Source organism: Plectropomus leopardus, chromosome 7 (assembly GCF_008729295.1).
Source record: "Plectropomus leopardus isolate mb chromosome 7, YSFRI_Pleo_2.0, whole genome shotgun sequence".
Lineage (NCBI taxonomy): Eukaryota > Metazoa > Chordata > Actinopteri > Perciformes > Serranidae > Plectropomus > Plectropomus leopardus.
In genome coordinates, this window is record NC_056469.1 from 16008404 (window position 1) to 16080492 (window position 72089).

At 41.8% G+C, this 72089-nt stretch overlaps 2 protein-coding genes across 3 annotated transcripts; both read right to left on the reverse strand.

The window, feature by feature from the left end:
* Positions 1–3783: 3783 nt before the first annotated feature.
* On the reverse strand, positions 3784–53706 carry LOC121945430 (transcription factor HIVEP3). Of its 2 annotated transcripts, XM_042489588.1 has the most exons (10): positions 53434–53706; positions 28380–28425; positions 17735–20078; positions 16247–16536; positions 12798–14825; positions 11522–11667; positions 8258–8433; positions 8011–8112; positions 5529–6190; positions 3784–4587 (listed from the first exon to the last, which is right to left on the reverse strand). In XM_042489588.1, the coding sequence occupies exons 3-10, from the start codon at positions 19725–19727 to the stop codon at positions 3937–3939; spliced, it is 6048 nt and encodes a 2015-aa protein (XP_042345522.1). In that variant the 5' UTR covers positions 19728–20078; positions 28380–28425; positions 53434–53706; the 3' UTR covers positions 3784–3936. The 2 variants fall into 2 exon arrangements, with proteins under 2 accessions (XP_042345522.1, XP_042345521.1); XM_042489587.1 differs by lacking the exon at positions 28380–28425.
* An 8210-nt stretch (positions 53707–61916) lies between these two features.
* serinc2l (serine incorporator 2, like) lies at positions 61917–70021 on the reverse strand. Its single transcript, XM_042490677.1, has 10 exons — positions 69910–70021; positions 68896–69057; positions 68168–68355; positions 67977–68056; positions 67671–67808; positions 67331–67500; positions 66599–66689; positions 65603–65753; positions 65302–65511; positions 61917–63676 (listed from the first exon to the last, which is right to left on the reverse strand). The coding sequence occupies exons 1-10, from the start codon at positions 69946–69948 to the stop codon at positions 63538–63540; spliced, it is 1368 nt and encodes a 455-aa protein (XP_042346611.1). The 5' UTR covers positions 69949–70021; the 3' UTR covers positions 61917–63537.
* Between the last annotated feature and the right edge of the window lie 2068 nt (positions 70022–72089).

Genomic DNA, 72089 nt, shown 5'->3' on the forward strand with positions numbered 1-72089 from the left:
AAGGACTGAAAATTTAGACTATGAAAATTGTGACTATGTTTGGCATTTTTTGCCAACGGATATTTTTGTCCATGAGACACATGACAATGTGAAGCAGGCAGTGCTTTTAGAAGAATATAGATTGAAAGATGTGAAATCACTTAACATACTCAGCTTTGTTTGTTCAGTGCTATAAGAGCAGAGAAAATACACTTTTTCCCTATTCATGTCATTAACCTTTCTAAGGATAGGGTTTACTAAAAGGGACTTATAATCCACTTTCCATGAAACGTGACACCTGAACGTATAGAGCACAGAGGAGAGCAGACTGTACTTTTCCTCTGTGCCAACAACATATCCAGTGCATGAAAACACGTGCCAATGAAAACGCGTTAGAAAAACAGAGAAGAGGACAAATTTAAAAAAGAGGACTAGTGGAAAGGAATGTCATTAAAAGGATTTTTCGTCCAATACTTCTGAGAATAATAGCAACAGAACACTTTCACACACTGTTTTGTGCTTCCATCCTAATTTTGCGACGTTAATGTCACACACACTCAGTTTGTTTCTCCTTCCCTTACAGACTCCTAAGAGAGGAATTATGATTGAATCGATCAGAATATTTAGTGTCTTATACATAATCAGCCAGACTTCAGGTGGGAAGGGGTTACAACATTTTCCTATTACAAAATATTTGTGGAATGTATGGCATGGCGATCACAATAGCGTCAATTTTTCAACACATTCTTGCACCAGAGGTTACAAGTTCAGTTCCCTCAGGAGCACAGATGTGCCCCTCTCCACAGGCATCACATCACGTTAGACAGTTCTGGCTCTGAAAAATGGATAGCAAGTAAAAGTGTGAGTGAGAGAGAGAAAGAAAGAAAGAAAGAGAGAGAGTCTCTTTTAATCCAGACCCAGCTTCTGTCCTAGAAGCAGGTGTTTACTTTTAATTAGCATCCTCACCTCCTCAGTTCACTCCTTAAAACATAATCTCCCTCTAACCCCTCTGGCTCTGTGTTGTCAGCATGTACAGGGCTTTGAAAGACGAGGAATGATCTTTCACTTCAATCTATTTTTGATATAGTTGTCTAAAAATACAGGCGCCTCCCCATTGCCTGTTTTATGACATTTTTCTATGGAATGTCAAGTCACAGCAGCAATCATCTTTTGGTGTCTTGTCAACATGCTCGCTGGCTGTGCCCGAGTCAGCTTTACATAATCTACGTCATGCTGTGCTGCTAAACACTGTTGTGCAAAGCACCAGTGAGGGTGAATAGAAAACACTGCATGGATGGGAGTGGTACATTTATGTGTATACTGTTTTATATTCCTAGAGCTGCATGTGCCAAACTGGAGTGTTATCAGACAGTTATACAATAATACAGAGAATGATGACGGGTTTAATCTGTGTAGAATCAGCCTTTGGAGGTGATAAATGTGTGAGTCTTTATCATAAAAATGGGCGTTTTTTCAGGAAACAGAGAATAAATCCACATTTGACCCATATAACCAACCATAGCTTCTGGAATTTATAGACATGTTGTTTAAGTTCAACTGGTTCAGAGTTCATAAGATGGATTACTTTTGAAAGGTGTGTGTTGTCTCTTGACCCCAGTCAAAACTAAAACCAAGGCAACCAGACTGCCAAATCATACCAGTGTTTCTATAGTCACATTTGACAGCAAATATTTGGATGAATACCTGAATATCTGTGATTTAGTAGGGACATCTAGTGGTATTACTAAAGGTACACAGCTGCCATATTGATGCCATCTTTAAAAAAAATGTTTGTTTATGACAGTGTAAGTTTGCTTCCACTATTTAGAAATACCTCACTCTTTTCTATGTCAATCACTCCCCCTGTGTTAGGTTTAATTCGGAAGAAAACTGTTTTTCTCACGACTCTAAACAAGGAATCCCAAAAAGCAAACATTCTTGATGAGTTGAAGTCATAGAAGAACTAACTGTATACAAACTTTAGCTTCTCCACTCATTTGTTTAGGTGTTTAGGTGTCAGGTTTTCCTTTAATTTTTCACCTGTCAGTATGTGGCACGTGTTAAAGGTATAGTTCATACCCCAAATGATCATTTGTATGTATGTTTTTTGAGAAGAAGGAAAAGGAAAGAGCACACATTTGAAAAAGGGTCATATCTGCTAATTCAACTAAAACACAAGAGACTTGTGCTCCAGAAAAGGATAAGCACTCAATGAGGATCCCGGGGTCACTGATCAGCAATTATGACTTAAATATGAATGCCAGAGAGAGGTCAGAGAGAGTCAGAGAGCAGTGAAGACTAACACATCTTTGGGGTCATCAGGTGGGAACCTCCTTTCATCAGTGTCCCACAACACCTCCAGGAGGCTAGGCAGTGAACTCTGGCGTGCCAAAGCTACTCCTGTAGTGCCAGCCCTCACTGCTCCTACACAGCCCAAACAGCCCTGCCACCTTCAACAGACCCGGGCTCCGTTTATGCGAGCTCCAGGTGGTGGCAGTACCACCTGGCTATCACAGATACAAGGCTAAGCTAAACCACTACAAAGTTCTCACAAATACAAGCTAAACTACAACAAAGCTATCACAGTTACAAGGCTAAGGTTACTACTTCATACCATGGGGCTACAAAGTACAACACATATGACAGGCTGCCACTAAAGTATAAGCCAGCACTCATGACAAAGTAACAGAAAAAAAACACAACCTGAGCCACAGAGCAGTGCAAAAAAGTTTACCATGTTCTTGCTTTCTTTGAAAATGAAGTAAACACATTGATGTTTATGATGTTGCAGTTTCTATGTTATCTTTGCACACGTTCCAACTTCACTGATCTCTTGTGGGAAACAAATCCAATGTGGTTGATAGCACAAGGAAATTATTAAACATGCATAGAACAATTTGTCCTTAACCTCCCACTGTAATAAAAAAGGATTATGGTGCAAACTCTATTAAAACAAAAGCACAACACTGTACACAAAGTGGAAGAAAGGCACAACCTCAAAGGACTCTGGTGCATTTTTTATTTCTTCAATGACTAGAAATTTTGCTGTGTGTGAAATCTGCAGGGCACTTAATCCTCCGGTACCGGCCAAACGCAATCCCTCATCTTTGTCACCAATTCAAGTCACATGAACGTCATGAAAAAGACACACAGATGTAACAAAAAACATCCTTTTTTCCAATAAAAAAAGTAACAAAAAAAAACCAAAAAACCAAAACAACAACCTTGAAACAATAATCATTGTCATCAAATAACAATAAATAAGGAGCACTCTTCCCTGTACAGAGATATATTCTAATCTAAAATCTTTTGTAATAAAAAATAGAACTTCAGTGCATTTCCTTTGACAAGCTTCTGCTGCTCCTTCAATATCACCACGACTCTGTTACCCTGGCATTAAAGCAACGGCCTTTAGAACAGAAACAATCAAAACACCAAATATTAACCCTCCTGAACAACAACAAAAAAAGCGGATATAAAAATTCACAGCCTTCTCTTTGTCTATCTGTACTGTACATCTCGAAACACAAACCTGGACAGAAAAGGCACAAGTAAATACAATTTGAGTAATACTGGACAAAATTTTGACAAACAAAAAGAAAAATGGAATTATTTTTGATTAAAGATTTTGTCCAGTATTACTCAAATTGTATTTACTTGTGCCTTTTCTGTCCAGGTTTGTGTTTCGAGATGTACAGTACAGATAGACAAAGGGATATATTTATATATATATATATATATATATATATATATAATTTATATATATATAGATAGACATTATTTTTCACAAAGAAAAAAGTGCATTTTTATAACAAACCTGAATATTGCCAAAGAACAAACATTTAAGTTAACAATAGTATTGAAAACTGTATAAAAATGAAGCAATAAAAAAACAAGACTAGTGTAGCAACCAATAAAGCAAAATGGGATGCGTGACGCATCAAGGTGTAGACACTGTTAAGTGCTCTGGTCTGTTCCGTCTCCTTTAGCTCCTCCCTCCACCAGATCACCATCAGACGGCGGCTCCTCCTCCTCTGGCTGCTGTCTGGTGACACGCGAGGCTACAGGAGCTGCTAGACTGAGGGCTGCTCTTGAACTGTCACTGACGCAGTGTTTGGTGGTCCCAGTAGCAGGCTTGCAGGTTTGGGCGGAGCCGTGTGAGCTGCCATATTGCTTTAAGTCCGTGGTCTCCAACTCCGGTTTGGAACTTGTTGGTGCTGTGCTTAGAGCGCACCGCCCTGACTGGCTGGTTCCTGCTGCCTGGTGCTCTGACCAGTGGTCTCCAGGAGTCCTAAGCCCTTGAGTTCTGGGGGTCCCGCCCCAGTATGATTCAAACCTGGCCAGGGACGGCCCCTCCATGGGGGGAGACGTTGGCGACGAGGGGGTGGTCGGGTGGGACCTCGGTCTGGCTTGTACCATTTGGATCCCTCCGATGGGGATCATCAGATAGGGGACCTTGGCTTGTTGGGAGTGCATGGGAAGATGGCTAAAAATGTTGTCTGTTGTTTGGTGGCCGGGATAACCCTCACAGGTGGAAAGACGAAAAGTAGGTGGAAACAAGCTGGCTTCAGGTGATGTTGGCCCCGCTGCTGCATTACCCCTTTTCACCTGTAGAGGGAGCAAAGACTTCAGGATTACATTTCATGGCACTGTCAGCAGGGTACAGCACGCTGAGATCTTCCTATGAGCAAACTGCAGATTGCTTTCTAGTCATTGCTCTGTGCAGACTTAAAACTAGAAATAGTGCCACTCGTTTGTATGCCTCCACAAACCAGTCAAGTTGCACTTACAGTTTACATCCATGTCTATGAAAACATGGAAGATCAATACAACCTGCACAGTTTCAAGGCTGAAACCCAAGATTAATCTCACCATTTCAGTATCTGACCAAATATCTCCACTTCTGTTCCTGAATTATTACATTGAGTGACGGTGAGTGAAGTGTTTTCGCAGAACATTATGATGTCACAACTGACCTTTGACCTCTTGGTTATGAAATGTCAGAACTTCATGTGATCTGAGTGTATAAATTCTTGAGTTATGGCCAAAACATGTTTTATGAGGTCACTGTGACCCTGACCTTTGACCACCAGATTCCAATCAGTTCATTCTTGAGGTGGATGTTTGTGTCAAATCTGATGAAATTCTCTCAAGCTGTTCTCGAGATATCGCTTTTTCAAGAATGAGACACACAAGGCAACAGTGACCTTCATCTTTAAGCTTTGTCTACGAAAATCTAGTTGGATCATGCTTGAGTAAAAGTGGACGTTCCAGCTAAATTTGAAGGAATTCTCTCAAAGTGTTCATGAGATATGGCATTTACAAGAATGAGACAGATGCAAGGTCACAGTAACCTTGACCTTTGACCTATGACCACCAAAGTCTAATCAGTGCATCCTTGAGTCCAAGTGAACATTTGTGCCAAATTTACATAAATTCCCTTAAGGCGTTCTAGAGAAATCATGTTTACAAGAATGGACCAGATGCAATACAGACAGACAGATGGACAGACAACCTGAAAACATTATGCCTCCGTCCAAAACACTCACAGGTTTTATGTGACAACCCTTTGTGCCAGGGCTCTCCCACGGCAAGTATCCAGGGGTACAGTGCTGTAGCCCAAGAGGTGAAGGAGGAGTCCGAGCTTGTGACCGGTAGCAGCTGGACGAAATGGGACGAAGAGGAGAAAGAGGTCTGATGGGAGATGGTCCTCTCTCGGGAGAGGGTGAGACGTGTCGGCTGGGCGAGGACAGTTCTGTCCTGGGGGAGAGGCTGTGGATGGGGGAGGACAGCTCCAGACGCGGGGAGAGGCTGCGGCTGGGGGAACAGCTCTCACTGCTGGGGGAGAAACCTCTCGGCGATGCCTTCCAGCCCCGCTGGGAGAACAGCGCTCTCCTGCTTCCTGGAGATGCGGCTCGTCTGCTGCGCCAAACTCCCCTCGGGGAGGGCTCCTGACCCGAGCTGGGACTGAGGCCCGGGGCCTCGGGGTCAGGAGTGCCCTGCTGAGAGCGCCGACTGCAGCTCGAACGCCCTCCCGTTGACGGGTGGGTGTCTGACGAACAGGAGGATGGTGGATCATCGTGGGATGCAGATTCCTCTTCCTCTTCTTCATCATCATTGTCGTCTTCATCCTCAGACTCCTCCACGTCAGAAAACTGATGTTCCTCCTGTTCCTCTGAGCCACACACACGCTCATCACTTCCTGCCGTTTCTGCAGAGACAGAAAAATCTTCCTTTAAAAGGAGCACTGTGCACATTCAAAAAGGTGATTTAAACTGTAAAAACACAGAACAAAGCAGTTTCACATTTCAAATCAGTGTTTCTCTGACGCCGCTCTGATCAAATGGGCCACTAGACCAGCACTTTCTAATGTGTTCTCACCTATTTTTTGATCCAGATGTTCAGGAGGATTTTACTAGGAGCTCCTTTATTTGCAGAGGTCTCCTCCGCTCCAAAACAAATGGACCAGATGATTGAAACCAGTAAAAAAACGGAATAAAGCAGTTTCATTTTACAAATATTTTTTTCTCCAACGCTGTTTGGCATGTCGGATACCAATAGCACCTAGTTCGTAGGAAAACCTACCAACATGTGCTCACCTTTTTTCTTTGATAACTCAAAATTTAGGTGTTCAAGAGGTTTTTATCAAGAGTCAGATTATGCACAGAGGTCTCCCCATCTCCAAAACAGAGGGATCTGGTGATCTAAACAAGTAAAAACACTGAATAAAGCAGTTTTATGTTAAAAAAAATAAATAAAAAAATCACGTCAAGGTTCCCTAAGGTCATGGGAAACAAGAAAAAGTAATGGAATTTCAAATTGCACTCATGGATTTAGTAAAAATCATTGAAAGTTTTGAAAAAGTAGTGGAATTTTGTGTATAATGAAATTGTTACAGTAATCTTCAATGGATAACCTTCCAGGTAATGTCACATAACTGCCTTCATGTATGCCAGCTTGCTGAAATTATGTGTCAAAAGGGATTTGATATGATTGAAAAATGGGCAAGTGGGGCAAGAAAAAAAATATCAGGCGTCCTTGAAAAGCCATGGAAAAGTTTCTAAATTCTGTCCGTATGTTTTTCTGACACTCTCACTGCAGTGGGGCTGCTAACCACAGAGGCTGATGCAAAAAACGTGAAAAAAAGAACACGCAAATGGCCCGTTCTAGGCTATTATAGAAACATGGTGTTGCAAAATGGCGAAGATGAATTGCCTGTGTAACAAAAACACAATGGTTCTATTTTCAGGTTATTATACACTTAAGAAAACATACTATTTATATTATATTCCATTTCAGATATCCCCCCTTAATCCAACACACTGGACCTTTAATTAATATCCCTTTATGAGCATGTTGTAAACCTCCTGTACTGATTGTACAAAGTTGTGACAAAAATTCCAACAGACACAAAACACATTAACAGTAATTTTCTAAAAACAGGCAAAAAGCGTTTGGACAGCGTACTGTATCTGAAAAACCACCACCCATCAAACCCATGTTATAAATAGACCGAAGATGAAAAGACCGGAATTTAATTGAGTAGCACCATGCCTCTATTCACAAACTATCTCTACAGCCTTGTGAATGGAAAGACGGTTTAAATGGCGCGTCCTTGGCTGTGATGAGTGTAGTCTGTCAGCATGAAAGAGACGGCGAGTGGAGGGGAAGTAGAGGAAGGTGAAGGAGGCGATCGTGAGGTGGCGGGCTTTGAGGCAGACGTAAGCATCAGAATGTGTATTGCTATATGCCAGCAACACATCCTTGAGAGCAAGGTTTAACTTGCCAGACTGCCACAGCCACACAGAGAGACTGCTGAATGCTCTGTATTCTTCATTCATTTATCTTCTACTTTTTCATATTTTGCATGCAAGGCCAAAGGGAGAAGAGAATAGAACATGGCATTGCATAAGCTGTCAGAGCTGAGCAGCTACAATTCTTCAGAGGCAGAAGTTCATCCAGCTGTGTACCAATATTTCTCTACAGCAGAGAAGAAATATGTGAGACGCCTCCCCATCCCCTCTTAAGTACCTGTTTCCTCGCTCTCTGGCTCGTCCAGTGATGACTCAGATACTCCCATTGCCTGGCATTTCTTCCCATGAGCCTTTGACTTCATGTGTTTAGTAAGGTTCCCTAGGAAGGAACAAGAAAAGCACATTAAAGTTGCGCTCGACTTACAAGGAAAATGAGGACATCGCAATAACAGAGGCTGAATAAAGTAGACAGCTATAATATAGTGGAAAGAATAGCAATGCAGTTTGGTAAAATGTCTCCTTACCTTTGGTTTTAAAGGCAAAATTGCAGTGTTTGCAAATGTACGGACGGACATCGGTGTGCGTTCTGATGTGCTTTTTCAGCATGCTAGGCTTCTTGCAGCGGATGCCACACTCTCCACATATGTACTTGCCCCGGCCGCGACCTCTTACATAAACATACTCTTCATTGGACTTAAACCTTAGACCGAAAGGGCGAGGAGAAAGAAATAAAAAGATTAGAGATTTGGTCACCACAAAATCACAAATTAGGGTTACTTTTACATTACTTTCATTTCAATGTTTGGTAACAACTAACGACAATCAGCACTTTTGTTTGTCCGTTCTACTCAATTCTATTTGTATGACCAGTACAATGCTCTGTAGAGCTGAGGGGTGGTCATCATACCATCAGTCTCTGCCGGCGACCAGTCACATTACAGTCATTATTGTTCTTAGAAAAAAATATTGCTGAGCTTTAAAAATAATGATAAATGTGGTTGTTGGTTTGTGTATGGCACATGTACATGAAAATGCACACACACGCATGCATGCGCGCGCGTGCACATACACACACAAACTAGAGCAACTGTGTAACAAGGCTTTCTTTATGGAGGCGTGTTGGGGAAGCCCAACCAAAACCCCAGCAGCACTGATTCCCTTGGCTGTTCCCTCCACTACACCCTGGGCACACAGAGAATACCAGCTATTCTGCTGCGATTGGGTGGCCCTGCCAACAACAGCAGCAGCTAAAGAGAGGGAAGGGAAGCCTGGCTATGGCCACCAACCTAAAATAGACACTATATATAAAAATCCAGCAGCACATTTAGGTCTAGTCTATAAAAACATTGTTTGTATGCAATCTCGATGTTTACCGAAAGGCTATTTGCGGGCACAGTGGACCACAGACATTTTACGTCTGAATGAATTGTCCTCTATGAAAAACTCCATCTGCTCCCACTACTCAAGAAGAGACGTACAATCCATTCTGAACTGTAAACATCCAGTGTGTGTTGACTGTGTTTAATTATGGGAGACGCACCACATCTATACAAGAACCCGGGCTGTAAATGCTCCCTGTTGTATAACAGAACCAGCAGCAACAGCAAATCATAACAAATTGTTACACAACTGTAAAATAGTCTCAACAGTGGCATTATGTTGTGTTCATTCAGGATCTGGCTACTGTTTACTGGCATGTATTTCTTGCCACTGCTAAAAATATCCACCCACATCTCAGGAAAAACAAGGCAGAAGTTGCACTTCACACATCAAGCATTAAATCAGCAGCACGTCTCTCTGTAAACTCAACCGACAGTCTGCCCCTGCTTGTGCTGGAGTTTTACAGCTGCGGCAGATAGAGAATACTGCTCTCAACCAGTGTGTGATTGATTGATAAGACTGCTGAATGCTGAAGTGACAACTGAATGACAATAAAAGGCAAGACTGCAGGTACTGAAACATACTTCACTCACTATTTGCCCTGAAAGGAGTTTGACATAACGAATCCTTTGACACATACTGTAAACTCATAGGAATGGCTATCCCCATTTCGCCATTGTGGTTAAAGCGTCATGACAAATCTGCAATGTTAACCACTTACACCATGGAAATCAATCTGCATGTGTTAACAGAATCCACAAGGAGACAGTTCAGCTTGTGCTCACTAAGAGGGATTAAAGCTGATCTTTCACGGACTTTTGCTGCCACCAAGAAGGAGCAGCTATGCCTGCTTAATTGCTAAGATGTGTGTTATTGAGGAGAAAGACGCCTTGATCCAATATGTGTTTCTTTAGCTGTGTGATACTAATAAACTTTTAGAGACCCCTGCCTCTTCCCTTACTTAGAGGGATCTCTGAAACTGGATCAGGATGAAATCGCTGGAAAGTTGCTGGAACATAAACAAAGCTGCGTGATGCATATTCATAAAAATAAGAGTTGCCTGTTCTCCAGGATAAAATAACAGTCATGATTTCAAAGGGCTGACAAAAGGGAGAGAGGGATAATGAGTCCTAGCAGAGTCCTGGTACAAAACATTCAGCTGTGTTCAAGAGTGAGGAGCTGTGCTTATTTGCATGCACACAGAGACATAGCAGGACAGTAAGAGATGCAGGTACATAAGAGAGAGAGAGAGAAAAGAGAGGACACAGAGGAGGTTGGGAGACTTTAAAGAGAAAATAATACATAGGTAAATAAAAGTGGAAAAGCTGCCGGAGTGACACAGGCAGCATACACAGAAGGAGGAGGGTTGATGTGATGGAAACAGAAGCTGTAGGCTGTTTATGGATGAAAATGCACTCGCTGAATGTGTGTAATGCGTGGCTTCAAATGATAAAGACTGGTAATTAGCGCCTTATCTACTGTTAAGCAGACAACTCCTTCACACTCAATCTGTGTGCACATTAACCTTAAACGTGCAAGTGTCAAAACACACACACACACACACACACACACACACACACACACACACACACACACACACACACACACACACACACACACACACACACACACACACACACACACACAAGCAAAAAACATCCATTAAAATCTCCCACTTAGTATCTCTGTAAAATATTTTCTATTCCTGTCAAAAGGAGTGTGTTCTGAAATCCTTGTTAATTGGGAACATTTGAGCTCGATCCACAGCTCTTCTCCCTTTTATTATCCTATTGCTTCAGTGTGAATTGATGTGGGGAAACTCTCAGCTCTAAGCACAGTAAACCTGGGAGAGAAGACAGGCTGCACTGCAGACATTTATAGAAAGCACAAATATGTGAATGCAGTGAAAAGTACAAATGCGTACAGGTTTGAAGAAAAACATGCATGTGATGCACACAAACATGACAGCCATGACTATGATACTGATTGCTTGCAGACTGCTTCACACTGTTTCACTGCGTCTTGTCAGTAACTTGTGCAACTGTTAAAAGGTATTAATGAGAGTCTCACAAAGTGAAGTTGGAGGCAACCTTTTCCCCATTTACACAAACACACACTGCTCTCACTCCAAATTAACATTTCTAAAACCCTGACACTCGTGCCAGCAGTAAGAGGAAAAAGCTTGGCTGCAGGTACAAATGAAGTCCCTGCGGGTTCCACTGCCTCCCATCTGTTACTGTAATTCTCTGTGCACTCTTGTCAGCTCCCCATAGTTGCCGTTCTGCTGTCATCAGGCATTGGTTTGTGACAGAAGAACAGATTACTTGTGTAATGAGACACTGCAATTATTCGCAAATATTGAGTTTTGAATTAAAAGATGAGCATCTCTCGCTCTTGTAGTCTCTTACCCGCCTTCAAAGATGCGAACGCGAGAGGGCTCGCTCTGTTTAGAAGTGGAGGGTTCTTCCTCTTCTCTCATCTCTTTATTCTCCTCCTTGTCATGCTGCTGCAGATCCTTTACTTTAGTGAGGGTGCTGGGTGGGGTGGCATGTACCTACACTCAAGACACACATAGAAAAATTCAAAACAACTTAAAATAAAATGTCAACTATTTTATAGTTAGGACAAGGGTCTGGGCATGGCCTGGAGCTGCAAAACAATTAACTAGCAGGTCTAACTCTTTAACTTATTATTATTACTTGTGTGCCCTACATAACCACCTTTAGTAAAGACAACTGGTTTTGAATTATTTATGATGATGAAAATATTGTTCTATTTTTTGTTTTTTCTAGTAATACTATATTCCTGTGTCCATCTACTGATACATATGTATTCTTGGTTACTTACTACTACTGTTTTGTGATTGGACAGCATGATATGCAAAAAAAAAATAAAATTAAAAAAATCATACTGTAATTCTTTTTGACAGATATTGCGATTCCGATACAAGTCATGATTTTAGTGGGGTTGAGGGTTTTTTTTCCATTTCATTTTTTCTAAAAAATTAAAAATGACAATGATGATTTTGACAGGGTCTCTACCAAACATGAAATGCTTCATTTTCAATAGTATATTGAAACATATTTTGCCTTCATCAAAACATTGCCGCTCCTGCAATTTGAATATTGCACTGAGCCACTGTGCAGCCCAATTGTGTGCACTGCCCTTTGGACCAATAAAAAAAGTACTGTGTCTTATTTATTCCACCAGTTAGCATTGCACTCCTCAATAAGGTTGTCAAAAAATGTATCAATACTTTGATACTTGTTGATACAATGTGCTTTAAAGTTTATGTTAGCCGTTAATTATGCATTCAATAACATCAAAAGTACTGAAGATAAGCTGAGAAAAAAAAAGGAAAGAAAAATATCCTGTTCTAGGACTTTTTTTCTTTTTGTTGTGGTATCAATTTTTTTTTTTTAAAAATTCATTTATTTTTATACTTGTTGTATCTTTAGTTTTGCCGTTTAAAATTCTGGTATCATGACAATGTTACTCCCCGTGACCTGTAAACAGACTTGAATTGAGTTCCTCTTCTAGCATATTTATGGGGTTATATGTAAAATCAACACATTATTTGGAAAAGATGACAGTATTATACTATACAAAAGTTTAACGTCCTTTTAACAGAGTGGTCTATATAAACTTCTAAACATAGTAAGTGTATATTGTGATTATATTTACCTCTGACACACGTGGGGTCCTACTACTGGCAGGGGCCAATTTGCTTTTGGCCGGGGTTTGAGCCATAGCCATGGTGTAAGTCTCGGAGCTGTGCTTCTGTTTTGAGCACAACAGAGACAACGCCACCTTAGTGCTGAGGCCCGGCAGGTTGGGGTTGTGAGCACTGATGCTCCAGGTAGAATAAACGGAGCTGCGTGGGTCCCTCAGGGCAGACGGGTTGGGCTTGACATAGTTCAGGTAGCACCAGTTGACTGAGGTGGAGGTGTGGAGGCTGGGGTATGAAGGGGCAGCTGGTCTTTCAACCTCTTCTTCCACAACTGGCATCTCCTCCTTTTTTTTACTCGTCTTTTCCACAGACTCCTTCTCCTCATCCTCCTTCTGCTCTTTATGCTCCCTTGGTATTTCCTCCTGCTCCTCCTCCACTTTCACAGTTGTTTCCTCTACACTCTCCGGCTGTTTCTGCTCCCCCTCTTCCAGTTTTCTCCCAGTGTTTTTACCCTCTTCCTCCCGTCGTGCCTTTTCTTCTACATCCTCCTCTTCCTCTCCTGCCTTATGCTGCTCCCCTTCCTCCTCCTCTTTCACCCTTTTCTGGTGACGCTGGGCCTCTGTGCTGAGCTCCAGACTGGCTGCAGGAGAAAGCATGCGTTTACTTCCTCCAGCCCCCAGTGGACCGTATCCCTCCCCAGAGCCTGAGGCCAGTTCTGTGGGCAGAGACAAAGGAAGAAGGCTCTTGATGTCCGGGGAGGGGACCTTCAAGTAGGACCTTTGCAGTTTGTCCCGCTCCACCTGCCCCATGACGACCATAGCTGTGCAAGAAATGGGTTCCTGTGAGCGGGTGGAGGCCAGGATCTGGGACAGGGTGGTGTACATGGATCTGGCGTAGGTAGGTATATGAGTCTGGAGACGCACTGGCACCACAAGGGACACTACAGGTGTAAGCTGTGCCAGGCAGGTGGCGATGACCGGCCGTGGGTGGTGGTAAGAGATTCTTACAAGGGACTGATGTGTGAGGGCAGGAGACATGGAAGAGACGGAGGGTCTGTTCTCTGTCGTGGGAAGGGAAGGAACATTTGCAGTTAGTCTTGGAGGGAAAGGCAAGTACAGAGCCTGACTGGCTCGAGTCCTGGAAGAGAACTGGAGAGGAACTAGAGCAGGAAGCTGATGGAATGGTATACCCAATCGTTCTGCCATGTGGATCTGCGCAGGATGTATCTGTACAGGTGGAGATGCTGTCTGTGAATGTAGGAAGGCTCTGTGGATGAACTGAGTGGACAGTACTTCAGAGATGGCGGTGGTGACCGGGAGTAGCTGGGACAGTGATCCTGGGGGAAACACTTGCTGCAAAGGGAGCACATCCTGAGAAGGCGGGAAAATTCGTGGCTGTATCAGCTGCAAGGCTTTCCCCGTGGCCTCCATGCTGAACCGGGGGCTTGTCTGTATTGAGTAGAGAGGAGGATGGATAGAGTGGGAAGGCCCAGGCTTTGGACTTTCTGCTCTGGACAGCTGACTCGTGGTGGTCCCCTCCTCCTGCTCAGGTTCCCCTAACGTGGCATGTTTCACAAGGAGACACTTTCTTCTTTCTTTCCAGGAGGATGAAGACTGCTGAGGGGACAGGGACCCATAGTCGAATGACTTACTTCTGGTTTCTGAGATCTGCTCTGTTTGTTGGGGGCTGGCTGGGGTCTGCTCTGAGGCCGAGCGCCTCATCTCCTTGTGGCTTTGGTGGTGTTGGTGGGAAGCGGATGGCACCATCAACATCTGGGAGCTTTGGCTACTGGAGGCCCAGATGGCAGGCTCTGACCTTGCTGTGTCCTCAAAAGAAGCAGAAAGGCTTGAAGTGTGGGAGATGTTGCTCTCTTGACTGGGGCTGCGAGGCAAAGACACAGACTCAAAGCTAGACTCCCCAGATGACTGGGCTGCTTCTGCCAGGCGGAGTCTCTTCTTCTTTGGTGGCAGCTTCTCAGCAGGGAGCTGGGCCAGAGTCTGACTACGCTGAGGCCACTGGAACTCCTCCACTCTCTCTGCCTCCTAGAACAGATAAATATTTTCAGGGTTCCCACACATTTTCATGGGCAAAATTTTAAAACTTCTCCATGGTTTCTCAATAACAAATAATAAAATTTACATTTTGAAAAAGCATGCACTTTACTGCATCTGCACCACTTGCTGGCCCAGTTACTTTTCTTCCGACATGCAGGAGAGTCTCACTTCCCATAACAAATGCTGTCACTTTACATCACAGATACACATATCTGTCTTAAAGGGGAGGGCTTGGCCGGTATTAGTCATGGAAAATAAGAAATGTGCGAGTTTTCCAGAAAATGTACCACATTTGACATTGCACGTCTTTCGATGCGACTGTTTAACATCGCAATTTCGATCCTGAAGAAACATATTGTGCAGCCCTAAGACAGAGCATATTAAAGCTACCTTAAATTTTACCTGATAAATTTGCCAGTATGTTAAATTAAGTGGAAGACTATGATTGGAAGATTACTGTAACAATTAATTTCATTACTTACAACAAAATTCTATGATAATATTGTTCTTTTTCTATGGGGTCTTGCTCTGAAGAGAGTACAGAAAAGTTTTATTGTTAGAACAAGTCTCCTTTGGAAAAGGCTGTTTGGGAAGAACTGAGCATATGACTGGATAAAGGAAACCTGGATTACACTGCACAAGTTGTGTGAGAGTTTGAAAACGGGTGTTATAATATATTTTTTACTGTTGTTACACACCCTTCTGACCTCAATTAATCAAAAATGTTCTCTGTTGTTGGATTCTTTGATCACTGCGGAGGCATGAAATCAAAGTTTTCTCCACAAATTCAATGTAAGACTGGGTGAATCGTTTATATACAAATAGCCATTTGGGGTGTGACGTACTCCTTTAAAGGACCTGTATACAACATGAAGAACATTAATATAGGAGCAAACAACTATTTGCTAAGTAAAGATAGTGGAGTGATGGCATCCTGGGCAGAGAAAGAATTCATGCTCCCTGTGTGTGTTGTAATCTTCTCTGTACTTTGTTGTGATAGACGATCTGCTGGCGAGTGCATGTTAGTCCCTGTGTGTGACACACTAGCTAGCTAATTGCCACCACTCTGCACTGCATTTATATGCCAGGTACTGCTGATAATGTCATCCCAACCCATGGCGTTGTTGCAGAAGCATAGTACTCACTGTTGCCACTTTTGGCTCTGTTTGCATTGCGAGCACCATAAGCCACTAGGCGCCGACTCAGCCCTCCATAAGAACAATGTGAAAGTAACCTGAATCAGACTCTATATCAAAGATGTGCTCTGAATGTCATCTAAAGCTCCTTCGCAATGCATGATTCACATTAATTTGAATGAAGGGAGCTAAAATAAGTACAAAATGAGGCAATTGATTTGTGTAAAATGCAGAAAAATATATAGCCTAATGCTTCTTTAAATAATCATGTACCTTGGATGAGGATGCCGTCCCTGGCGGTGACACAGATGGCATGTCAGCATCAGGCTCCACAGTAACAAGGATCTCTGGCACTTGGATGTTTGGCTGGCGTATGAGGCGAGATGTAGAGGGTGATGGTTTTGGCTCGGGTTGTTGTGTTTGCTGACTCTCTCTGAGTTCTGGTTCCTGACTCTCCATGGATATGCTCTCCTGCTTCTCAAAAGAGCTTGTGTGTTGGATGACAGACACACCCTTCCTGTCCTGCTGCTGGGGTTGTTTTGGCTCAGTCTGTAAAGTCACACCTAGAAACAAACATTACAAACAATAAATTAGCTACCATTATAATATATCGGTATTACTTTATGGAGTTGGATTAATTTCCAGTTTTTCTGAAATTTATGAAAACCGGCTGAACCGGCATTTGTCATTAGGGTACATTTTGGTAATTTTAAAAGCAGCCTAAGTTACAGCACTAAATCAAAACAAATAACATCAGAAATTAGCAATATGACAGCATTATAATAAATATATTATATATATGTATCTATGTATTATGTGTGCATGCATGTATGTATTAATATAATGTTTATAAACAGACTGGCAGAGCCACTAGTGTTGTAGGTTGTAGCTGCAGGTGTGTGAGATGTTTTACTATCTATTCCTGTCGCACGTTTTGACAGTGCCACAATGGACGAGGACCAGCTGACTCATGAACCGAAACCTCCTTATTTCACTACAAATTCTACACAGTGTCATCTGGCTGTGAAACTGAAAGTTTCTGCTAAAAGGTAAATTACCATCTTAAATCAAGCTGGGGTAACATTACTTGCTGTTTGCTATCTTGTAGGCCTATGTAATTTCTAGTAAATATCACAATATAAAACATGTTTTCTGATTTAAAAGTAACATTACAAATAGGGAAATATAGCAAGTAGGTTACTCACATCTTTAAAGTGTTAATGTCTCCTGCCTGATCTCAAGAGCACAGATGATAGCTAGGTGATTTGTTTGCATTAAGTGACAGGAGTGCATTTTTGATGTATTCAGAGTCAAGAGAGCTCCAGTGTTACATGATGTTAGGTTATAGTCAGATGTTCGCTTTCTGTTGGTACACAGTGTTATTATGTTCCACTCTGGATTGACTGCTGAACTACAAGGGATATCTGGTAAAATTGCAGTGTTTGGCTTAATATCAAATCAGTTTGAAAGTTTTAACACCAGCCTCACCCTATCGCTTTTGAATGATAACATTTCATAGCCATCATAACTTTATCAGTAGTATAGTTTAATTTTGAACAGTAGTTTCTCCTTTCTGTTTTCTTTGCTCTGCATTAATGATGTAGATGCAGACATTGACTTGCTGTTCATACATTCTTCGCTATTCAGCTTTCTAAGATGTTCAAAGAGGATAAAAAATAAATGATAGAAAAGAAACCTATTGCTCATGCAGGATAATGTTGGTATAATTTGATCTGTTACTGCAGGGACACATAAACAAACCTGAGAGGGCCTGGCTGTGCTCTGGTCTGCTTGGCACAGGAATGAAGCCTGCAGAGCTGCCTGACATGGCTACAGATCCCGGGCTGGGAGGATCCTCCTCCAGACTCTCCTCTTTCCTCCTTTTTCTCACCGCCATGGCCAGCGCTCGGAACTTATAGTGCATCATCATCTGGGGGCGATCCTCCCTGTATGTTTTACTTGCATCCCCGCTCTCTTGTTCCAGGGTTTGCTGCCCTGGGCATTTGCCTCTGTGGGTCTCATAGCCTTCACTGTGTTGGAGGTGGGCACCACATGCTTCACATTCAAACAGCGTCGGACTCTTCTGCTGTTGCTGTGGCTGCCTGGCTGGTTCAGCACCTCTGGCTGAGGAGGAGGGAGTGGGGCCAGCCTCCTCCAGCATTAGCTCAGCTCCCAGTGGAACTTCTATGGCAGGCTGGCGCCTCAGCATTCGCTGGGCATGACCGACCCTCATCTCTGCTACCACCGCTTGCTGCTCATCGAATGACTGGCAGAGACGGTACCCTCTGGGGGACATGGTGCCAGAGGTGGAGGGCTCTCCTTGGCTTGTAGAGGACGGCATCGAGTGGCTTCTGAGCAGAGGCACGGCTGACAGCTCCTGGGTACCTGCTGGGTCTGCCTCGGGATTGTGGAGGTGCCTCAAACCACTGGGGCCAGGGGCTTCTCCTTTGGGATCGAATGCGTAGGGATCTTTCGGGGTGGGAAATTTGGGTGACTCCATGCTGCTCTTCCTGGACAGAGAGGAACGTCTGGGCTTCACACTGTCAATCTCACTGGTGTCTACTACCGCCTCATTGATAGTAATGAGCTTGGTAATGTGTTCTATAACTTGTGTTTTGGGTACAGCAAAGGGAATGCTCTTCTCCTCCGTCCCTGAGGATGAAGAGAGTGAAGAATGTGGCTGCTGCTGATGGGGACTGCGCTGCTGCCCTCCCAGCCTTCCATATTTTCCAAGAATAATTTCTGCGTAGGTTTTGGCACTGGCACTTGGAGGGCTAACTTGGGACAAGTCAGTGCTTCCTGACCCGGAGAAGTAGCCAGACTCTGTGCTGCCCTTACTGCCAGGGCCTAGAGAGGAAGATGAGGTGGAGAGGGAGGAGGAAGGAGGGTCATCTGGAGAAGCCATTGGGCTACGTTTCCTCTCGCTAAGCCTCAGTGCCAGCCTTTGCTTCACAGCCTGGGAGTCTTCTGGCCTCTGGCTTTCCTCTGAGCCTCCCAGCGGCTCCTTACCACCTTTCCTCTGCTGGCCAGACATCTCCTTAGATTTCCTGTGCTGGCCCGTTTCTTCCTCAGACTCTGTGCTCTCTCCCTCAGTGTGTTCCTCAGGCTCTTCTCCAACGCCACTGCCCTCTGGTCCACTCAAACTGGGCTCATCACGGCTGGATGCCAGGCCTGCTTTAATACGATGGGCATGGGACTTGCGGTGCTTGTACAGGTTGCTCTTTGTCTTAAAAGAAAAGCCGCAGGGGGCACAAGGGTAGGGTCTTTCTCCTGTGTGGGAGCGAATGTGTTTCTGAAGAACGCTTGGCTTGGCACATGGACGGCCACAGTAAGTGCACACATATTTCCCTGGTTTTTGAGGTTTCTTCTCCCCTTTTCTGGGTGAGCTGAGGCCTTCCAGGCCCTCTTGGCTGGGCTGAGATGGGACCCCATGCTCTCCCTGGGTAGAGGAAGTAGACGGGAGGGATGAAGTTGATGAGGAAGCTGGAGAGAAGAAGCTGCCTCCTGAGGGACCAGGCGTGTCTGAATGCTGCCATGCTACTGCTTGCTGCTGCTGTAACCGAAGCAGAAGGTCAGTGCGTCTGGGTTGACGGTTTTGCAGGCGGCCCAAGGCTCTGTGCATGGGGCGAAGGTTAGGAGGCTGCTGGGGCTGCTGAGGTGGACAAGATCCTAGTGAGGATTCAGCTGTCACATGCTGCTGCTCTTGCCTTCCAGAGCGCTCCCCATCAGGCGGACGGCTGGGCTCAGCCTCCATAGAGTGGGGAGGAGGCCTCACAGACACACAAGGAGGGGCTCTCGGAGCCTCATGGGGCTAACCGCATGGCAGCAGAGAGGTCAGAGGCAGGGGAACATCGACAGACTGAGTTGTAAATCACAACGGAGGGCCTTTTTCAGCGTGGGCCAAGAGTTATTGAAGAGGACCAAATGAGGCATCATTAAAACGTGCCCTGGAGCTGTACAGTTGCAGGTAAACATGGATCATCTCTCTGTACAAAGCAGTTCTGCTTCTGTCCAGCCTCAGCCATTTTAACAGCGCTCCCAAGGTCTTCTCTGTACCTCCTTTGTTGGTTGTCAAGACTGTTAGCCACTCAGCTTCTGAATGGGTCTAAAGAAACAGAAAAAGACAAGGAAGAGCCGAGTTACAAAACTGGAAACATATTTGTACATTTATTAGATTCTTACAAAAGGTTTTGTCACAAAGAGCAGCATGGAAGAAATACTCCCTAACTTTCTTTTTCCTTTTCACTTTGCAATGAAAGACAGAGACATAGATTTATGGGGTGGGATGCAGGGGACTTTTATTTTGAGAAAACATTAAATACATTTATGTCACAAAATTGATGCAGAAAAAGCACAAATCGGTGCATAAATGTCAAATGTCAAAATGCAGGAAAATAAGATGTTTGATGGTCAAATTTTTTTGCAGAGGACCTCCTAACCCCTCCATTTCATTTGTGCACCCCCCATTTGTGCACCAGTTTTCCAAAAAGCCTACCATGCAATCAGAAAAAGAGCTATGCTCGCGGAGTAGAAGACCAAAATCATTAGTGTCCTATTATCAAACTCCCTCTTAAAAATTGCCCCCTCATATCATAATATGACAAATAGGGTTACATTTCCTGGTGTAGTGTTGAGAGGGGTCAGCCTTGTAATGAGAACATTAGCAAGGTAATTGCATCACCAACATGTTATTGCTCTCATCTGTCCTGGCTTCAACTCTTAATAAGCAGATAGTGCGCAGTGATTCAGGAGACAGAGGCAAACCAGCTGTTAATCTATTAGAAATGTGAGGTCGAGATGTTCTGTTATTGGCACTGTGATCTGAGAACACAGGCATCTAGCATATGCATGTCCATATCCCCATTTAACCTCTTAAACTCTGCTGGACCAAACTGGCTTCTGTGTTTCAGCCATACATTGCTAAAATCCATCAAATCTAATTTTAATTCTATTGGAGATCCCAGACTTTCCAAAGCTACTTCAGGGGACCTGGAAAATTGTCAATTTCCACCACAAGTTGGTGGAATGATAGCAAAACATATAATCATTTTCTGGTACAAGCCAACAATATTTTAAAACTAAAATTACAACTGCTGCTTATCTACAGCAAACTATGCTTCTCAAAAAGGTATTTTGTCTGAAAGTATTATATTCACAGAATATTTTGGAGCAACATAACTTGTTAAAAAATATATTTTATGTGTATACAAGTAGCTGTTGCAATGACTTTGGTTCTGCAAAAATGTTGGTTTGTTCTGAAAACAGTAAAAATGATAAATGTTTTGATAGTTTTAATCTCTAAAAACATTGATTTTCACAATAAATTGTAGGATTTATAAACATTTTACCAACATTTTCGAGGAAATTCACAATTTTCCAGCTTTGGAAAGTTTGGGATATCCAGTAGATTTTAAAATGAATTCAAAATTAGGTTTCCTTACTGCCTCACCAACACAATTGAAGGCAACCACATTAAAAACATCGGTTAAATGGATTTGAGCAACGTTTGGCTGAAACACAGGAGCCAGTGAGTGGTCCAGTAGAGTTTAAGAGGTAAAAGTCCCTTCAAATCAAGACACATCTGATTCAAATCTGACCCACTGCTGGCCTGCTCTGAAGGAGTTAGAGCAGCTAAGGGCCAGTCAGGCAGCATCCACAGGACAGGCACCAACAGAGGAGACCACAGTGTCAGGGCAAGGAGTCAAAACAAATGTTGGAAATACAGCCTATGCTTATCTGATCTGGCACTAAAGCTAAAGGGGGCAAATGGTGGGGTGGCTGTTTTCTGGTGAATAAAGGGACTTGACAGCATCTGTGTTTCAGCCTACGCCCCTAAAACTCTGCTGCTTTACAGCCACTAGGGTGCAGTGTTCATGAGGGGCCAAGAGTGGCTCCTTGTTATGAAGCTTGCTGTAAAACTGTGCAAACTTTTATCAAGACAGATCTATTGTAATATTTCCCACTCACACACACCTAGAGAGCTCGTGGAGACTTGCGGGTGTGACAAAATCTCCTCTTTTATCAAGATGTATGTTCTGTAATATTCCCCACTTACTACAAATCCGGCACTGAGTCTCAACTGTAGACATGGGATTCTTGTAACGCGGCCAATCAAAACACATTCTGGGAATGGATGGAGCAAATCATAACATTTTCCCCGAGCAGTCATGCTCGACTGCTGACAGTCCCGGCACAGGCTCATCCAGAGTATCAATCATCACCCAAGACATTGACTCTACTTGCGACCCCCTCAACTCTGTCAGACCCTGGAGATCACTGAAAGAGGACGCCATGTGTGTTCTCCTCACAGCTGTAGATCTCTGTGATGGTGTAGACAGTGTGCACCACTTCTGACAGCATAGAGTATACCAGGAGAGGAGATAACAAGGGACTGGTAGTGATACAGAGCAAATGCAGAAACAGAATGAAACGAGGTGAGATAGAAAGTGTGTAGATGTTCTGTAATATTAGAGATATGCATATGAAGCAGGAGTAAGAAAGATGAAGTGAGAAGAGGTGCGGAAGAGAGAAAAGACTGAATCAGTGATCCAGAGGCTGAGTAAACAGGCCCAGCAGAGGACTGCAGCTCAAGGTGCCAGCGGTGGCAAGGCAGCACTGACAGTTTTTTTTTTTTAATGAGCCACACTTTTGCTCTCTCCATATGTCTAAAAAAAACCCACTCTGCACAGTCAGCCTTCATTAGAGCCAGTTTACAGTGAGAGAAAAAAAAGAGAATCAGTCTTTCTCTTGGAAACAACTTGACAGATTCTCGGCTCCATCTCCACATCTGCTGAGGGCCGATCATCTGTTCAGTATGAGTTTCTCCAAGCAGACCAGCGCTTTGATTACAGTAGATTTTACCATCAACACACAGCAATTAGGCAGCATAACAAACCGAATCAACACCAATTATAATTCACTTCTCTCTTTTCATTTGTTTGTCTTCCACCTCTTCAGCTGTACAGGAAGACTTTTGTATGGAGGTGGCGGCCTTTTCTGTCTCAAGCTGCTGAGCTGAAGAAGCATGTTACTCTTTGGAGTTACATGTGGGCCAGTTAGATCAGGAGGGACTGGAGCTGGCAAAGGTGTTATAAATCAGATCCTGACTGAAGACAGTGGTTTCACACACAGTCTTACAAAATTAAATGACATTAAAAATATGGGCTGCACGATATGTAATTTCGGCATGGACAGTGGGATGTGTGCTTGCGTAACAGTCGCCACACAACCAATGGTCGGCTGTCTGCCAATGCTGGGCTAACGGTGAGCGTGAGCCGCCCTTGTCACCGCAGTATGTCCCTCACCATTGGACCTTGTTGACTCTCGTCGTCTTTTTTTTCCGCTGATTCAGCATGTTGAATTGGCAGCAGCGGCCATGGAGCACGTTGGTGAATTGAATCACTGTGATTGGCCGTTCAGCTCAGCACACGAGGGGACAAAAGGAAGTGAAAATTGTAAACAAAGGGCTAAAGTCGAGTGGGAGTGAGGTCAAATAAAACTTGTTATATAAGGTAAGATTGCTTTTCTTCTGCCACTAAGCTCTTTAGGAGAAACGTTGTTGTTCTTTCAGAATTAGATTGTTTTAAAACGTGCTAACTAGCCTCACAGCGGTCTTTCGGTTTTAAAGGATGAATACAGATAACTGCTGTCTGATGGTATGGAGGGAAATTTCCTCTCACGTAGGTGCAGAACGTATGGTGGTTGGCCATTTATTTGGTGTGATCATGTGCACCTTTTTGGTCAAGAAATGGCAACGGGAGGCAACACAGCAAGGAGCTTTTGTTGCTGCTAGTTCTCTGATGTTTGGTGTTTCTTGGCCTCAAGGCCACAGTCACACATGAGCAAATGCAGGCACTCAGTGACCACCACCTGTTGAGGCGATATTCATACGATTTGCAGGGCATCTCTTGCCAAGTTGCTTATTGCCTTTTTAGCCATGTTTTCAAAAGAAATCCAACCAATTTACTCAGGGTTTAAAAGTATTAATTCTTATGAAAGGCATCCGAACATAACACAAGAAATTGGTGTTGATCAAAGTTTCAAAGGGTTAAACTACCTAATTTCCCTGTCCTCGCCCTCAGAAAAGTCTTTTGAGTAAAAAGTTAGTTTTAATTATTATCAACTTTATTCTCTATGCAGATGCACTGCCCGATGAAACCACACAAATAATCCAATTAAAGTCATCTGGTGTAGATTCCTGTATTTTTTCATATTGCAGAAAAAGAAAATATTGCAATGTCATTTTTTCCCCAATATCATACTGCAGCTGCCCTATTAACAACTAGATAAAAGAGTGGGGAAAAAAGTGGGTCTGGATGTGAGGAAGAAGAAGGATGATGCTGTAAAAAGAAAATAGAAAGATTGAGCAGGAAGAAAAGCACAAAGAGCAAGACAAATTGTCTTCCTCCACCCTCCTGTAATAAATGTCTTTGCTCATGTAGTCGTTATCAGAGTGTAAGTTTAATGATCTCTGGCGTAGCTGTTGATGCAGCCCTTAAACAGGCCGATTAGAAGGTTTTTAAGGTTGGGGAGAGCATTGCTTACATTATTCATGGCAGTCTAGACTGCCAGCTCTGAGCGGGGAAACACACAGTCAGGGCCTTGCCAGGAAGAAGGAAAGCCAGAGTCTAGCCTACATTAAGCCAAAACACACACACACACACACACACACACACACACACACACACACACACACACACACACACACACACACACACACACACACACACACACACACACACACACACACTACAGCGCACATACAGTGTACAGGACTCCTCTTCCCAGGGCCAAAGACACACGGCAGGCCTGAATCTCCTCTGACACATCTGACCAGCCAATCAGCTGCAGTGCCCTGGGGTGACCTATCATGGTCACCCTCCTGTTGGATGAGGAAGGGTTCATACAGATGACCTTCTATCAAAGGTGCCTTTTGCATACAACACTTTAACCCCCTGTAACCTGAGTAAATTAGCTTACTGTCTTTCAAAAACGTAAACAAGTACCTCAACAAGAAATTACCCCAAATTAGCCAGAAATTATTCAAAAGTTACTTGAAAATTACCTGATAAATAGTCAAAAAAAGAAAAGAAGAATGGTATAAAAAACGAAAATAATTAAGAAATGAGCTAAAAAATGGAAAAGTAATTAACAGTAAATCCATAATTATAATTAGTTTCCCGTTTTACTTTTTTCTAATAATTTTCTCCCTCTCTCGCCTTTCTGTCTTTTTTTCCAGTTGAATTTCTTGTCAGCTTTTCCTTATTTCTTGCAATTTGCATGGCATTTCTTGCCAAGATGCACATTGCATTTTTAGCCATATTTTTGAAAGAAATCAAACCAATTTGCTGTGGTTTCAAAGGTTCAGATGCCTATGAAAAGTGTCTGAACGTAGCTAAAGGGAACTGAGGTTGATCCAGGTTTTAGAAGGTTCTCGGGGAAATCAATTGACAATGATATGACCCCTGAAAAAAAAAAAAACAGGTTGTGTAAATTTGTCTAATCTTATCAATGAGGGTGAGGTAAGGGCGTTCTGTTCTATTCTTAGGCTGAGGTGTGAGCAGGAAGCCACTGATGCAGCTGTTAAATGGTGTTAGGTTGTTTTGTTTGGCGATGTCGAATCAAAACCACAAAGCTAATATTAGTTTGCAGAATGACAAACTATGAGTGCAGGAGCATTTCACCCTGCCTCCAGTCTGTCATGACCCACTGCATGACACTTCACAGAACAGTATCATGGTGGAATTGTTGTGTGAACTACTTTCTGGTGTCTTTCCCTAAAATGTGATTAACGACTGGTCCACAAAGAGATGAGAATGAGTGAGGAGTGTGTGTGTGTGTGTGTGTGAGTCTGTGAAAAGGGGCTTTGTCAGCAGAAACAGGCAGTGATGCAGGTACCTGAGGGAGCCCTGACACACTCACATGCACGCACGCACAAACACACACACACACACACACACACACACACACACACACACACACACACGTCTCCTTCCATCATCTCAGCAAACAAAAATTTCGCCCAACTCCTGCTCAATAAGTAGCGCAGGAGCTTTGCAGCAGTTTTACAGTTAAAACTTCATTATCATGCACAGGAGAAAATACAGCCGAGTTTGTGTTCATTTCCTCATCAATACTGAGACGCATTCATGCAGCTGGTAATGATGACGGATAAAAAATATGGGCTAAACATTAAATTACCTTGTGCCCTGAGAACAGATAAACCCTCTAAAGTGCTTTTTAAAAAATCTGCTGTCTTAGCCCTCCAAACACACTCACACACAAACATACACACAAACACACACATCTCTCTCTCCCCATTCTCTCTTACTGGCGGTAGCCTGGTGCAGGTTCCCATGGAAACCAGCCTACTCTGAGCAACGGCAGATGGAGAGGGAGCTAGAGGTCTAAATTTATCTCCCAGCATCCTTTCTGACTACAGACGCACACTGGCAGCAGGAAGTAAGGAGGGGAAACGCTCGGCCTTGGCATGCATTGACAAGCTGGCATGACCCTTGACATCTAACCCGCTCTGAGTGACGACGGGTTGACATCACACAATACGCGCGACACTGTCTGCGACAGCTTGAGCCGCAAGGGTCATAATGTCAATGACGCGATATAACATTTAATACTGTACATGAGGCTCTGCTGCGTTTTTTAAGTGGTAAGGTAAATGGAAAGTTCTCTCTGAGAACTTTCCACTGCTGCCGTCTTTCCCCTGCCGCCGCCACCAAAAACAGAGTTGTCGATCAAACTACAAATCCACACAAACCAATCAGAGAGGAAGAAACACTTTGGTTTGATAGTAAATTATTGAAAAAGAAACCCTGAAGACAGACACCAAATAGAGTGTAAAATCCTCAGAGGCCAGATCTCACAGTCACCCAGGGATATCTCTGCTGTCAGTGGAAGCCTCTCGCTAAAGAGGACGCCGTCTGAACAAAAACAACACATACCAGAGCTCTCACTCACTCTCTCTCAGCTCCGTGCGGGATGCATCAGGAGCGCTGCACCTCTGAGGCGAGAGGGTGTAGAGGAGGATTTCGCAGGGCTTTGATAGGACTGGCAGTTTGCAGCCATCACAGTGTTCACTTTGATTAAACACAAGCCAGTGAACTGCAGGTCAATACCGGCCTTTAAATCAAACATGAGTGGCAGAGCCTGGTAATGCACACCTCCATGGCGGGAGAAGAGTTTTAAAAACACCCCTGGCAGCGGAAAAAATCAGGTCCTTTTGGTGACACAATCAACTGTAAAAACAAACTGACCGCAACTTGGGCTAAATTGCAGGTTGTCTGGTTTTTCCGTCATTTTATTTGTTTTTGTGGCCAGGACCTTCACGGATGGAAATTATCTTTTTGTTGTCACTTAGTTTGTCATTGCAAATCATAGGGTCCAAAGTTTGTCTCAGAGGGGCTTTAACTCTCGCTGAAGAGGAACTCTAACCTCGATCCGCAAAACTTCCAGACTTTCAGGAAAAAAGGGAGAAACCTCAGGCAAAATCGACAGAGGAAGGATCCCTCTGCACAACAGACATTCAATTATTCTTTCCATACAACCAAAAATTTGAACCCTCATATCATAATGTCCATACAGTTCACACCCTTTGAAAAACTTTGACATTCCAAAACTGAAATCCTTTGACCGTTTAAAACCTGATTTCTTTCAAAAACACAGGAAGAACTTACAAGTTATGAATAACAAGAAAATTACCTGAAATTTAGCACAAAAAAAGGAAAAATAAAAAAGGTTAAAAAAGGGACTGTGTGTGCTTTTATTCAATAATAGTTATAATCTCTTTTCTTTAAAAGGGGAAAATGTCTCAAGAACAATATTTATAATATTGTACTCCTGCTTGTCTATATATATATATATATATATATATATATATATTACCATCTAACAATTTCCTTTCTCTCTTTTTTAAAACTAATTTTCAGGTCATCTTTTCCTAATTTCTTGCAATTTGTGGGGTATCTCTTGCCAAGTTGCCATTTCAGCCATGTTTTAAAAGAAATAAAACCAAAATGCCCACGTTTCAAAGGTTTAAATGCATGTGAAAGGCGTCTGAAGGCAGCACAAAAAAACTGATGTCATTCCAGGTTTCAACTACACCTCTGGGTGCTAAGTTGCTTGATAGTAAGGTGTCAAATGACAAATTTACAATGACAGAACCATCAAATGTACATACACAGCTGCAGCTGCAATTACTAAGTAACTCATTTGCCATAGCTGAGGAGTAAAGGAATGATAAGGAGGGAAACAGAAGGAGAAAGACTGAGAAGAGATGGGGACATGGATTTAAATAAGAGTGCAAGACAGAGAGAGAAGACAGAGAGTGAGGAGAGGCGGGTGCAGAAATAGAGAGTGAGAAAGAGAGAGAGAGAGAGAGAGTTTAGATTACCTGACAGAGCAGTCTGGTCTTCCCCCTCAGAGACGCTTCACAGGCACTGTGAGACAAGCAGGGAGAGCCAGAGAGTGAGAGCGGATATGACTGTTTGAGTGGGTGTGTTGCAGGGAGAGAGAGAGAGGGGGGGGGGTTGTAATGGGGTGAGGCAAAAAAGAGTGATGATGGGTGAGGGAGAGGGGAAGACAGTAAATGAATGTTTCCACTGTACAAATGTAAGGGGAGGAGGAGGAGGAAGACGCAGCAGCAAGAAGAAATTCAAAGTGACTCATATTCCCATAGCATGAGTAAGATCTCCAGAAAAACACACCGTCCTCCCTAAAACCATAGTTGTGACATCAATTGTGTCTTATTGCACCCAAAATACACAATGAGCCAGGAAACAAAAACATACAGATTTACTCGTTAGGATTAGTTGGCACACCGTGGTGGCACGCTGCCGATAAGATTACAAACAGGACTTGCACAGGGTTTTCCCCTGACACACAGAACCCTGAGGGCGATTCCTTGCAATTATCATCTCCTTATCAGCAGGAGTAAGCAAGTTATGTGACTGTTGTAGTGGGTGATAAAAAGAAAAACACAGCAGCCTCTTCTTCCTCGGTGACAAACCTTCTGCCTACATGAACATGTCTCATTTATGTAAAATCTTCTAGTTTCAGCCACTGTGCTGCATCTGTAAATGAATTCCAGAGTGGCATCCATTCAAGCAAGCCCCCGCATTACGCAGAACTCGGGCTGGGCCTATCAGCAGTGCAACACGAGAGAGAGAGAAACAGAAAGAGAAAGGGAGGAATTGAGAATGAACGGAGGTCCTGCTGTTCCATAGAGCTTTGCCTCACTGGCAGAGCACAGGAAGTGTGAGTCACACGCTCTAAAATAAACACACTCACACAGCGACGAGCCGGCGCACAGAATGAGCGGATGGTTGGGCTGCTGATCAGAAGGCGGGCAGAGGGAACATGGATCCTCACAGGCCAGCGACACGTGGTGGCCTGGTGGGACTCACGGCCAGATGACGGGGCGTGTCAAAAGGAAAATACGTTTCTCCCCCTCTCCAATTGAACAATTTCTTTTTTGTTTGTCTTTTCAACCTCATAAGCGCACACCTACTCATTTGCTCTCTTTGTCAAATTGATTCGCTCTCCTCTGTTCCTGTGCTATATGTCCCCATATTCTTCCGACTCTGCTCTGTGTTTCCTCTCTTATTTTATTTGGTCCCAGTCAATAGCAGTGTTGTTCAGGACTTGGTGATTACCCCTGGCTCCGTGCGGCTGCTGGCTCACTGCTGTAGGAGACTGTGCTGGCCTGATGCTGGGCTACTCTCACAGGCTGCTGGCTTTGCTGGGCCGAGGCACTGTATTGTGTCAGCCTGAATGTGCTCATTGTCACCCTTTACAGCACGCACCTTCTATACTGTACTTCCCTGTGAGGGACCTTCACCCATCCGTCATCCCTTTGTCCTCTGTTCCTCAGACTGAGGGGTTCTGACGGGAAGGTTGGGAGGGAGGCAGAGGCCCGGGAACAAAACTGCCACTGTGGCGATGATTGACAGGAAAGTTGCTCTACACAGACGTAACGATTAGCGAAGCCAGGGACCGGCCTGCAGACACACAGTCTGGTGAGGAACTAGAGAGAGCTGAGAGGTATTAAAGGGATACTTAGCTGATTTTTAACCAGCTTTGTATCATGATAATGTGGGTAGTATGTCTACATGAACTGTGGTAGACTTTCCTCCATCTTACCGCTGCCCTTGACCAATATTGGTTTTTATTGGTTTTTCAGGGCAGATACAGAAACTCATCATTAGTAGTTAATGAGACTGATAACCAATATTTTGAACCAATATGCATTTACAATAAAAACGAAAATCTTTCTGTCAAAATTCAGGATTTGGAATATACCGAAACTCCATCACAAAACTTTGTTAAAATGCCTTTGCAAATGTTTAATCAAAACTGAAACCTTCAACATCAAATACAGCAAGTTCCCAGCAACTTTTTTTTTATAAAGTCAAGTTTTTATAAAGTCCCTGAGGTTCTACAAAGTAAAAGTTCCTCCCATGCTGACACTTTCTTTGCACTTTTTAATTCATTAATTTTATCAGCGATCAGCGACCACTATCATTAAAATAAAATGCCGATACAGATAATCAGCAAATATCAGCTGCAATAATTGGCCTGGCCGATAAGCTGTCGGCCTCTAATCCTGCCAGCAGGAGCGTAGCATTCTGTTAGTTATAGGTTTTCTACCTTTTGAGCAAAAGCACCCCTTTTTCTCTGCTTTCTCTGGTCATGTAACATTAATTTGAAAAGTATTTGCATCTTTTTACTGCAAAGACAGCCTAGTTTTATGTGAGGTCCTTCTTTATATTGCTGAAATACTTATTTCAGTCCTGCATGTGACAGCAGAGAAGATAACAAATTTGAAGGCTGGGATCAAAATGGGAAGTGCAATGATCATGAAGGTGTGAAAGCAAGCTTTCATGATGTTATAAGAAATGGTAACCATATGTTACCCACCAGCCCCAAGCAAGTCAGGCTCCCATTATGCAAAGCTGTTCTCATTTACAGTAAATGGAAACAAGGGCTCCCCTGTGGTATGATCACGTGAGGCAGTATCACATATATGGCACGCACTCTACCTATACAATATAATGCAGAGGCAAGCAACACCTAAAATGCACACATCATGCTTTACAAGAAACTCCATGTTGTTTTGGAGCAGCCACAGACTATAATTTAGACCAAATGAGCGGTTTGTGCATTTACAGACGACCATACAGATGACATATTTTTGGACTTTCATCCCATAAACTGCAGACAGAGGCAGTAAGACAGGCAAATATGGGAGTATTCAGAGAGGGTTCTCTCTGTTCTGAGGGCAGATTATTTCAGACGTGTGGTCTTCCAGTAAACTGACCCCGGTCTGTCCATGAGACTGTGGTATTATGACAGAAACAAAACCCATTTAAAGAGGGAGCCCACCTAGTGTAGTAAAGCCACTGTGGCAAAGTATTGCTTTACCTGTTTGTATTGCTTTGGGGGAAAAACTGGGGTCAAAAAAGTCGTCCATCTACCCAACTGGGCCGAGTCTTCTGGCATGTCAAACCACTAAATCCAATACATTACTCGGGTAAATTTAGCTGTATCATCACTTCATTCTCACCCACAACTTGAAAAAGTAACAACATAATATCTAAATACATCTAACTTGACGTGAAGTTTAACTTTAGTTTTTTTCTACCAACATATAGCCAGCAGAGTTTCAGTTTAATAAAGTTGCAACAAATACTCTTAGGACACTAATGAGTGAGTGTTACTGAGCAGACAAGTGAGCAACTAATGCCATATATCAAGCTGGAGGAATATCCAAATGTTTTCGATACAGGTTCCAACATGATCCCTATGATGGCTTAGTCATGCTACTGATGTGACCCAAGGGATGTCAATGCCGATACCGATGATGTACTGATATCATCATACAACCCTAACTCAAATATACATTCATCCATTTTAACTTAAACAGATATATAAATATAATGCAGCTAGTGGAGAGTGGTCTTAGGCCAACAGGCCTGTTAATGGAGTCGAGCGTTCTAGTCTTTTGTTAATGCCAATCGATATGTATCCTCAGCAGATGTGATATCTGATCCTGTGAAACACTGGAGGACTGACCACCCTCTGTTTCACTGTAACTCTTTTTGTCTTGAGGACTTTCTCTGCCTCTCTTCTCTGTGAGACACACAGAAATGCAAAATTCCCTCAATGCAGCCATTTCCCCTCTATTTAGTTCTCAATTTCAGCCTTGCAAGACACTCTCATTATCTTTTCCTTTTCCATGGCACTGAAGCATTAATAAGCGCCACTGTCTTTATGTGCAGCAAAGTAAACTTCATGTATATTATGAGGAAAGCTACCAGGAAATCATGTCTCCAGGGTTGCTGCGGGTAGTGATTATGGAAAGTAGCCTGGCCCGGAGTAAAGTCCCTGATTGGTAAGTGATACCATGAATGGAGAGCTGATATATCATTAGCAATTTGCGACGGCAGTGTAAACTCAGCTATTATGGTTTATACAGTATTAGTGTTTTCTGAACATTAGTTTTAATTCACTGCCTCAAAGACAAACAGCCCTCTGACATGAAACAAATACATTAGGGACAGCAACAGTGAACAAACAGACTGCAGGGCTGGAGTTACTGTAAAAGAAGTGAAACAGATACAGAGTGTCTGTTTAAGAAACATCATCTGCCTTTGGACACCAAACAATCAAAACACAGCACGAGCAGTGTGCAAATGAAATAAAAGAGTGACAAAGCATGAGAGGAGTGGGGTGAGCAGATAAATATAGAAAGAGGAACTGACATTTTCAAAAGCTGTCCTCCCTGCGCCCACAAGTTTCAGCGATGCGTGGATGTCAAGATCACAGTGCAAATTCTCCCACGCAGCTTATTGTACCCGTCGTTCACAGTCGGCTGCTTTATATTTTCTTTCTCAAGTCACGGAGCAACTGAAAAGGACAGGCTGAGGCTGCAATAAGGTGAACATCTTCAGTTAAGGTGGTTGGAGAGGGGTCAAATATAAAGCTTGACCTCAGTCTTTTTGTGACAGATTAACCCTTTGAAACCTGAGCAAATTGCCATGATTTAGAAACATAGGAAGAGGGCATTAAGCAATGAAATGACACAAAAATGAGCAAAAATTTATGAAGAAAATTACCTAAAATTTGTTAAAAGAAAAAGAAAGAAAAATAAAGTTAAAGAAAAGCTTTTGTCTTTCTTCCAAAGACATTTTTCCCTAGCTTTTTAAAAATTATTTTCTGAATCAATTAATTTTTTGCAGTTTGTGGAACATTTCTTACCAAGCCTTGCTCGTTGCCTTTTCCCATGGTTTGGGGAAAAAATCAAACCAATTTGCTATAGGCTCAAAGGTTTAAGCACTCATAAAAATTGTCCAAACGCAGCACATGAAACGTAAAGTTTTCCAGGTTTCAAAGGGTTAGAGTTAGAGATTTTTACTATTTATTGAGTGATTTTCCAGAATTAAAATCTTCCTCAACAGCTGTCTATACACTTGTGCAATCATTTTTCATTTCACAACAGGAGTCTTTTCAGTGCAGTTTTATTTTTGTTTTCACTGAGCTTATCTATTTTTCGATGAAGTCATCTGTGTGGATTCCTCCCCACTGATGGGAAAACCTGTGCTAGTTCCTCTTTCTGCAGCTGCTGTACTGCATCCTGTGTGAAGCTGCAGCAGGTAGCACTGTGCATGGCCTGGCGCCATGCCTTATCTGCACATCTCAGTAACCTGTGACTATGCTCGCTCGAGCTGTTAAGTTGGAGCTGCTGGTGCTTTCAGCGCTGCCTGCACAAACATGGACACAGAAAGTGTCAACAGGTGGAAGCTCAGCCTGAGTGTGTTCAAACATGACGACCAAACCGCAGAATGTATCAACACGGCCCGCGTTCCCGCCTCTCTCTCTCTCTCTCCCGGCCTGGTAGAGAGTTCACCCTTCTGATCAGGGAGTTTACTCAAAGCCAGGCCAGTCCAAGTAATTGCTACCCACAGTGACAAACAACTCCATTCAGCCTAAGTGTCGGTTTACAGTTTACTCTCTCTCCTCCGCTGCGTGCCCCCGCTGCCCATTCTGCCCAGTGCCACGCTGCATTAGTGGCCTGTCAACAGAGGCTCTCCTGACGCATCAACGTCTCGTCAGCTGCCCTTCAAACCCAACGCACATATACAAACTCCATGTGCCATAACCCGTCTGTTTATGTGTTTGTTTCCCAGAAAGTGGAGGTGCGTGTGTGTGAGCGCATGTGTTAAGAGGAGAGATAGAAAGAGTGCGAGACAGAGAATAAAAAGATAGAGGACAAAAACGTCATTTGCAAATGCGTAGGAGAGATGCAGAGACACAAAGACAGCGAGGGAATTCTTGTTCATGGTCATTTTGTCTTCTCAGTACAGGGCTCCGACCTACAGTAGTGACTCTTACCTGCCAGGTGAGACAATCTTATAAAAGGCTATCAAATGTGTGCACCGTGTGCAGCCTCTAAGTCTTAAGACTGCAGCTCCAGGGCCGATTGAGAAAGCTCATCAATCACACGTGACAATCAAGTGCAGCTAAAACAGTCTCTTAGTAAACCCTGTGTGTGTGTGTGTGTGTGTGTGTTTGTGTGCATGTGGAAATGAAAATGCTGAATATACAGAAAATATGTCAACCATAAACTGCACTGATAGGTGCTTACTGTGTGCATATATAGGTTTTTATATTTATCTAAAATTATTATGGACATCAACCAAAGAGGGATCTGGTCTTTGACTTTTGCTGCTCATAACCAATCTGAATCCTTCCAAACCTCTGAATGCTAATGTTCAGAGTACTTCCTCTGAATGCACCCTTAAAGTGTTGGCTAAGTTGCACCAGAACACATTTTCTCCAGTCGTGTCTTGTTCTGCAAAAAGTTTATGGCATAATTGGTCCAGATTTTAGTGATGGTCTACCCACAGGTCACTCTGTGAGGAAGTGGCTCAATTTTGAGCTGCAAATCCCCCCTCCTAGTGGTAACAGTTAGTGGTGCTAACAGAGTTGACAGAGATGTGTACTCACTGGGGCTACCTGGGAAGAGACCTGGGTACAATGTTTCCAAAGAAACACTGTCCCACAAAAAATAATGAAAAAACTGTTTCTGAAAAAAGATTTTTTTTAATGCAACTTGTCAATGCTTTGAGCACCACAAACAAAATTCCATTTATCTCTGTTACACTGAGGCTGAGGTGTAAAATCTCTGAGACCGATATCTCAAAACCTGGGCAAGTACTAGCAAACCTTTCTGCATACATAAACCAAAAAAAAAAAAATCAGCATTTTTTAATTATTTGACTGAAGCGACCTTTTAAGTAGCTTCAAAGTTATGTATTAGTATTTTTTACAGTTTGTGAATTTCAAAACTGTGTTCTTTCAGCTTGTTTCTCACCGCACATGTTAAACCATCATGGTATTTTCACTGTCTTATCTTATCTTTACAGTAACAGTTGTCAACAACAGAGCGCTAAAGAACCAAGGCCTTACTGTACTGTAAACACAAGGTCGAGAAGGATTAAGGCGTCAAGATGAGTGCCAATACCTGCACGCTGCTTGGTAACAAAGCAGCAGGGACAAGCAAACATACTGGCGTCCAATGTTTTTACCAAGACTAAAGTTAGAGTTACAGCACAAAGAATTAATTTGCTTTGACAAAAAAATATTCCAATATTCAAAAAACAGAGAACACCTTGTTTAGTTGGCACTGTGAGTCAAACATGGTCCACCCCACTGCAAACCAGCTGGCCCAGTTTGTGTTAGCAGACAGAAATGTGTCACTGGCTCTACTCATTGTTGCTGGGAGGTGCAGTCTAGTCTGGCCGTGAGGGGAGGCCACACACAGCCTGGGCTGGTGCCAGGGTAGCAAACCCGTATTCCTGCACTCCGCTTATAAATGAGATCAGATCATATACAGTACATGACACACACATTATAGATGGAACATTTTCTCCCTCCTTGATCAACCCCGACCGTTCAAATTGCTCTGGAAGGTAAACGAGCCCCGAAGGTCATGTGACCCTGCGTTAGGGGAATTACCGGCGCATTCCTCCAGCTGTCATCACCTCATAAAGATCTAGTTAGGAGAAACCTGACTCTGAAAGCTGGCTCGCCAACTCTCCCTTTCTTCCCCTCCTCTCCACACCAAGCCGCTCGTCCTCAGAGCATCCTCCTGCTTGTGAGCCTGATCATTTGAATATAAAGCAGAGAAACAAAGACGTCCTTAAAATAGAGATGCTGTGGCTTTCAAAGAAGCACACTGCAGAGACACAGAAGAAAAAAGAGAGCGAAAGACAGCGAGATGAGCACTCTTATGGCAAGAAAGTGAGACACTGTATTGATGTAGTATAGGTGGCTGGATACATTGATTTCCTATTAGTTCTTGCCCGGTTATGTACGGCCAATTTGTCATCCAATACATGTTAAAGTTCTGTCTCTGAACATGCCCTGAGCCAGGCGTCACTCGCTTCTCTGTGTGGGTATACACACATTAGATCATCATGTTACCTCAGTGATAGCTTCCCCACTGAGAATGTTTACTGTAAGAGCTTTCTGTCATGCTAGGCTACTAGATATCTCAGTGTAAACTCAGGTTTGCTCACCTCAGGACTGCTGAATCGGGTCAATCAGTCTTATGATGAAGCAAATTGGCAATTAAAGGAAATAGCTCTAATTGGCATTGTCTGGATGATACCAGTATAGGGGGGGGGGGACAATACCAATTAGGCAAAAAAACATCCCACAAATTGCAAGAAATTAGTGAATGGTGACAAGAAAATTACCTAACCTTTTTTTTTTAAAAAAGGGGGTTTTTAGTCATTTTCGCCTTTTTTGGTGCCATGTATTTGTTGCATTTTCCTCATGTTTTTAATAGAATCAGACCAATTTTGTCAGGTTTTAAAAGGTAAAAACCATTTGCCTATTACTTAAATATTGCTCTAACCTGAAATTACCTAATTTTACCACAATCTCTTTAAACATTTATTTCATGATAAAAAAAATAGGGTTTCTTTGTGGATATGCATTTGAATCTTGGAAATATTTGGGACAGAAACATCCTTTTATGGATCCCACAATTTTCCAATACTGTTTCAATTTTAGGATGGGATTTCTTTAGTCTCCATGCTTTGAGTTCACTACCTTTGTGGTCAGCACAGATGATTCAGCTGCACATTTCTTCATGGCTCTCAGTCAAAACACAGCAGAAATCGCCAGATTCATAAAAGAATTTGTATGTTTATCCAAAAAAATATTAAGTATTTCTCTTTCTCTTTCCCTTTTAACCATCAAACACTGTAAAAGTGTACAGGCTGCTGTTTGATATGACTAACTCAATTTTCATACATCATACAGTCAAGTGTTTATACATAGCGCCTGATGTCTGATGGCTTTGCTGATATACAAGCTAACTGAAACCACACTGATGTTTGCCAAAGTATTAATATTTTGAGGTCGGAGGACAGTTTGTTCTTGATGTTTTTTCATGTTAAGATTCCTCTATATTTCCTTCACAATAAACAGTCTCTAAAAACACTGACGATACATTCAGTGATTAGTGAAACCAACAACAACTCACTAGAAGTTTATTAGTTTACTATAGAGCTGTTTTCAATTCAATCAAAGTATCCTGGACAGTTTTGAGAAAACAATACTCACAGAACAGAATAGTTGAATCCAAATAAATGATCAATAGGTGTTCTCAATTTAAATGTTTAAATATTCTGAGTTAATTATTGCAAATGTAATGAAGCATTAGCTATAAAAATGACTAAAAACACAGCAAAACAATACACAGTCTGAATTCTCTGTTCAAAATCATGACATTTATAGAATTCTGCGGTTTTAATGTTACCAGTGCAGAGATAAAGGGATCAAACAGCTACAGCAAGCAGGCCAGGTACTACAGCAAAACCTACAACCGACGGACTAACAACATTACTTATGGAAGAACAGAGTGTGCTAATGGCATATTTGAATAGAAGATGAGGCGGTCATAAGCCTGAACCCAAATAACAAACAGCAAGATGAGAGCAGTGAGAGCAGAAATGTAATCTAAAAACCAAGAAAATCTAATCTGGGGACTGGCAAGTAGGATAACTTTCATTGTTGAAACAGTTTGGCTACAAATTGAAGAAAACAAAAACCATGCATACCATCAAACTTTACCAGCATCTGAACAAATGCAACAAGGGAAGGAGGTAGAGAAAGGAGAAAGCTCACTGGCTGAGGTTTCGTGTTTAAGGAGCAAAGGAAGCATACATCAGGACTGTTTCCGATCAAGTGAGAGCACTCCCTGGTCAGGGGAATATATATATCTTTATGCGTTAATAGATTTTATTGATACCTAGACACAGTATGCTGCCAACTGATGTTCCCGCTCGCTTCATAGACTTTAAATTGTGATGAGGTCACAGATTTTTAAATATCTTTTCTTAGCCCGAGAAGAGTTTTACAAATATGAAAATACTATGGCTCAAAAACTTATAATATAAACAGAAACATTTCATTTATAATGGTGGTCTATGGGGAAAATGCTTTCTGAGCCCAAGGGGATTTTTTCGCTGCAATACTGTGAGCGGCCACTGGGAAAAATTTGCTGCAAGGCTGAACAGCTTTCTTGGAGGCCTGGTGAGGTCATTGTGGCTACATCCAATGAAAATGCTAACATGCTAATATTTAGCAGGTAATATTTACCATCTTGGTTTAGCCTGTTGGCATGCTAACATTAGCGAATTAGCACTAACACAAATTCCAGCTCATTACTTTTGCAGATATTTGGCCATCATCCAAAGTATGGCAAAATTGAAATTTTGACCCGATAATGGCACTAGATCCTCCGCAAATCTTAGGGCAATCCATCCCATAGTTGTCAAGATATTTTACTTAAAATGAAAAAGGTAAATCTCAGGATGGTACTAGATGGAAAGTCAGGGGATGTGTCAGTGACATTAGATAGAGGGTAGAAATAAATATCTGAATAAATTTCACCCCCAGACTAAAGGCCTTGTTTGGCTTTAGAGGGATAGCATGTTAGAATATCTTTATACAGTGTGCAGGCTTGTTTGATGACACACAGACTAAAGTAGCAAAGACTTGGCAGACTACAATGAAGCACAATGTTCACCATGAAAAACTGCACTGAGGATGATCTGATCTCACTGTAGTTACACAGAAAAGCAATAAACAGTGCATTACACAGACTGATGGGATGAAACACTGATACTCTCTGCAAAGTGAACTTCAGCTTCTTGAGTTCTGCGGCTGCATTTGAACAACAAAAGAAGAAAATGTTGCCCTTTCACATCCACTCAATAGCCATTGAGTGTGCCATCCAACCTATGACTTGTGTATCTGTAATGCTGCTGACAACATGACCAATCATGCAAGCCCAAAACACACAACTACAACCACTGAAAGGATGACTGTTGCGGGCTTAGCAACAGGGACAGCTCGCACTCACAAGACCGGAGACACCATCCATCTCACAGACTGACAAAAGAAACATTATGCTCTCACACTCCCATGGAATTAAGCTCAAGAAGTTCACTCAAGATTTACAGTCTTGTTACACCGTTTGTCATAAAGACAATTGTAAAATCATGTAATCACACACAGGGCTTTTTTTAATGCCTGCAACAACACGTGTGTCTCATCCTCTTTTCGTTCAGAGACAAATTGATTTCTCCACTCTACACCCTGCAGCCCCCCTCCTCCGTCTCCGAAACACACTAGGGTTTCTCCTGATCTCCTTCTTCTGTGTAATTTAGGCACTCCCACAGTAATGGACACCCTACTCAGGGGCAGTGAGTGGGAACCTAGCCCCGCTGTGCCGGCTGCTGTACTCTCAACGAATCCTGATCAGCTTCTCAGATAGCTACATACACACCGCCACAGCTTGGTGAGACAAAGACAGAGAGACCAAGGAGACAAGGAGTCAAAGGAGCTGAACCCTCTATATCAGCTGGTCACATGCTACCAGCCGCACAGCTCCCGGTCCCCCTATGGATGCGGGTGTCAGAGTGAAATATTACATTCACCCTGGAACCAGATATGCACAAGAAGCCCTATGTGCCCATCCTATACCCAAACCTCCCTTCTCTCCCCCTAGCCTCTTCACTGGCTCGGCAACCTGTCAATCAGCTGACATTGGGGTAAGACACAGGTCCTCAAGAGGGCAAGCGCAGTGCCATTAAGCATATTAGAGTTGCAGAGCGTTGATGAAAAATCAAAGTGTGCAGTGACTAGGCTGGGGTTGCTCCTTTGTGCTGTGCTGACGGTGCAAAGCAGGGGGAAAAAAAAGGGAGGAGGTGGGGGACTACCTGGGTGCAAACACTGGGACTGCTGACTATTTGAGGTTGTTGAGGACAGGAGGATTACATAATAGGATTCACTGTAACACCTCAGACTGAGGAAGAGCTTCCCACAGCATTCTCTGTCCTCCCCAAAACATGCCATGCTTTTCAAAGTCTAAGTGTTTGTCTTGGTTATGACTGTTAATCCTGATTCATATCAAATTCATCATATCCAATTAATATAAAGGGTCAATTCCCCCAAAATGAATGATACATTTTTTTATTTCCTGTGGTGCTACTCATCAATCTAGATTGCTTTGTTGTGAGTTAGTTGCAGAGTGTTGTCTGCCTTCTCACAGATATTATGGAACTGGATGCCACTCATGGAGCTCAAAGCGCTAAGGCTGCTCCTTGAAAGTTGGAGATTCAAATCATCAGTCAGAGACCCCTCAGTCGACTGAGATAGCTCCAAGTTTGTTTTTCAGTCTGCTGTGCAATGTGCTTCTGGGGATGCTTTGGTCCCCAGACTCTGCTGCAGAGTGAGTGCTCTTGACTGTCCCGATACTCTTTGGTAGAGGCTGCAGCGGGCACGATGTAGCGGAACAGAGGAAGAGAGACTCTGCACCATAGCCTCCAAGATAACATTATCATCCCTCTCCTGCTTCGAAGTAGTACATTTACAGCTCACAGCGACTTAATACAACACAGTCTCTGGTTTTTGTTGATTAGTGTCAGCAAAACATGTTGTTGCACATTTGCATTTGTGAGCGCCGCTAGCTTGTTTACTATCACACGAATGCCTCTGTTGCACTGGAAAAACAAAATGAATTGTTGAATATTTAGTAGCTGAAGCTGATTTGTCTGACATAAAGCCCCCCCCCCCCCCCAAAAAAATACATTTGAAAAACTCAACAGCAATGTCTCTTTCTGGGCTTTTCTCAAAAATTATTTGCATGTTTTTCTACAAAAAATGAATGCACCCAAATTCATGAATATCCCTATTTTGAAAGGCTGTGATCACGTGACCAATGCACGGATGGGAGTTAACAAGGAACTGGTCCTCTGCGGTAACAGAGCAGGTAGTCATGGTGGATCGGTCACAAAACACCAGACTTTCACCCACATTCATAACCATGTTAACTTTGAGTCATTTTAAGGCAGTTCCTCACCATGTTTATTTTCCTAAATCTAACAACAGTAACAACTATTGCCTGAACCTAACCTCCAAAATAGTCCTTTTATTATGTAACTGTACGTTAAGGATGTAACCTCATTCATGGGATTCATGGTTACTCAAGATAATCGACAGACTTTGTTGTGAGTAGTTTCACGTAAGAACTATTTTCTTTCTACCAAACAATACCCACCAAGTGTAACACCACGCAGGAGGAAGCATGCATCTAAGTCATGGACAAGAGGCTCGTGCTCATGACAGCACAAGATGTAAATGTTAATGGCGTCCTCCTTCGCTGAGCTGTAATAATTGCTAGTTCAGTGGTGCAAGGTGAGCTAACAGTAGATGCATGGTTCCTTCTGGGCAATGATATAGTTTGCGGGTATAGTTTGGTAGAGAGAAAATAGTTCGTACCTGAAACTGCTCACAACAAGGTCTGTAGATTACCTTGAGTAACCGGGTCATGGTTTCTGGAATGAGACATTGCTGTTGAGTTTTTCAAATGTTTTTTTTTTTTTTTTTTGCATTTTTAACACAATAAGTCATGTGCCATCTAGTTCCATTATATGTGAGAGAAGGCAGACATTTCTACAGCCGATATCTCCAATCCTCTGCAACTCACACCAAAACGATCCAGACTGATAAATAGCACTATAGGTAACAGGAGAAATATGTATTTTTCATTTTGGGATGAACTGTCCCTTTAACGTTACTCTACTTCTGCCTCTAGTCCAGTGTGTGCAGGGATATGCTGCAGGATAAGAGTACAGTGCAGGAATGGATTGATGGATGGACTTTCATCTGTTAGCCTCAACTATTTGCCTTCATTTTGCCTCTTTCCTCAGTTTCACGCACAGACCATCCATCCTTGCTCCACTGAAAGGTGATGAAATCCTTGGCTTTAGCATCCAGCAGCAGAGAATAAACATGTGAGCCTGTAACGGGCGGCACACGCTTTTTTCCCTCTATCATCTGTTTATTTTCTCAATTACGCCAGGGTGAGTCTGTGTCAGCAGCTCTGTGACAGAACATCAAACAAACTGCTCTCTCTACCTTCCATCCATAACTTCCCCCAACAGAGCGATTCATGCCGAGCGGCACCATCACCTGACCATTCGTCTTCAACTGTTAATCCACCGTGACAGGGTGACAAATGTGACACAGGATTACTTCACTAAGGCTGCATTGCATTGTGGAGCTCAATCCTGCCTCAGATGATTCCCCTGCTGCCGTGCCTTTTGTTTGACTGCGAGGCTGCTGGATGAACTCTGTCTCATTAGGGATTATTAGGGTTTACAGAGAGACACCTAAATAAACAAGCATGGGTTTGTCCTTACATAAGATCAGTAGTACAGTCTAACTCGCCGTCTCACTGATCATGAAAGAACAATTTTGTTGCGCTCTGAGATTTAAGTGATTACTGAGTATAATCAGAGTCGGCCTAACTCATTAAGCAATATAAACAGTTGCTTAGGGACCTCTGGTCTCTGGAGACCCCCTAGAAAAGATTTTTCAATGAACAAGAGACAATTATGAAATAAATATTGAACTTCACTTGCAAAAACTGACATTTTGGCCCAGAAATTGTGGTAAAACAATAAGCCCAGAGATGGGCAAAATGGACAACTTAGGTTGGCTGACTCATTTTTTGTACATCTTCTGGAAAACAAGCACTCCAGGATTCTGTGGGGAAAAATACATTTTGCAGTTGTAATAGATGTGAAAAGTTAAAATGCTAATGAACAAGACAAGAGCAAAATGAACGTAAGGAATGAGTATCTTCACAAGCTATTCCTCAGCAGTTTGCCAGCACTGCAGCCCGTTACTGAAATTCAATAAATTACATTTTGAGGAGGGTTTATAAGGATCCTTCATAGGGTTTGATAATAGGCTAAATACTGTATTTACTGTAGTCTGTTGCTACTTAAAGGTCTCACTTCTGTCTTTACATGGCTTTATGTACATTATGTGTTCTTAAAGATATATTATGCAGGATCTTCCTAGGAACAATGTATAGACTCGGAAGTAATTCCTCTCAGTCATGACTTATGACCCACTAGGAGAGGGTGGCAGTGTATTTTTCTGCAGAGACTCTGCCCTCTCCAAAATCCAAAAGTAGCCATATTCCATTTACTATTATATATAAGCCCAAAAGAAGCATCAAATCCTGCAGTTTGAGAAGCTGGTACCAGAGAATATGTTGCATTTTTCCCCCATAATTTTTGGTTGAAAAATCCCCAAAACAATCCCAAACAGTTTTCGAAATAGTTATCATGTTTCTTTACATCGACTGATTGATTAATCAGCTTTAATTTCAATTTCCTCACAGACTTTGACTCATTTGATTGAAAAGACATTGACTACAGGAGTCTCACTGGCTGACTGTTGCATTCTGTTTCCTGTCTTTTCTCTCTTCCAGTTATTGTTGCTGTTTTCCCTGTCCCTGTCTACATAATAATATTTATTATCAAACAGGGAAAGTCCCACATGTTGCTGAATTTAATTAGCCGTGTGCCATGTTTCTCAGAATCATTCCCCAGTAGTATTTAGCAATAGAGAGCTCTGCTTTGCAGAGTTTAGGCCTACACCTCTGATTGGTTTTACAAAATCAAACCACTTTTTTTCATCTCTTGCAGAATAATAGTGGACTATGAAAGACCTTTCCACTGCTTTGGCACAGTACAAATGTGCCGTAGTGTAGGGGGAGAGGTTTGGCAATGCTAGACTAAAAAATGACAAGCACAGTGATTTTTATTGAAGTACAGTGGTAGCCTGTGTTCTGTCTAGACCAAGCAAGGAAAGTTGTCTGTAGGAATGCTCATGCAAATATTGACCTTCAATTAGGAGAAACAGACGCCCTCGCTTATGGGCTGCAATATGGAAGCATCAGCAAAAACATTGTGCACATAAACAGTCACAGAATATATATAAACACGCAGACATACCTACACAGTGTACACAAACATGTCTTGTGAAAATACACCTTAGTTTGCAGCGTGACATCAAATGGAAGACAACTGCGTAAACCTGAAGCCTGTTAAAGTTCGTTTTAACCTCAAACAGGATGTCAGCACAGCACCATTGCAAAGCCACAACAAAAATGAACAATTTTACCCTAACACAACACACACAGGCCAAAAGCTGAAGAGTTTTTTTGCCCTTTCATGTGGTGAGGAGCGAATGACCTTCCCAAGTGATGGCAGTCGACCACACTCCTGCATAATTAACAGCATCTAAAATGAGGTGTTCTTTATATGACCTTACCTGACAATGTCAGGGCACAGCTTGCCTTCAGGGACTATGCGGTAAATAACACATGCATGTGTGCAACCCACTGCACACATACAGACCAGCTTGTTTCTGACATATTAGATGATGGATCACACAGCAGAGTATTTTCTCCTAAAGAATTAAGACGAATCTCTCACACGATTCTCTGCAGTTACATGTTCAAAACAATAGTTGGCGATGGAGATTCTGGGAAGTGAGGTTATGTTTGACTGATTCAAAACACTCCTAAAACACACATTAAACAACAGACTTAATGGGGAAAATTTCAAATACATGTACACAAATTGGCTTCATTATATATACAAGATTTAAAGTCTAAACTCTTGACTTTTGCTGTCACATTTCCTCCACAAATACAACATACTTAAGTAACTAGCACGAGCCTATGGCATTTTACATTGCATAAATAAGCCTAGCAGCTGGTTGACATCCCCTAGGCTACTCATATGAAGCCAGGAAACTACAGCAGCATTAAACTAAGGTAATATTACAAAATTTGGCCAAATTACAACTCACAAGGCTCACTGACAAATCAATTGTCTTATACTAATAAATTAGAATTGCAGCTAGCAGAGCTTTAAGCTGTTGTGAAACAGTGGACATTTCATTTCTTTTAAACTTTTAAAAGTCTTATGTTGTTTTGGAATTTCATAGATTTTTTATGAAGCAGCCAAAACAGGAAATATTGGTTTTTAATTTGCAGTAAATTAACACAAATGCATTGGGAAATAGGTGCAAGTAAATTGTCGTTCTTAAGAATGACATTGCATAGAACTGTGAATCAAGATTTTTTTTTCTTTTTGAGAGTATGGCCCAGAGAATAAAAAGGAGCATGCCTTAGAGCTCCCCACAAGCCAACACATCTCATAGCATGAAGAGACGCCAGGTAAGAGAGCGTTCCTCAAGGCTGAGCACGGCACACCGCAGACTGACAGCACCATGAGAGAGACAAAACACATCTGGATTCTCCTAAAGGCTGTTTCACAGATTTCACAGGGCTTTTAAAAAGTGTGGCTAAAGGAGGGGGTCCGGGGGTAAGTTCAGCCGCTCTGCTTCAGTGACAGTGACACGGCTGGGGAGGATTGTGCTGGAGCATCGCCTGCTGCCATGATTTGCTCGGCAGATCTGCGGCAGGGTTGGAAGGATTTTCCTCCCAAAGCCCTCTTACCCTCCCGCAGAGCAGAAATCCCCTCCAATCCTCACTCGCAGTTGCTGCAGGGACGCCTTACACGCTGAGACAAAGGACTCCTGAGAAGGACGAGAAGAAGGAGAGGAGAGGAGGGGAGAGGTGAGGAGAGGAGAGGAGAGGAGAGGAGAGGAGAGGAGAGGAGAAGAGGAGTGGAGAGGAGAGGAGAGGAGAACATGGGAAACAACATAAGAGGAGAAAAAAGAAAGGGGGACAGTAAACAAGATGAAAGGATAGAATAAATAAATAAAAAGAGAGGAGAGGAAAAGAAAAGAGAGGAAATGAAATACAAAAGACACAAGAGGAAAAGACAGGAGAAGAAGAAACTAAAAGGACAGGAGAGAAAAGGAAACAAAATGGAAAGGAACCAGGCTACAGGAAAGGATATGACGGAGGAGGAAATGAGAGTAGAAGAAACACAGAGAAGAAGAGAAACTTGAGGACAGTAGAGGAAACGGTGGAAAAGAAAAGAGGAGAGGAGAGGAAACCAGAGAACAGGATAGAGAGAGGCAAATGAAATAAAAAGAGGAGAGGAAAAGAGAGGAGTGGAAAGGGGGGGAAGTGAGATGACAAGAAAAAATGAGAGGAGAGGAAAAAGGAGGATAAGAGAGAAAAGGAAACAAACTGAAAGGGAACAAGAAGAAAAGAGAGCAAAGGAGTGACAGAAAAGGAGCTGAGAGGAGAAACTAGATAAACCACCATGTTGTTGTATGCCTCCACGCACCGCTCATGTAGCACTCACACTTTACATCCCTGTCTGTGAAACATGGATGCTTCACACACAGAAGATCAAGGTGGACACCCATGGTTCCTTGGGCCAAAATCATTTTGTATGAGGTCACCGTGACCTTGACCTTTGACAACCAGATTCTAAACAGTTCATTCTTGAGTCCAAGCGGACGTTTGTGCCAAATGTAGTCTTCACATATTGCGTTCACAAAAATGAGACAGATGCAAGGTCACAGTGAGTCCAAGTGAACATTTGTGTCAAATTTGAAGAAATTCCCTCATGGTGTTCTTTAGTTATTGCATTCACATGAATGAAACCAATGTAAGGTCACTGTGACCTTTGACCATCAAGATAAAGTCAGCTCATCCTTGAGTCTAATTGAATGTTTGTATCAAATTTGAAGAAATTCCCTCACGGTGTTCTTGAGACATTGTGTTCACAAGAATGAGACTGGTGAGGTCATAGTGACCTTCACCTTTGACCTATGACCACCAAATTCTAACCAGGTCATCATTGAATCCAAATGAATGTTTGTGTCAAATTTGAAGAAATTTCCTTGAGGCATTCCAGAGATTTCTCATTCACAAAAATGTGCTGGACAGACGGACTGACAATGTGAAAACATAATGACTCGAGCCTCGGCTAGAGGCATAAAAAGGAAGAGAGCATACTAGAGGACAGGACAGGAAATGAGAGGAGAAGAAACAAGGAGAAGAGAGGAAACTAAAGGACAGAGGAGTAAAGGAGAGGAGGAGAAATAATTAGAGGAATCTGGAGGACAGGAGAATAAATGAAAAGAGAGAAAAAGGAACAAGAGGAAAACGGAGGACAGGAATCGGTCTGAGGGGTTATCATGGGACCCAGAGACGAGAAAGCAAGAGATTTGGAAGAGGCTGAGATATCTGGTTGTGAAATATGATACCTCGCCTGCATCACCGATCAATAACCACACTGGGCATGCATCTATAACTGATCTTGAGACCAACACAGAATCTTGACCAAAGAGCTACATGCCTGAGGTTTGATTCCTTGATTCAAATCTGAATATCCAGTAACGATAAGCTACTACGTGTGCTATCATTTTTTCGGGGTTTGAGTATTACACAAGCGTCACCGTGAGTTCCCTGGCCGAGCCCTTCACAGACATACCTGTGGTGAGCAGCACAGGAGCTTACAATCGCTATTGCACAACGCTGGCCACTGCGGAAAGTGAGCACCTGCACAAAAATGCCCTCAATGTTGATTCAAGAAGAAAACTGATTATAGCATATACAGAAGGGAACAATAGAGAATGTCACCCTTGTCAGAGTGACACATTGCAGCCTTGAAAAGCTGGAGTGATGTAATAAACTATTTCAAGGGAGGATTGCCATCACAAACAGCAAACCCCTCGACATTCCACTGTGCCGGAGCCGCTAATGATTAACTCTTACTAAGGGGAGTGTTTGAATGAATAACCCCTCTACTCTGCGGCCCTCCCTGCACCGCCCGCACATCATTGTCCACATATAACATTACATAAGCTGGACTGGCACACATGGGAGTGGGGCAAGGCAGGCACACTAACACACATATACAGCACAGACTCCTGCTCTCTGGCAAACACAAGGAAATTCTATCTGCATATGAAGGGGCAGCCAACACACCGGCCTGGGCGAGAGGTTGAGTCGAGGCCAGACTGATAGACAACCGCACCTCCTGACACACACACACACACACACACACACACACACACACACACACACACACACACGCACGCACACGCACACACAGACACTGGCCCCAATGACACAAGAGCAGAACCACTGACTACAGCCAGGCCACGGTACTAAATCTATTCAGATTACAAGGCAATGTAAATGAATCTGAATCTGAATCTGAATCCAGTTTATGGCCAAGTAGGTTTCACATACAAAGAATTTACTTCAGTGTATGCTGTTGTTGTATGATGTTGTATGTTGTTGTTGTTGTTGTTGTTTTACCACAAAAATCGTGCCTAATTCACTTGTACACAATACTGTTGGACCTTCAGATTCTGGCTGATAATGTGAATTGTGCTGCTGATTTCGCTCTGATATACTACAACAAATTGCAGAAGCACATTTAGCATATTAATATTTTTCTGGCAGAATTTAGCATGAGGCCAAACTTAATTATTTCCTGGATTTTGTTATGGTTTATGTCCAGCTGGCCACCATCATTAGACTTTGATATTTACTTGAGTTCAGGCTGTGACATCAGGTCAGCAAAATTCAATGCCATGACAACGTCTAATTTGATGTAGAATATTACTTTCAAATGACACTTGATATTTTGTTATTTTTAAGCGGCAACATCCAAGGCTGGAAAATGAAGCCAATGTGAAAGTGCCAAAAACTGCAATTAATCAAATGGCCACTTGAGGTTGGCTCTAAAACACTCAGTCCCCATAGACACTCAGGTTAAAATTCCCATCTTTACAGCAGAAATAAACAGGTTTCTAATTTCAGCACTTATGACAACTGTATGGCTGGTGTTTTTTTGTTTGTTTGTTTTTTAAAAAAATATAAATATAACTCTTTTGTTCACTTTTTGTTAAGACCTAAAGTTACACATAGTTAAGGGCAGGGCTGCTTGAGAGACAGGCTGTCTGTGAGGCGTCGCTACAGTCTGTGAGCCAATATCCTCCCCTCACTCCGTCACAGCTCCATCCTCTTATTCGAATATAGTCATTTCTAAAAAAGACAAGATGGCGACAGCCGCAATGCTAAACTCAAGGCTTCAAACAGCAGTCCAAAAACCAATGAGTGACGTCATGGTAGCTACTTCCATTAATGAATCTATGGTTTTAGGCTGTATTGTTAAGCAGACAAAATCCTGTCTCTTCCAAATGTCTCATGTCAGTGTCATCTTGACGTAGAATAACAACATTTAGTCACAAGGTATGGAGAACAAAACCCAATGTATCTAAAACATCATGTTACCATCCACAAAATGTGAAATTCCAGTGTTGTTAAAACATTTGAAATGTCATCAACCTGACTTTCATTATAGCCAAACTTTAATGTCTGTCCTACTCAGAAGTCCAAATTCTTTATGGCATCATATTGACATCTGGTGCCAGTTAAGCGTAGTCCCGAATATGAGTAGAAATGCAGAAAATGGGATATAAATTCCACATTTTTCCCTCAGGGAGGAAGGACCCCCCAACCCCTGTTTTATTGTCTTCCCACAACTTTTCAATTCAAAGTTACACCCTTCACAACATGACTTAAACACAGTTTGACAAAATTAAATAAAAGACGAATGAAAAAAACATTGCAAAAATCAAGATACTTAAATACAGCATAGAATTAAGTTATAATATATATATATTTAAATACTATCAAACATATGAACAATATATTGGAATTAAACTAAACAGAAAGTGCAGAAATTTGCAATCTGAAATCTGACTGTGTGCAATAAAAATATTAGGCTAGTGGGGCATTTGTGAAGTTGCCAGACTGGCACTCCTGGCCTCCATTTTGCAGTGTATGTGTGAGTGTTTGTAGGATACAAGTGTGTATCCAAAGTCGTGTTTCTGGTTCACTCTGGTCTTCCAGCACTACAGTGGGTCTATTCTTCTCGGGTGCTTCAGAGAACAGAATTAATGACCATCAGCAGGGACATGAAAAGGTTGTGTCCACCAGCCACCAGGATTTTACAGCCTTCGCTGTGTGTGTGCATGTGTGTTTATTTTTCTTGTGGGAGACTGATAACAATGTCGTCCTTCTTGCATGCTCACTCAGAGAAAACAAAACTTTAAACCTGCTCGCGCATGCCATTTAACACTTTGTGTAATCTGTCGAGCCGACACTCGTGTAAAGAAGAGCAGACCGCCAAATAACACGCTTGTTCACTTTTTTTGTTCACTTTTTCTACGGGGTCACATCATCCATGTAACACCTAAGAATTTCATATCAAAGGTTCAGACTTAACTCTGACTCTTGTGAATAAAAAAAACTGCTGATCATCCCCTGATTCTTTGCACCGGCATGGCCCAGGTTATCAGACCTTGTTATCTGCATTAGGTGTGTTTGAAGGTCTGGACAGGAACTCCACACGACCTCCTCGTTGCTGATGGCATCTCATGCATTTTGATCAACACACTGCCACCTGCAAGGCTGACTCAGTGTGTGAGAGATGGAGAAGTGGCGCCAGAATGCCACGTGAGTGAAAGGAGGGATTTACTGCAAAAGGTGTTGAGTGGTTCTGCGTTAATTGGCAGAAAACGGCCCTTTTCCATGTGGCGTGTTGCTTGTGCCAGGGAGAGATATAGACACACAAGCACACGCATTCCTGCCTAACTAACTGACTGAGGTCCTCAGTAATCAGTGTTGGTGCTGACAAAGAGCTAAGCTGCGCTTTTATTGTACCTGAACGAACTTATTGCGCAAGTCTGCAGCTATGATACTGAATACCAGAGCTTTCTGTAATGAATTGGCACTGCTAAACTGTTGAATGGTATGAAAACAGGTTATACAGCTATGGGCTACAGATAATAGCACATTCACTTCCAGCTATAAAAAGTAGTAATTATTCTTTACAAGGCACCTTCTAACATTTCAGCCAAGTTACAACGGTATAAAAACATCAAAGTAAGTCTGACCCGCAGCTTTTATCCCCATCCATGTTCAAACCATAAATGGCAGTAATCCCCAAAGCCCAGACTTTTTTTTCTCCTTTCAACGATCAAATGCTTCACCATGTCAAACAATCTTGGAAATTTGCAAGGAAATGGAGCAGAGCTCTCCTTGGGTGCCTGCTGAGCTAGCGCCTTTCTTCAGCCAGCACCACAAGTGGTCTTGATCCAGGCCAGAGTGGAGCACTGTAAGGCTGCCACTTTGTGCTGATTCAATAAGACATAATTACATATTGGCCTCTCTCCACTCATCCCCCTTCACCCACCATGGTCTGACACTTTACTGTATTTCTGTGCTGTAACTTACAGTATGGAGCTATGGAAAGGACACTGCAGCCATGCTGGTATTGATGTTTTTTAACATCCATATTTCTTTGGATTGGATGCATTGAGGAGATACTAGCCCTCTACTGATATAAATATATATAGCATTTCTCAGCAGCACCTGGCTTAGGGCAGACAGCTGTGTAACCACTGTGGTCTTCATCTGCTGAGAGCAACACTCTTCAAGTGCTATCCTTACTTCACTTCCTGTCAAACTGGTATTAAAGACACAAAACAAGACATGCAATGACTTTGCTTCATGTCAAACATGTAGATGGATTACTGGTCTACCAGGCACAGGCTCAGGGTCTCTTGAGTGCCATGCCCCCCCCTGGCCTTCACTGTCACTCAAATTAACAAGCACTGATCAGAAAGAGACCAAAATGAAGACAAACAGATAGAAAGGAACTACAAAGAGAAACAAAACTAAACTGCTAAAACAGGCAAATTTGACACAAAATGACTAAAAATGAGACAAAACAACCAAAAGAGACATAGAATGACCTGAAAGACACACAAAGTTGCAACAAAGAGACACAAAAACCACAAAATGATGCATAATGACTACAAAAAGATGCAAAGGAACTGCAAAGGGACACAAAATAACTACAAAAACAGGCAAAGGGGATACAAAATGATTATAAAAGACACAAAACAACCAAAATAAAGACACAGACACACAAAGTTTTCACAGAGACACAAAAACCACAAAAAGATGCATTACGACTACAAAAAGAAGCAAAGGAACTGCAAAGGGACCCAAAAGAACTATAAAAACAGGCAAAACCACAAAGACACAACAACAACAATAAAATATGTAAAACCACCACAAAGTCTTTGTGTCTTGCTCCTATGTATGAGAGGTGGTGGTGCCCCTAGCATATCTGTGATCAGGGGCCTACTGTCTTGTGACCCGCCCCTGTCAAACACCTTATTTTTCTGATTTCTTCACCTGGTGTAATATCAATAGCCCGTGCTTAAAAACTCAAAGATACTGACAGTTAGTTCAGAGTTCATAGATAGATAGATAGATAGATAGATAGATAGATAGCCTACTTGTGACTTCCTGATACTCGGTTCAGCATGTTTTGTAGCCACAGGAAAGCATTTAGCATAATCAACATGTCAGACAACAGTCACATAGTCATTCATGTGTCTGTATGCAAATTCCCTCTGAAAAATGAAACTTTCAATACATTGTTTTAAACCCTGCGTAAAAAAGGCTATAAAACAGTCAGCTGAACTTGAGGCAGAGTTACTGACTGAACAGCCGCCAAAATAAACCTGTTTTGGTCAACTTCACCCATCTATCACATAACAGCGGAGTACACAAAAGCATGATGTCATCCCCTAAAAATCTGGCAAGTGTAGGTGTAGCCCATTACAAAATAAGTTCACAGGCCAGATTCGAGAATCAAATTTGAGCGTGGCCTGCGTGTGTCACTACCGCACTGTTGCTCTCCTCAACCGGTTTGTTTTTAAGGGCAAACGGGGTGAATGAAGGGACGTGATGGAGCATACGCTGTCAGCTGGATGTGCAGCGCCCCCGCCGCTACTTGAGCCGATGCACGCACTGAAGAGTCTCCAAAATCCCTCTAAAACTGCCTGCTGCATCTTCGCCTTTTCCCCATCACATATCACTCTAACACATAACGAGGCAACACAACTTCATGGCACACTCTTACTGTGAAAACACGGGTGGGATCCGGCACTCAACTTCACACCATACCACTCCTCAACGTGACAGCCGCTGCAACACAGCGGAAACTAAGTCATAAACAGGCAGTAATATTACGGTTAATATTTACCAGCTTGCTACAGTACGGGCGCTGCAGCCATTTATCCCGTAGCGAAAGGGCCACAAGTCCGCATTTCCTGGATTGCGATGCTGGATAGAGCTGCTCTCCGTGCCCGCGTCTCTGTGCAGGGGGAGCCGGAGGGGCTCGGGGTGCTTTCCACTGTTGTGTCAGACCGGACGGCGATGCCACATTCAGCTGATCGCCACAACAAAACAACATCTCGCCCTACGCAAAACACACTCCGCGGCTCCGCACCACCCCGCACGGCAGGTCCGGTGCGCGCCGCCCCCCTCTCAGCCTCCACCAGTGAGCTGGCGCGTCCAGCCCGCCTCCTGAATAACCATAAGGTGGCCGAGGCAGCCATTGGTTGTAAGGAGAAGTTCCTGGTTAATGCTATTAATTCTAATTAGCCAGGCAACCTCATGCTTAAACCAAAGAGACTGATTGGGGTAATCACGCACCCTCTGATCTCAGCTGGTTTACTTCTCATTTCTCTCTGACTCTGCAGCAGTAGGGGAGGCTGGGGATGATTGTAACACTTTTTGACTCAGCACCTATAGCTTGCTGAATTTTCGTGCTAGGGCTCTAAAATATTGGCCCAAAGTGCCAGTATTTCTCAACTACAAACAGCTTCTTTTTTTCTCAACTCATTCAACTATATCACAGGAGTCATTATTTGGTGTCAAATACAAAAAGTTCCACTGTTACATACTGCCTCACTATAAGTTGTAACAGTAAGAGTGAAGTATCAAACATTACACAAAAACAAACAACTACTCATAAAAAAACTAATATCTGCACTAATGGCCAATTCCAACAAAGGTCTAATTTACTAACATGTACCTGTCAGATGGTTAGTACCTACCTTAGTACCAAGTTTTTTATACTAGGGTGGCCCAAGTGGGGCACTGACTAATGCAAGGGTGACATGAAAATGAGCGCTGCTGCAGGCAAATGCATCGGCATAGCTTTATTTTAACATTTTCATCTCAACTACACATATCTGCTTTAATTACTAACATTGCAGTGTCCCACATTCCTGTTCATAGTTTAGTTTAAAAGATTAATAGACCTACCAGTCACAACACAACAGAGTGAAACCACACATATGTAAAATAAGATTCCACGTTATTAATAAATTGTTCCTCCAAAAGTAAATAGTACAATAGCAAGTATAAAGTGCCAAGAGACTTAAAATCAATAAGCCTGTGTGAACATTAGTATCAATTTATTTGTATGTAAAATTAGTCAGTCTTGAAAGTACTCTGGCACATCACTGCCTCTCAGGTTTAGGACTGAATGGCACTTATAAAATATATTGAAATGAAATAAATTTCCATGCCAGCGTACACCTGTGTTGCACTGTACTTAGCCAGAGGCTGCACACTCTTTAATGGTACTGTAGCCGGCAGATATGTTGGATCTGGTGCTAAATTTAAGCAGTGAGAGTGGCGTACAGTGTCACTACCACCATATGTCCATTACAAACACCAATAAGTAAAGGGAGACTGATAAAACAGCAAACTGTTGAATGCTGCTCAGGCTTAACTAAAGTCATATTTAGGCAATTATTTTATGCAATTATTTGTCAACTAGGAAAGCTTCTATGTTTTTTGTGCTGCAGACCAACATTGTTTGTTTTGTCAGCTAACAGTTACTTGATTGCTGCTGCTGGCTGACAAATCCATTTAAACAGCTCTCCTGGCCTTCGCCGTTACATGTCGAGCGATGCAACAGCGCTCTAAAATGGAGTGCACCCTGTCAAACAGTTCAGACTGACTGGGGGCAGATAGCCAGTCATAATGGGGTGGCACCTGGGGTGGCCAATCAGATTTCAGGGGTGGCCCACCACAAGAATGAATAGCCCACCTTAAGTGATGCTGACATGGCATCACAAGCAAGAGAGATATAATGGAGGTCAGGATCTGAGGCCGCAAATCAATTAACTTCCCCTGTATGACTGTGTGAACTATGAAAGGGTCACAGGCAGTGTTTTTCAATCCTTTGCACATCGCTTTGAGTGAATTTTCTGCTGATCTGATGAGCCTGTCTGTTTGACCTCCTCGTACCTGAGAGACCAGGAGTGGAGCGAGTGATGAGGGTCAGATACAGTAAAAGGCCATAGAGAGGAGCAGTGCTGCTGCATGCATTGTTGGCCTTGACATCAAATGGCGCTCTAAAGGCCAGATGACATCAGAGCTCACAGGTGGTGGTGACTGGCAGCACACCTCATCTTTTCACTTGGGTCACATCACTGTCATCAACAAAGGAATAAAGCTGCTTTACAAAAATTATATAACAACAATTAACACATGTTCCATTACGTCTAATGGAGGAAAAAGTTTTGTAGTATAAGAAGGATTCCTCTGTATGAGAGTAAACAGTAAGTCCCGCTGTTTTCTGTCTCATATTTTCAGAGCTTTCTATGCATCTGCATCCAGTCTTTGTCCCCGGTGTTGAGCACAGCTCCGCAGCAGAAAGGAAAGGGAAGGAAGGGAGAGTGTAAAGGAGGGAAGGTGGGGAGAGGTATAGAAAAATAGGAGAGGAGAGCAAAGAAAGACAGTGGGAGGAAGTGAGAGACAGAGCAGGAGACGGTGGAAGGAGTGCAGGGACACGCTGTGGTGTGAGCGCTCCGTACTGCTACAATATGACTCTGACAGGCTTATGTAACCAGACTGGCCTGGCATTTGGCTCACAGCAGACGCCGGCTGCACTGACTGTTATATAACTGCATTAGCTGCTCCTCTGAGCCAGGGGAGAGCATGCGCAGAGGAGAGCCTCACACACACACACACACACACACACACACACTCAGACTTTCAGATTTTTAGACTTCTAGCTTAGTGACTGCATCGCACTGCGGCCAGAGTGAGAAAGTGGAAGCAACCGAACAAAAAGAAAAAAAAAAGTGAAAGTCCAGTTGAATTTCAACACTTTATTAGAAAAAAGCAGATTGATAAGCAAAGGTGGGGTCTCCAGTCACATGACTTGGACTTGAGTCAGACCAAACTAACAAGACTCAACTTGACAAAAAAAAAAACAAAAAATAACTTTCACCTCGACTTGGACTTTACCATCAGTGACTTGACTTTTGACTTTAAATAGGTGATATCTTCCCCCAACCCTAAAGATTTAAAGTATGTTGTTTAGACAGTGTGGCACAAATAATTAAATTTAATTTATAATTTAAAAAAAAGTTATTTAACTTAGTTTTTTGAATTAACTATTGTTCACGTTATTTATTCTTAGACATGTGCTGCTGCTGCTCTGTTTGAAGCCGACATGACATGCCCTTACAAATTATGCCAGCATCCAGTTCAAAACAAACCCACAAAGGGAACGGTTAGTTGATCTCTGTTACAACGCAGTTTGTCGACACTAAATATGAGGCCAAATGTAACATTAATCCACTTTTTACATTTTATTCAGAATTCATAAAGGAGTGATTCACCTCATTAGTAACAATATTTAGCCCTTGTCCTTCCCCTAATCCTAACCTTAACTGCCTCTCTTTTAACCTAAAACATCATAGCTCAATAATCACTAACCTAGCATTTTATTCAGGACCTCCGCTACTGAACTCACCTATTTACATTTTATTAAGGCTAAAAGTTACACATATTTAAAGACAGGGCTGCTTGAGTGACAGGCTGTGAAGGCGCTACAGTCTGTGAGTCATATCCACCCCTTTCTTTTCCACAGCTCCACCCTCTTGTTCAAATATGGTCACTTCTGGCTCCAAAAAAACCAAGATGGTGATGGCCAAAATGCCGAGCTTGAGGCATAAAAATGTTACTTCACAAGCCAGTGAGTGATGTCACAGTCGGTGAAGAGCACATTTTGACTTGTTTACGACTCAAAACTCAAAGTTTAGGAGTTGACTGGCACTTGAATGTAAGGACTTGAGACTTTCTTGTGATTTGCAAGATAATAACTTGGCTCCACCTCTGTCTATTTGTGCTCAAGTTTTTACTTGCTGGAGAGAAAGTACGCGAAAAGTCTGACAGACATCTTCGCTTCCCTTCATCCAGCAACAAGTTTCCCATCCTGAAAAGCCTAATTGGGGTTTAATGTTGGGTAAATGTTTCCAGTGCACATGCAGTATGCCAGCAGGGCTCAAACTCAATTAGCTCCCCTGCATGCAGCACATAATTTAATGGGCCTGGATCCCACTCTTAAAACCCAATTACACCTCAGACAGGCATTTCCAGTCACTCTGTCAAAGAGGTGGTCAGGGATGCACAAACCTCTTGCAAAACAACGTTTATCCAAATCAACATCAGCTGCACTATTTAAGCTTCATTTACTGTAATAATAAACACAGGAAAACAGCTGAAACAGTGTGATGATCTGTGTGTCTCACTGTAGAGAGAATGACCTTATTCTTGACAAATGAATACAAAATTCAGCTAAACGCTGACATTTCCAGACTAATGTGGGAAAAGGCGAAGTGAAGATTAAGGTCAGGGATAACACTGCAAGTGATAACCATTGTTTCCGTCAATCTGCAATTAAAAGTCCCAGGATGCCTAACCAAGCACGGCTGCAGAGCTACACTAAGTGGTTCATAATCAGCACATTACAGCCTCTGATCTCTTATTACAGCGACAAATTGCATCTGATGATAACAGAGGAAATGAAGGTGGGATTTATGACACTGGAGCCAATGGCCAAAGATGGAGAGTATCTTAAATCTATGCAAGGATGAGGGAAAAAAGTTCACATTTGTACACCTGATGATGACAGGGGAAATAAAAGTGTGATTTATGACACTAAGCTAATTTGCTCTCAGATGCTGTTGGCTGTGTTCAGAGGCTGTTAAATATCAGACGAGACTAATGAAAGAGTATAGTGCAAAGAGTTCTTTAGTCTCATGAAACTCCGTCTGATTCTTTTATAGTATAAATACCTCAATAGCTAAGAGAGAAATTTAAAAAAGAAGACAGTGTTAAGCCTTGCCAGAGCAATAAAACCAAAACAGTTCAGATCAAAACACCAGAGATTTGGTGTAGATGCTGCCAGTCTGTGCCTGTTAGAGGAGTGACATCATTGGTTTACTATGTCTATGCATTTGACGATGATGATGGCACAAGACCTGACAGACCCTCTCCATGTGTCTGACCCATGAGGTGAAGCCATGTGTCAGGCCAGTGTGCAGCGCAGTGCTACTATACAAAGAGACAAGACAGGACTTCCACTCGGAAAAACACTCATGCAACGTGCAGTGTGCCAGCTTCAAGACAAGTCGGTTTGCAGGTACACCGAGATGGTCAGAGAGCTCACACAAAAAAGACTGGGCCACTTTCAGAGCTGAGACTTGTGTATTTGCATAAGCATATATTTCATATTTAAGTATTTGGAACATTAATTCTTGAGTCAAAGTAGACGTTTGTGCCTAATTTGAGGAAACTCCCTGCAGGCTCCCTTCTCCAGATATTGCAATTACCAGAATGAGACTTACGCAAGGTTGCAGTGAACTTGACCTCTGATCACCAAATTCTAATAAGTTCATTGTTAAGAATAAGTAAACATTTGTGTCAGATTTGAAGAAGTCCCTAAAGGTGATTTTGAAATATCGCGTCCACGAGAATGAGACAGATGTAAGATCACAGTGACCTTTACCCTGGAACACTAAATTCTAATCAGGTCATCGTTGAGTCTAAGTAACATATGTGACCAATTTGAAAAAAATCCCTCAAGGTTGAGATATCGTTTTCACAAGAATGAGACAGACAAGGTCACGATGACCTTGTCCTTTCACCTATGGCCACCAAAATTTGATCAGTTCATCTTTGAGTCCAAGTGAGTACTTGTGCCATATTTGAAGAAATTCCCTTGGGGTGTTTTGGCAATATTGTGTTCACAAGAATGAGTCAGGATGACATCACAGTGACCTTGACCTTTGACCTATGACAACCAGAATCTAATCAGTTCATTTTTGAGTCAAAGTGCATGTTTGTGCTAAATTTGAAGAAAATTCCCTCAAGCCATTCTTGAGGTATCACATTAATGAGAATGGGACGTGTGGATGGTTGAATGGACACCCTGAAAATATAATGCCTCCGGCCGCAGCTATCACCAGTGCGAAGGCAATAAAACATACAAAAGTGGTAGAGGACTTTTGACAAAATTAAAGACATTTCCACCGTAAAAAATGTACAAATTGGTGCATAAAAAGTCACAGAATGCAGGAAATTAAGTGTTTGATGCTCAAATTTTCCTGGGGGAGGACCCCAAATCATGTGTGCACAAAAATGTGTCCCCCACAATGTTGAAATGAACCCTATGCCCTTGAGTGGTTATGACAAAAAGCTCTTTTTCATTGTGTTTGTGGCTCTATTTTTTGTACATCTTTCGCACATTGCATAAGTTGCTTTTCTTTTTTTTTCTCAGCAAAATTGCAGATAGTTTTCTGCAGGCAGGAATGCAAACTTATCATCAGCAGTATCAGCAGCAGTGTAATGCTGGTGTGTTTTATTGTTTAGAATACATTTGTTTTGTCCTAGTTCCAGTCTTTTAACATCTTAGATTTACTTCATATCTGCGTTCACTGATATAGAGTTGCTTACACTCACTGCCACTGTGATGCTCTCATTTTCCTTTTACACATGAATATGTTATTTGTATTTTATATCCCCTCACTTCTAATAAAAACAGAATTCCTGCCTCTGCATTTCACATTTTTAACACTACGTACTGTTTTTAGTTTTACTGTGTTGCTTCTTTGCTGTCTCACAGTTGTTTTTTGTTATGCAGTTGCTGTTATCCTCCCAGTGTCAGTTAAGTCTAATTTGTTTCCTCCACTACATGCAAAGGAAATGAGACTTCACTCTCACAAACTGTGACACAATCCATCAACGCAGGATTGTCATGGATAGGCTGAGTGAGGGGTGGCGTTGTGGGAGGGTGGAAGTCGACAGGAGGTAGTGTGTCCTGAACAGTTCCAGACAGTGCCAACTGGTTTGAGTGACTGTATCAGCCAAAACCAACAGGCCCCGTCTGCCAGCCAGGCGAGAAGGAAATAACACAGCAGAGGCTGTGAGCATACACCGCTCTGTGACTGTACCAGAAACAAGAAACGTCAGAAACGTTGACTGCTTCAGTTGACTGCTTGACTGCAAGGCAAAAAGGGGCAAAAATTTGGCCTTTATTATTTGCTGGATATGCAAGTATTTTAATTTAGCATTGTTATAGGAAGCTAACTGGCAGAGCAAACACTCAGTGAAGGGTCAAAACACCAGTGGCTGATGTGTGTGAGAGAGGAAAGGAGACAGAGTTTAAGTAGCAATCAGGAAAACACTGCAGGGGACATGGCAGAGTGAGGCCAAATACTAAGACAATCCATCAGGCATAAAGTGCTTGCACTGAAGCAACGTGTCAAGCATTTGGTTTGCTTGTTTTGGAGTGTTGTGTATACATACAGCTATATTTTGCGCAGAGCACAGAACATGCTGTGATGTGTCTGCTAGCCCCTCCCCTGTTCCCAACTCTGGTACCTCATGACCTCAAGCTATGGGGTGAAATATAGAAACGAAAAGTGCTATCACACTATATGCACCCTGGGGACACATCAGAGATAGGAAAATGTTATGTACAATCAACAACATCCACAGGGCTCCTAAATCACCCTATGTGTTTACATTAATTACTGAGGGGTGAGAAACAGAAGGACGGAAGAAATATTTTGGGCGATTATGAGTTATATGTATCAAATGAAAGCTCTTGATGAGCTCTTTCTACTACCAAAAGGGCACTTGTGAGTTCTAAAGCAATCCAGAGTTATTAATCAGAACCCAAAAGATGTAAAACTGAACTATTTGGCAGTCTCTCCAAAGATTTCATGGGCTGTTTTGGGGATTGCTGCGTCCTAAAATGCCTGATTTCACAGCAGCTTTTCTAAAAAGTTGTGGTGCATGTTGTTATGTTTTTAAGCATCTTTTTGCAATGAAGTTGCCCAATATTTTGGGGCCAAAAAAAGGTGCAAGTGCACTTACTATTTACTCACTTAATAAATGTACTTTTTTTTTAATATGTCATGTAAAGCATTATTCATTAAGTTAACTGTTATTCACATTTATGAAGTTTTAAAGGAAAAGATTAAATTCAATAAATTAAGTAAGGACATTTTAAGATGTTTTTATTTTTATTTTGCTGTCCTGTTAAACTGGTCAAATATCATGTCCCTTTGGTTCTCAACCCTCAACAGTAATAACTGTATCTAAGGTATTCAAATGTTTAATTTAATCTTGTGTAGTTTTACTGTACCAGAAACAAGACACATCAGAAACATTCGCTGCTTCAGTTTACTGCGAGGCAAAAAGGGGCAAATATTTGGCCATTATTATTTGCTGGATACACAAGTGTTTTAATTTAGCATTGTCATGGGAAGCTAACTGGGTTCCTATGAAACTCCACTGAGGATAATTTTACTCAGAACATCATATTTCATGGGACACACCTGAGCCTCTACTGAGACTTAGACCAAGAAATAGTGAGTGATAGACTTCCATCTTTATTCAAAATTGTGTTTATACATTAATTACAATATTAATCCATGTCATAAGCCTATGCCTTATTGGCATGCAATGACTGACTCACCACAATGTGAGGCAAGGCATAATAAGCACACGTCAGCATTAGTGTTAAATTCTTTTTAAACGCAGGACTACAAAAAGGCACTTAATAGTGTTTTAAAATGTTATGATTGAACAATGGCAATTCTGCCAAAATAATCCCCCCAGTTTGGCGATAACGGTAAAATGCACAATACATTTAAGATGTTTGATGAAGAAAATGAATATAAAAAAGATTTAATTTATCGCAACACTTAAAAAAACTCCATTCACAACTTGTATACAGCTGGAGAAACAGCAAATCTGATTCATTTGTTTGGGCATTGAAATGTTTGAAAAAAAAAAAAAAACAACAGAAAAATAATCATATTTTGAGGATTGTACCAAAAACATTTACAAGTACAAAACATACGGGTATTTATTTTACGTATTCCATTCATATTGAAATTGAGGTAAATACCATATAATGCATAAAATTACTGTACCACCATCACAACCATCAACATACTATGAAGTCAATACCATTTAACAGTACCATTACAGTATCAATACAGTATGTATCATTTCTGAAATACGTCCTTATTGTGTTGTACACTGCAACAATTAAAAATCCCTTTTATCCTGTAAACTCAACAACACGCTCTGCAGCCTCCTGGAAATAAAGGCATTTGTGAGAAGTTCACGCCATCACCCCCTGAACCGCACCACTACACATGACGTTGACTGCTATGGATCAATACATGTCTCCCTGTTGCAAGCACACTGCTATACAGGTACAGATTGTTGCCCGTGGCTGTACAAGGCCAAACACAGTCAGACATGGAAAGGCGTAGCACCAGAGATAAATTACCCTATGTTGGAGTAGATGAGGAAGAGCTGAGATTAGACTGGTGGTCTATTCGGACTCTCTGTCTCAAGGTGTAATGACGTGGATTTGCATACAGCCCAGCAGCGAGAGGGAAGCCCTGCTATGATCTGTAGGGTGTGTCATTTTAGTCTTATCTAACTCTCACACTCAACTCACTCGGGGGCTCCTGAGGAGGGTTCTCCTTGTTGCCCCCAGCACTAAAAGAGTCCAGCTAATCAGGGATTCCAGACCCGGCCAATCAGAGAGGTAAGATCTCACAGGCCCTAAAAGGGAATCTGTTAGTGAAATGTCTGAGGTATCGAGTATATGCCTTGTTGTTCAGTCTTTGTGATAGTTCAGACTACATCAGGCGGAAGGTAGGGAGTTGTCTATGAAGGTGAGATACTGGCATTCCAGTAGCCAAATCCATCATTAATCAGGCTAACTAAAAAAATCCACTTTTACACTTTTGAATATCTTCAGTGACTAACATACTAAATAATCATACCGAGAGGAGAAAAACAACACCAGCACAGTAACAGCAGAGGCAATTAACTGAAAAAGGAACAAGAAGAAATTAAACATATTTCCTATATGACATCCTTCCCATTGCCTTCATAGCTTCCTTCACACTGCCTAATACAATAGGCAAGAAAACAAAAGAAACAAATACAGCCAAAAGATAAGTCATACTCAGTTGAAATCTCTGTCAGGGAAGATCAGAGGGGCGATGAGGGTCCACAGGTATAGCCCGAGACCCAGCCAACTGGAGCTCATCTTCACCCACACGGCTGGCATACGGCTCTGCATGGCTTGGGTGGTGGTGTCCGGTCTGAGGACAGAGGGAAGAGTAAAATTCAGTAAAAAAAACCAAAACATTTTAACAAATTCATATACCGATATTTTTACACCCATGAACGATTAGAATTTGCACTGTAGAGGATGAACTTTTTGATTTCTTTCACTAAATTGAGCTGATTTTAGAGAATAACATTCATGCTGTGTTGATGGAATGACTTCAGGTGAAGCAATGTGCCCTCTAGTGGCCACACCGGAGGCCTCGCGTGCCTGTGCAACAACCACTGAAAGCTGCTGATTTAGAAACACTTGGCCATCTCAGAAGCATCAAACAGATGTGTTTATGACTGTGTTTACATGAGCATGAATGACTGTATATGATCGAGTTTTTGGAGCATTCTGTTTATGTGTTTGATCATGTAAACACCATATTCAGTTCATGAGAAACCCAAATGTGCTAGATGGAGTACTTGGTAAGAAACTGTGATATATACGTGGAACATGACTAACCCAATTTTGTCTGTGCTCATGTAAACACCATATCCCGAATATGATTCTAAGCAGGATAAGCCTCATAAACTAGTTATTCATGTACATGTAACTGCAGGCCATGTTTCAAAACGTATGTCATATCCAAAGAAGTGACTCTTCCTACATCCCTCCCCTTTGCATTTCGTGCTCCACTAACAGTTGAACAAGCTTGGTGGCATTACCTCTTTCCTGTTATACTCAGATATGCTCTGAAAAGAAAACCACACTCTGAAGATGGTTAAAATGTGGCTGGGTGACCTCAAGCAACACTACACATTACACTGGTGTAAACACATTGTGTTGTCTGAAGTCCCATCATAAATTCACAAATATTATCAAACAGCAACATTTTGCAAAATTAAAAGGAGTTAGCCTTATGTAAGATCAGTCAGGTTTGCTTCCTCCTTAATTCACGGTAACATCAAAGAGATTTGGAAAAGGACAGATAGGTTGATTGCTAACTAATATATTTTTAAGATGATATGAATTACTATTAGCCAGATCAAGGCTGAGGTTTCTTTGTTAATATTATCTCTGTAAGGCTATGTGCCTCTTTTGATGTTATTTATTTTAAAAATACACAACATTTAGCATCCCATTGTGAATATAGCCCTAAATACTGTTGTCCGTACTTTTGGCCTCTCACACTGCAGCATCAAGCAAAAATGGAGCTGTTGTTGCAATGTTTCTTTTTGTCAAGCTTGCCTGACCTAGTAATAGTAACTAAGGGGGGCGGGACTTTAGGTCTGTAAATTGTGTCACTGAATGCTTAAATTGCTAGTTTTCATCAGTATCTGTGTCACATACTCTTTATATCCATATGTTTATTCAGTATTTTCACAGAAAACAATCTGAAACTCACACCTGTATGTTTTGCAGTCACAATCTTATCTGTAAATTCCCAGTACAAACTTTTTTCAAAATCTTTACTTATCACTGTCCCAGGGGGCCATGCTAGTGTGCATGGACAGTTCCAGGACTCTGAAACAAACTGCACTAAATAAAATACAGTTGTTTTTAAATATTATCAGTTACACCTGTTCTTTTCCTGCTATGAAATGCCAACATATCTACTGTTATCATGGAGATTGTTAGAGGTTTAACAAGCTGTGGGTGAGAGATACTTACTGGTACCAGTTGGTGAGAGTCATCATGATGTACAGTGAGGCCAGGCAGAGGTGAAAGTGGAAAAAGGAGTAACTGTAAGAGACTTTTTCCTCCTCATTGTCCACAGCCCTGCGTATGCCATCCTCTCCCACCACACCCTCTCCCCCTGACCCGATGCCCTCCTCTGTCTGCATCAGCTTGTTGACCTGCGTGTTACTGGATGAACGGATACTACAAAATAGACAGACAAAGACAGTTTTACAAAAATATTAATAATACAAAACTGAACATAAAACAGAATAAGCGGTGGTTTTAAACCTACCTGGCATAGAGAGTGCAGAAGAGGAAGATGATCAAACCAACAATGCCCTGAGCGTCCCACCACTGCACCTGTCCTGGGGTGCCGTCACCAGATGGTTCAGTGGTGTTGACGTTTGACACCAGACTCAACAGGCTGGGGTTACACTTTCGATCTAAGACATCAGAGCAAATGCACACATTAGACATTTTTTACACTATAACAGGTTTAAAAAAACATTATTACACAGCGAGCCTGTCTACATAAACCTTGACATGATCTTGAATTAATCCTAAATTCATTGTAATGGCAATAAAATGTTTTAACACTTTTTACATAAAATCTTATTTAACACTGAAGTTGCCGCAAACACCTCCGAAGGTGATAAGAGATGCACTTGGAAAGATATGTACAGTACATTAATAACAAAGTGTACATGTTTTCCAGCTGATAAATACATTGCATTGGAATAAATGTGACAACACTGTTTTACTCTAAGCAGGGTTTCATCCACACTGGTGTTTTCAATGTGGTTTCGTAGACAACATTAAAACAATAAGATCCATTCTTTTGTATTTTTCTGTTTCTGTCAATATAAATATAACAGTTGTTGCCTTTGATATCTAGAAACGACAAAAGTGCATCTTTCAAAAAAAGGTGAAATCCATTTATATGTGGGTTGTAGAGATGCACTTTCAATGTTGTCCATGAAAGGATCTAAAAAGCCTACATGTAGATCAAACTAACCCTACAGTCACCACAGACGTGCCCATTGTTGCCATTCACTTGGCAAAGGCAAATCACACAACAGGAGACAAGGAAGGTGTGACAACTATTAGCAAAAAGCAGCTCTTTTTTCCTAAAGCATGCAATCAAAAACTCACCAGCATGATCAAAATGCTGCAGCAGACACATATACAGTACATTCAAAGAAAACAGTGAGTATAATCACAACTGAGCATGCAACCAAAAGCTTCAGAGGAGAGCTGCAACTACGCTCAAAGACGACAGGAGACTCACTTGGATTGTTGGTCATTGCAGACCAAGTGACATACATGGTGTAGAGGGAGATGAGCGAAGCCTGGAGCAAACCAGAGTGTGGCTGAGCTTCCTGTAAAAAAAGAGAAAAGAAAACACTAAATAAATAGGCTTAAAATGTAACAACTGCAAAATGTAAGCTGATATTAAGCTACCTTGCAATAAATGTTTATGTAACTGTACTTGGACGTATTTCTACCAAAACTCAACTGAGACTGGAAAAAAAATGACTCATTGGTGAAGCAAGGGGAGAACATGTTTCTACATATTAGATTTTACTAATTGGAGACCAGCAGCTCCTGCTGTTAAAGCAAAAGAAACCCTTCTCACAGGACAGGTGTAAGGCCATGTAAAAAATACCCAGAACAGCTGTTTTCCTTTTACACTGGGGTCTCAAATTTCATCACAAACATTACAACACAAAACAAAAGGAACATATTTGTCATTTTTTTCTGAGGCATGTTACAGCATAAACACACACAATGATACCACGATGATGTATCACATTACAAATCAAGACTGTCATTTCCCCATTGCAAAAAGTCTCTTAAAAATGCAGTTTTTTTGGTATGCTGTTTTGTTTTTTTGTTTGTTTTTTTTTTTAAAGAAAATGCTGGATTAGTATGGAAGGGGACCAAAATGTTTGTTTTTTTTAAGTGTTTTCAAATGAATCTGCATTAGAGTAAAATGGCCCTATTATGGTGCACACTGTACCTGTATCTTGGGCAGGATGGAGACAACAGAGATGATGATGCAGAAGATGAGGTTGAGGCTAATGAAGACCTTGTGCTCCGTGCAGTCGTCAGGCTGTGTGTAGTAAATGTAGAAAAGCACCACAGCAGTGATAGCAAGTGCATAGTGGAGGATGGTGAAAGACAGCAGGCCTGGAAATAACACAGAAATACATTCACATGGAATATTTTAAAACTACGAATATAACAGTGTACTACTGACTTGTACAGCAGAGGAGATCTGTCTAATCTATTTAAAATATTGGTCAAGTGTATAGTATGTTCGCATGGCAAGAAAGGCTTCTTCCAAGTGAATGTTGTACCTGCAAACCAGCATTTGTTGTCACCATTTTCAGCATTTTCTACCCACACCTTGTTCCAGGAGTGGGCAAAGTCGATGAGAAGAATAAGTTGGATTAGAATGAAGATGAAGGATCCCACCACTCCGAAGTAAAACCAAACTGTGAGGTGAAGAGGAAACACAACTCATGCAGTTTCTGAAAACTGTTGATCAGAGATAGATTTTTCTCTTTTGCCTGACTCACTGATCAATTACAAAGTCAGCGTCTGCTCTTGAAAAAGATACCCTATGTTTTGATTTGCAGTAATTCAACAGAGTATGTTAGTACCAGTATGAAATGTTCCGTCAGGGATGAAAAAAGCTCCCACTGTTATTCCAATCAGGATCAGAAACTTAAAGAACCAGAACCTGGAAAATAAATAGTTACACACCCATCATGAGTACAGAAGACAGACAAAAGTAGCACACCCCACCATCCCCTGACACATGTTTTCCATGTAAGCCCGGGGAAGCACTCACCCATTTTGAATAGCTGCACGAGGGTCTTTGCTGCTACGGACACGGATCATGATGGCGGCGAACAGAAAGAAGAAGCAGGTCATGGCGAAGCACATGCGGTACACAGACTTGTAGCCCACAATGACATCACATTTGACCTTGTTTTCAAAACCAGGTATAGAGCTTCCTCCCTCGCAGAAACCTGGGATCTACAAAACAGAAGAAGGTCACGAGACAAATGTGTGATTCAGCATATCAAGTTTTTACTGCGGAGAAAAGTTGTACCAATACTTCCACAGCAGTAACAGCATCTAGCGACACATTTTATGATAGTATCTTTCACAGTAATTTCACCAGAACAGCAAGTGATATCCAAATCATGTTATCTTGCCCAAAATCTAATGCTTTAATAAGGATAGTCATTTATTAAGCCATTAATTATTGGATTCAATGAGCATCTAAGACCACTTATTGTAACAGGAACTGATGTGTTTATGTGATGGAATTAGGATAGCAAAACTGCAATGTTGTATGCAGCATCTTTGGTTTAGAAACTAAAGTACATCACTGACATCCCTGTGTATATGATAAGATAATATGAAAAAGATGTACTGAATTTTGGACCCCGGGAAGACTAGCTGGCTTTATTGGCATCAGCTTGTGGGTATCCTTTTAAATATATAAATACATTTTAATGCAATACAGTGAACACTGTTAAGTGATTACATTAAAAAGAACAGCGATCTTACTTTACGGAGCTGTGTCTCCATTCCAGGTAGGATCATGATGACGGACACCATGGTCCCCAGCAGCAAAAAGAAGGAGAAGACCAGCCGTGTGATGGTGGAATTGTTGGAGGAGGGACAGCAGCCACACAGAAGGCATGGTGCTGAGCCACACAGACAGGAGGCCTGTGAATGATACAGAGGACGGCAAAGCAGTGGGAGGACAAAAAGACAGTTAAAGCTTTGGGCAGCTGGACACGCGTTTACAAATCAGCAGTCAAATGTGAGCAAATACTTTGGCAGAAAGCCACTCATAGGTTTTGTACATACTGGGCTGGTAAATTATTTATCGTGATGGTGAATTTACTGGATTCAAGTGGATAAGCACCACCCACCCACATAGCTGAATAACATACTGCTTAAACTCAAAATACAAGATACAACACAGGCCTGTGGCTCTCCCAGTGTATCAAGAAAACTTGGCTAGGGCGTGTCCCTTGACTTTTGTAATGTCAACACTTAGGTCAACACGTAGAAAGACAAACAGGACCTAGATTGCCTATTTAAACTGTCTGAAGTATAATTATCTGCCAGATCCGGAGTAGATGTGCTAGAGGAGAACTCGCTTTAAAATATAATGTAGCGTCAGTTACATAACATTTGATGAGCCAATATCTTGGGATTTCACCACCTAACGTTAAGCCAACATTAGATGTGTCTAACGCTAGTATAAATGGCCTGATCTCACACTTCCTCGATCATTGTTCACTCTGCTGATTCACTATCTTGCTAAGATAACTTGCTTTAAATTTAGCTACAGAAAGAGCGATATGTCGAGTGGCGTAACAGTTACTGGGCTACCAATTAACGTAGCTAAACGTTAGTTACCGTTACAATAATAAGACGTCGACTGTCACTTAGCGTAATTCCTTTACTAGCCGTAGTTTAGCTCACCTAGTTTAACGTTAGCACAGCGAGAGTGAATAAAGCCTTCCGTTAGTACCTAAAATAATGTCAGTATTGAGATTGGATACTTACACAACTGGCTAAAGAGCACAACGCCAGACAAGCCCCCATTTTTACATTAAAATGCTGAAATTAGTCCAGTTGTCTTTGGCGTCCTTTCCTGTGGAGAAACAAACAGTCGGAAGTCGCTACTCTTCAAAATAAAAATCCTATTTCTTTAAATGACAGGCTTTTCAACTTAAAAGACCGAAAGTGTAACATGCTGTGGTAAGCCCATTAAGAGATGTGAGTAGGGTGAAAATAAATAAGGAAAAAACACAAAATGCATTTCCTGCAGAAAGTGTGTGCGGATAGCCACGCATTGCAGAGTTAAAAAGCATTGCAGAAAATGCAGAAATTAAATCATATTGCTTCACAGATAGTAGTTGCACTATATCTCCAACTTCTGCACATCTATACTATTCCTCCATTGCACTTTTTATTCATGTTTTGTTCTTTATATTCTATTTTTTCATTTTATATTTTAAAATTGCTTTTATATTTTTATCTTAATTCTTACACTATTTAAATTAAATATTTTTTATTCTTCCTTTATGTTAATTGCTTTGCACCAATCACCAAGTCAAATTCCTTGTATATGTAAGTCTACTTGGCAATAAAACTGGATCCTGATTCTGATTCTAAAGGTTCAAATGCATTGACTACACTGCTGGAAAACCTGGAAGCTACAATGTAAAACTGGAAGAATTGAAAGCTAAGCTGAATTACCTTAAGAAGCTGAAAGACAACTAAAAGTTAACTGAAAGGCTGCAATGGCCGAATTAAGAAATGACTTTAAAAATACATAAAATTGAATACAACAATTGAATACAACTATAAATGCCTGAAACAGCATAATGTTTGACACTTCAACGGATTCTCTAGCTCAAAGTATGCAGAAGTAGTAGCTGATCAAAAAATGTACATACAGGAAAAGTGTAATTACTTTTTGATGTGTTTCAAGCTTAAATAAAGTAGATGTGAGTAGGATGGAAAATAAAATCATGCCGCATTAATGGGTTAAATTGCTGTATTTGTTGTGCCAGTGTTAATTTACTTCAGTCCAATATAGACTGTAGTTGTAGGCCTATCTGCGAAGCAAAGTGGACATAATGTGGGTGTGTCTTTGAAACCAACCATCTGTCCTCTTGCCCAGCATCCCAGGAGCGTCTTCTCAGGAGTGCCAGTATAAAACTACATGGATAGCGATAAGAGGCTGTCAGGTGTGGACAGAAGCCTCTTTAAAGCTCATGCTGTTGGTAGAGCACCAACACAACAGGGAGCCAGCAGTGATTGGGTTATTAATAGCCCCTTTAATATATAACCCGAAACACGAAATATGTCAGAGCCAGACGCTCAATTTATTCTCTAGCAAATAGAGATACTGAAAACAAGCAGGAAAATAATGGATATTGTAGTGAGCTTATAGTTGATATAAACCCATATGACAACTAGTCAAGAACTGCATTGACTCATATTGCCTTGAGTAGATCTCAGCTCTGCACTGTGAATAAGTAGATCATGCTTTGTCTATAACGAAATCCACACTACACATTTCTCACTCTTCCTGGGGCTATTAGACGCAGCTGAATTGTCCTTAAAGGAAAAGTAGCCTGAATATCAAAACTTTGGGACCCTAAATCTCATGACTACATGGACATTTTTGTCCTCTAACTCAAGAGGTATGACTAAAACAAATAATCCCACCCTATAACATTAAATCATTGGTGATGCAGAAACTTGCGCTTTATAGTATAGCCTACTAAAATGACAATAACCAAAGGCCTCCTTGATGTTATAATTCTATAATACACATTGGTCATAACTGATGCTATGTATTTTAAATAACATCTATGATATCATGACACCCAATTGCCAAAGTGAATTAATTAAAATTTGATCTAACAATACAATGTTAACATGTTACTAGAAACCCTTTTAGAATAGTAATGACAGTGAAAAATCTTGTAAAAATTGTAATTAAAAAAAAACATTAACGTTTAAATACTTTTTAATTGCTAAATAAATTATGTGGTTTACAGACATACAGGTTCATCTTTTACATGCGTTTCAAGTTTTTGTGAGGTTGATCCTTCTATGCAACATTAGGTGGCACCATTTAACCAGTATTTTTAATCACAGATTTAATTTAATTAGCGCCTATAGAATTACATTTCATATTTCAACAAATTATTAAACAGTCATGATAATTT

Coding starts and splice junctions, on each gene's coding strand:
- LOC121945430 (XM_042489587.1), bottom strand. CDS start 19,727: ATGGAGGCTGAGCCCAGCCGTCCGCCTGATGGGGAGCGCTCTGGAAGG. Junction 16,537..17,734: donor GCACAGCCAGGCCCTCTCAG/GTTTGTTTATGT, acceptor GTTTGTTTCTAG/GTGTGACTTTACAGACTGAG. Junction 11,668..12,797: donor GGACCCCACGTGTGTCAGAG/GTAAATATAATC, acceptor TCTTGAGTGTAG/GTACATGCCACCCCACCCAG.
- serinc2l (XM_042490677.1), bottom strand. CDS start 69,948: ATGGGGGCTTGTCTGGCGTTGTGCTCTTTAGCCAGTTGT. Junction 68,057..68,167: donor CGTGCAGCTATTCAAAATGG/GTGAGTGCTTCC, acceptor TTTATTTTCCAG/GTTCTGGTTCTTTAAGTTTC. Junction 65,512..65,602: donor TTCTGCACTCTCTATGCCAG/GTAGGTTTAAAA, acceptor TCTATTTTGTAG/TATCCGTTCATCCAGTAACA.